Below are 60948 nucleotides of genomic sequence, written 5' to 3' on the forward strand. Positions count from 1 at the left end.
CAAAGCCTTACTCCCAGAAAGAAAGAACTGAGCAGGAGGACTATGATACAGGTCCTGGGTTCAGGAAGAACCAGTGAGACCCTCCAGCCCCAAACCTAGCACCCCCAGAGACTCCATGGTTTCTTCTCAAAGCTAATGAAGCATCTCATTTCATTTAAATCACAGAATCATTAAGATTGGAAAAGACCTGTAAGATCATCAAGTCCAACCATCAACCCAACACCACCATGCCCATTAAACCATGTCCCACAATGCCTCGTCCACACGTTCCTTGAACACCGCTAGTGATGGTGACTCCACCACTTCCCTGGGCAGCTTGTTCCAATGTTTGACCACTCTCTCAGTAAAGATGTTTTTCCTAATATCCAGTCTAAACCTCCCCTGGCACAACTTGAGGCCATTTTCTCTTGTCCGGTTGATAGTCACTTGAGAGAAGAGACCAACCCCCACCTCTCTGCAACTCCCTTTCAGGTAATTGTAGAGAGGGATAAGGTCTCCCCTCAGCCTCTTCTTCTCCAGAATACACAACCCCAGTTCCCTCAGCCGCTCCTCATCAGACTTGTGCTCCAGACCCCTCACCAGCTTCGTCGCCCTTCTCTGGACACGCTCCAGCACCTCAATGTCTTTCTTGGAGTGAGGGGCCCAAAAATGTATTCGAGGTGCGGCCTCACCAGGGCCGAGTACAGGGGCACGATCACCTCCCTGCTCCTGCTGGCTGTGCCGTTTCTGATACAGGCCAGGATGCCGTTGGCCTTCTTGGCCACCTGGGCACACTGCTGGCTCATATTCAGCCGGCTGTCGATCAACACCCCCAGGTCCTTTTCCGCCGGGCAGCTTTCCAGCCACTCGTCCCCAAGCCTGTAGCGTTGCATGGGGTTGTTGTGACCCAAGTGCAGGACGCGGCACTTGGCCTTGTGGAACCTCATACAATTGGCCTGGGCCCATCCATCCAGCCTGTCCAGATCCCTCTGCAGAGCCTTCCGACCCTCCAGCAGATCAACACACCCGCCCAACTTGGTGTCATGTGCAAACTTACTGAGGGAGCATTCGATCCCCTCAGCCAGATCATTGATAAATATATTAAACAAGACTGGCCCCTGAGTCCTGGGGAACACCACTTGTGACTGGCTGCCAAGTGGATTTAACTCCATTCACCACAACTCTCTGGGCTTAGCTAACTAAGCAGCAATGCATGTTTACAACCACAATTAAAAAAATGTATGTAATTTCAAACTGCAGTGTATCTTAACACAATGAGGACCACCAGAATCCATAATAAAGATCAGCCATGGAACCTCTGTCTTCTTGTTAAACTGCTGATGGACACCTCTTGGCTTTCTCCTGTGCCAGTCTTCAGGCTTCGGAGAAACTCCCTCTAGGTATCTGCAAAGTTATATCGTTATCTCTTCTCATATCCCCTCGCAAGCTCTGACTTCGCTCTGAGATCTACAGAAGCTTGACAAAACCTGCCAGTGGTGTGCTGAAGATGCTGCTAACCAGGCTGATCACCACGCACATACTCTTTTCCCTTAACTCTGGTAGCTGCCTGCTTCTCTCCTCTTGCCTCATTTTTCCTTGGGCAATTCTTCAGGCAAGGACTGTATACTTTTTCTGTGTTGGTGCAGTGCTCAGCATAGCAGGGACTTGGGCCATTACTAGAGTTCCTAAATACTTTGGGTCAATAAATAATAATGGTAATCTGCAAGCAAGAAACTGCTTTGAGGGTTTGGGGAGAGGTGTTTTCTGTGAACCAAAAACTGTAGCTTGCCCCACAAAAAATCAGTTAAAATGTTCCGCATAGAGATCTGCAGATCCCAAATGCAGAGAGGCCACTGTAAACAGCTAAAAGAATCTCCCTCCCCCCCTGCCCTGAGAGCTATCATCAAATATGTTTTTGAGGAAGAAGTGCGATCTTTGAGTGTATGTTTTCTGTTTCAGTTCATTTTTAATGTTCTAAAGCCAGCAGGTACTTCATTTATAACGAGCATCTCTAACTTTGTCATTGAGATAGCTGTTCTCATTTTTTTACAAAAGTGGTGCATTTTTAAACTCACTATATATATGTATGTCTGTATGCTAAGGCCTTACGTGAAAAAAATTAAAAGCAAACTTCACAACAGCAATGTAAGGCTCTGCCTGGTTTTTTCCTGGTTACCAACCTTGTACAAATTAAAAGCACATTAGCCACTTTGAAAATAAATCTGACTGCAGTTCAGCCTCTTCTCTTTGGAGTTTTAGTTTGAAGATAGCAGTGGCATTTCACTGGCTAAGCCACTTGAGTGAATTTCCTGATTTTGCTTGGTTGCTTAATTTCCTGTTGGGCTCACATTTTGCCTAATTCAAGACAAAAAGACCCCTATAAATGGGATGAATGATTGAAATTGCAGAGCTGGACATAGTAATTTCATTGCAGTTCAGCATGTGCCTCTCTGAACAGAGGTAGAATTTCTGAGACGTGCATGTAAGTAACTCTAAAAATGTCTTTAATTCAGCATTTTCTCTCCTTATTGAGTTACCCATCTATGCATCCAAATCTGTTATCAAAGGTCTTCTGCTTGTGTTCAGGCTTTAATACGTGTCCATGAAAAGTTCCCCCCTGTTATGACATCACTCTTAAGTCTCTAAAACAGGACAAAAATGAAACAATAGGAAGTGCTACGGTCTGTTATTGATAAAAGCTCTCTAGCAGTATTTAGGAGTACATTTGAAGCAAATCTCCTTCTTGGCATTGTTTTTCCAGTGATAGGCTTTAGATTCAACTTTTAAATACTCAGGATTGTGAATGGGACTAAATAATGCTTAAGCAAAAGCCTATAAATAATAGATACATAATACATACAATTTAAGTCTCTAACCTGATTGTTCCACATATCTTACTTTTATATATTGCCTGTCATGCTGTACAAAATTACTAAACTATAAAAGCCTAAAGTAAAACTGTTGTTTTTTTTCTGACGTCCCTTCCTCAGTGAAGAATACTGGCTATGTGGGTTTATTTATCAGTTAGATCAGCAGAAGCTTTATGACTTAAAAGATGCACTTTGCAGTTTTACCTGAACACCATCAGCCTGGACTCAGCCTGATCTTTTCTGGGAAGAATGTGGTCTTTCCACAGCACTAGCAATGGTCTAGGCACTACCCAGCATATCACCTGTACAGGGCTGGAAGCTTTAAGGGTTCAAACTCCGCATAGATCGAAGCTAAACTAAAATCATGATGACACCCTGTTATAAGGTCCATTTCTGGAATATATGTTATGCAAGTATCTTTTCTGTCAAGAACTTGCTGGTGGAATGGGTACCAAATAATTAATATAGGTGAGTGGAACACTTGTTAAAATAAAATGTTAGCTTGGTTGTGGGTGCTTGGGCCTGATGATTCTGAAAGTGCTGTTGTGAACCACATTTCCAGCAGCCTGATTTGCTTCAGACGTGACAGATGGATCCTGCAGGAAATGAAAATGCTGTGTCTTCTTTCCTGAAAAATATTATTACTATTCTTAAGCATTACCCTTGTATGTGTCTTTTTTTCATATGGTCTGTCAGTGGCAGGGATCTTGCTATGATGTACCTCTGGTTAATGGCCTAGAACATCATCACTGTTTATAGTTATTTCTAACAGGAACTGAGATCAAAGATCAAGTTAATAGAAGAAAGAACAATGAAAGATGAGAGCCAGTCCTGTGTTAGGAGGGACTATATTCTGCCCTTGCAGAGCTCTATCTGATAAGTATTTTTCCATCTCTGATGACTATAAGCCAGGTCCTGTGATCTTTATATTGACAAGCTTTGTATTTAAAACTACATCAATAAGACCGCATTTAATTTGGGCACATTTTTAACCCACTGCCCTTTCACTGCTTGAAAAATCCATTTCACCTAGCAAGAGCTATATAATACGGCCTCTAAAAATACTGTGCCTAGGCATCCTTATGGCCATGAACCAAGCGTACTAGCTTTTTCGTGATTATGGGCTTGATCTGAAGGTTGCATCATCTTCTGGGTTCTTGCAAATAGAATAATACAGGTTGAGACAGGGAAAATAATTTTTCAGAAGAGCCAGGTACACATGGATCCAACAGCCTCTTGAAACCTTACAGAAATAGGTAGCTCTGACAGTGGGCTTCAGATTTCCATTTGTATAGCAGCAAATTTAAAAATGTGTATGTAACATAAACAGGGCCAAGATACTATGACTGATTTGGGTGGTTCTATTTTTACGTTATTTTATTTTTAAGCTAGCTAGGAGCAGCCATGGTTTAAATTAAACCCGTCACTTCCACATAATTGAAGGGGGATTTACAGAAGATGCAGACGCTTTTCATGCCAAACGTTGTGCATGTACAGAATGAGAACCAACAATTGCAATTGATTTCTGAGCCCATACTCTGTGGCCAGGAAGCAGCAACGTGCCTCCTTATTGCCACAGATGCATGGGGGAAGGGGTTTTATAGAGGTTTTATGCATTTTTTTTCAATGCTGTCAGAACCTGGAAGTTGTGAAATGCCTCAAATTTCTTTTGCATGCATTTGTCCAGGCTGGCAAGAAGGTGCTCTATCTAGCAAGATCTACAGGCTGGGACAGCAAAGGGTCCGGCAGCATTTGAGAGCTTTAACTAAAAGTTATGGCAGACAAAAGCAGCGACGGTTGCATTCCACCTGTTATCTCTGGGAGTCAGCAGCACTGCCTTCCCCTCCAGCTTCCCTGCAAGTCCTGGCAGCGCCGAGAGAACATTTTGTTTAAGATCTGCTCATGCCAGGTTATCGATAAAGTTAGGAAAACGAATACCTTGAGGGAGCAAGACTAGATTTTGTTTGCTTAATTTATGGGCCAAGCCTAGCCTGGTACAATGGAAGTCCAGCTGTCAGTGTTCTTTGTCACCCAGCTTTTAGAGGATGTCATTTTGCTATGGCAGGACATGAAAGGGGGTTTGAAGAATACTTTGCAGTGATGGTGGCTGACTAGTGTGTTTCTGGTTACAATTAACAGCACATTCTCACCAACCTTCTCCGATTCTGCTTGTTCACAGGCCCGGGGCAACCAGAATATCTTTCTTTTGTCCCAGACTCCTTCATCACCATGGCAACAAAAGGGCAAATATTGTAAATTTTTTTTTTTTTTTGCAAGTAGACTGGTAAGTTTTCAAGACCACACACACACACAGAGAGTACAGGTAGTTCAAACTCGGGGATTAGCACGTTAAAACCGTGGGTTTAACCAGGAACCTGGGCTGTGGCCCGGCTCCATGCCAACGCCCACTAGAAAGCATCTTCACGAAGTCACATAGTGCATTGGTGACTACACAAGCGAGTGGGTGATGCTCAATGCCAGCCTGTGGCTATTGTCAACGGCAATTAAAGGGAGGTTGAGGCCCTCTCCAGGACCCCCCTGATCTCGTCCTAGTTGTGCCACTGGTGGAAACAAAGGTCAGCTCTTGTGCAGGGATTTAAAAGTTGAACTTGCCCTCCCAAGGGGACACTGTAGCCCAGAGCCCTTAGGGACACCGCAGTCACTAGTCACAGTGGCCTGGGAATCAAAGTCACCATCCGATATAATAAACACCGTCCCCAAATGGTGGAGCAGAAGGAGCAACATCGGTAGCTCATCGCACACTGGGAATTGAGGGAGAGGATTCACCTCTGCCTTTGTGCAAGTCAAAACCCTTGCATCACCGAGAACCCCACTGGGCAATACTCTGCTGTGCAGCAGCAATTACAGCATCTATAGGCAAACATAGACTTCTAATTTCTGGTTCAGAGTCTGGGAAGAGATCCTTGCCAGCCACAGCTGCTGGAAGGTACAGTATCTTGGCATGGTCATGAGACTGATGGATCATCTGGCATCAGACCCGAGGAAGCTTGAAGGCTCTCATCTGCAGCCTCTGCATCCAGAAGCTAGCCAGAAGGTCTTGAGTCTTTCCCTAACCTGCAGTTTGTTAAGCACCCTGCAACATCTGTATCACTAGGGTATTTCATGGGAAAGTTTTCTTTTTGTTGGTTACGTGTTGCTGCTTGCACATGTTTTTTTTCCCCTGTATCTAGACGATCTATTCTTTTCAAGTGACAGATACTAAAAGTAGTAAGCTGTAAAAACATGTACCACCAAAGTTATAAAGAAAATCTCTTGGGAGACGGTAAAACAAACCCAGTCCCAAACACCCTCCCCTTGCCCACATTGCCAAACCACCTCCTTTTCTACTGCCCTGCCAACAGCTCAATTCTTCCACAGTACCTACAGGGAGGGAGGTGGTAGCAGATTAAAAAGCCAGGTTCCCCCCTCCCCGAGGTTTCCCAGCACGTATTGCTGGCCTGGGGAATACGGGGGAAGGGGAGAGGAAAGGCTGGCTCTGCCCTGCTTAGGGCCAAGCAACTTTTCAGTGGTAGAAAATATATTAAATTCCAATCTCGCTGGAGCCAGTGTTGAAAGATTTCAGCGAGGCCAACACTTGACCTTTACCAGACAATAGCCCCGGCCCTAATTGGCAACTGCTCATTGTGCGTTTTCATGTGTTTTGAACAGGCGGGTTTCATGCTCATTCCCCTCTAGGCTCAGGTCCGGGGCTGGGAGCGGGAAGCGGCGAAGGTTTGGTGATTTCTGATTGTTCTATAATGCCACCTGCTGACTCCAGGGCGACAGTAGCCAGTGTATCAAAAGTCCTTTCACAGAGCCCTGCTTTTAACTTTAGCGCTATTTATATTAATGGGATCATTCAATGCATTTCACTCATGTTCTGATTTAGAGTCCAAGGACAGACCCGAGTTACAAATCCTAAGTGAACACCATAAGATATATTGGACACTAACTATACCGGCTTATTGTGCTTCAGTTGGGTTGCAACTGCAAAATATAATGAGGAGGTGACTGAAAAGGTCTTGGTACTCAAAATATTAAAATGTCGTGTTTATAATGCACTGTGCTTTTTCACGACTGATGCAAGCTGCAAGCGTCTGTGTGCCAGCACTACAACGCATCTTCACTAAATGACCAAGATGATAGGAGAGGGAAAAACATAAGTGGCTACTTTCCTTCCAAGGGAGGCCCAGACCTTACTCCCTCTACAAGGATGATTTCATCTTCCATAGCAATGCATGCAAAGATGCACAGCATAGTAAAGAAGCCCCCATCCAGAAAAAGGCTCCAAATCATCTAATTTGCAAAGCCTGGGGAAGTTCAAACACAGATCTGAAGTGAATGCCACACCGCTAATTTAATCTTTTAACGAACTGAAAAATCATGACCCTATTATCTAACAGTAACTCTCACTTCCCAGACTCATCCCATTACGCCAGTCCTTGTTCTTCATCACTTCCCTGTCTTGACTGAAATCCTGTTTTCACCCCCATCTCTGTCTGAACCCTATCAAAGTATCTCCCTTGCAGGGCATACGAGCTCCCAGCACACCTCAGCTATTCCTGCTGCTCTGCCCAAGCTCTGCTGGTCCCCTCACATCCTCTCAGGTTCTCTTTCCCTTAGCTCTGGTTCTGCTTTTGCTCCCGGCGCTGACCTTATTCATCAGCTCCATAAATAACTATTCATTCAGGTCTCTACCAGCACCCCCAGCAAATCCTTGTGCCTTACTTAGGAGGTCCAGGTTGACGCTCAGGGTACATTTTTCAGAGGGCTTTTGCCACGGGCAGCTTGACGCTCTCCAGCGCAGCAGAGACAGGCACTGCAAAGCCTTTGCACCACTCTGCTCCTTCTGGCACCTTAATGGGGTCTAATTTTTGTGCTGGCCTCCCACGCACTTAATAAAAGACGCACATTCAAGCAGGCTTTGTGCCCAGAACGCAATTAAGCATCCAACTGTCCGATCTGTGTGGCCAAATCCTCGACGTTCCTGGGGGTTCTCAGGTGCAGGTTCACACTGGTTCATCAGGTTTCCATAGGGGGGAGGAAATGTAATTTAGCTCTTTCAGTCTTAGTCATTGAAAATAAAAGGGGAGTAAGTGAAGCTTGTCTTTGGCTGTAGGAACGGCAAACAAACCAGGCATGATTCTTTATCTTAAAGTGAAATTTGCAAGTGAACAAGGCATTATAATTGATGCAGATTTAAAGATATAAGGTGAGGCTATTCTGTGTTTAGGTTTAAATGACAAACCTTATCTCACTTTTCCCATCCCCTCCCTTTTTCTTCCCTTGCACAGCGGAGTGCTTAACAATAATTCCTTCAGACCCAATCCTCAGAACTGCCGTTCCCCACAACTCCAGTGATTTTTAGAGCAGTTGGAGACATTTAGCAACTCTGAAAAAATCCCCCCCATCAAACCTCTCTTTCAACACATGCTGACAACAGAAATGTCATAATACCTGAGACGAGCAGTTTCGCGACGTTCTCTGGGTCATTCTGTGCCGCTAACAAAAATACTGCATGTGATGAAAACAACCCAAAGCCACAACACAGAAAAAAACTGGTGCATCAGCCCACATGAACCTGTGGAGGGACACAAAGTCTGCCTGACTGATGTAAAGATGTGTATACTGAAGATATATCAGGTCTGTTTAATTCCACAGCTGAATCAGACACAAGCTCTGGACTAGTAGCTGTGCACCCTGCTAAACTGGCAATGCCTTTCTTTGTATAGCTGTGGCCTCTGCCCATAAGTACCTTCCCAGGGAATGCCTGGCATGGCTTGGGGGATAGCAGGCATTCCTAAAAGGCAGTGTGGACAATCCAGAGCCAGGTCTGGCTCCCTCCATGGTCCTCCAGCATCATCCTAACAGGTTTTACATCCTGAAGGATGTCTGGTCTTTCCTCGTGCTGCACGCCAGGGCTCACCAAACGTACGTACCCTCAGTTTCATATTATGAAAATACCATCTTGATGGGATACAGCACAGCCATTGCATCGCTTTGGACACTTTGAACCTCCACATGGGCACAGAGAAGACCACAGCAGCATAAACATACTATATGTAGCCAGGCTGTGCCACTTTTCTTTGGGCCTCCTGACATAGATGTCACCAAGGAAAGGAATATTTCCACCTCCTAGGACGTAGCAGGTGGCAAAGACTTACTTACACTATAAACTCTGTTACAAGTTTAACCCTGACTCTGAAACACTGAAAAAACACCGTGGGTGACTTGGTGTCTTCTGTTTGTTTAGGCAGTGAGAACGGGGAGGTTAGAAGACAACAGGGAATGACTGATACCAGAAAAATAGTCTAGGATGAATGGAAAAGTAAAGAAAAATTATTTTATAATGGTGTTACTAAATGACAGAGAGCCATTAGTATACAACTGCATCACATACTTACTATGTGAGGGGGGATCTTCATCCATCCAGAGATGGATCCATCTAGAGGTAGATCGTAACCTTTATCTATGTCTAATCACACCACCTTCCTTTGCATGTAGTTGGACATTGCATTGATTTTGCCCCTTGGCTATAACTAAGGAAAGATAAAGTGTGCAAAGGAATAGAAGCTGCAAAAACACTCTGACTTCAATGCAAAGCAAGATACCACAGGAGCTATATAGATCCTCACATTTTGATTTGCAACTATTTTTGCAACTATTTTTGCTTTTCCAACTATTGCAGAGGACCTTGAAAATGAGCTATCATTTGACTGAAGACGACACTGTCCACTGAAATATTTGACTGCACAGAGGCAGATGACCCTTTGATGAATTAGCTAAGGTTTGAAAGAGGTGCACAAAGAGGGAAACAACGTATTGGAGAACAAATGGAAGCTAAGCGCACTGTGGCATCCTGAGCTCTAGGGTTGGGTTTTTTTGCTTTTAACTAGGAATTGTTGAAATTGCTGCAGAATTGTTGAAATTGCTGTGGGATTGTTCTGTTTTATGTAATAAAAGGAATACCTTGGTAACTGAGTGGGTCAACCTTACTACGTTACATACTCTTAAGAGCAAGAAGAACCCAAGTCAGGTTGGGATAACAAGATGTAAAACAAGGTATCTAAGAAAACTGCTTATTTTCAGTCAGTGCCTTTGGTGAAAAACAGTTCCTATTGCACAAAAGCAGGAGGAGGTGGGAGTGAAAGGCAGTCAAAAAAGGAAGAAAGAGTGTTTCAGTATTGCATGGAAGTGTTCATTAGATGAGCATTTCTCTGCAGCCACCTCTGGCTCCATCCTTAATATTGCTAGATTCATGCAGGAAAAAAACAGGTGTTGCTCTCAGAAGCTGACCTGCATGAACTGGGATGAGAGGGGAGCAGTGAGGATGCTGAGCAGGAGTTTTTTTGCTGTAGCAGGTCTGATAGTGACAGAGGGAAGGGATATTTGGAAGGCAGTGGATGCTGCTGAGATACGATGGCATGGCTGTCCTCTGCTGGAGTCATCAGGCTGGACAGCAGTGACAGGGTGGGCTCCTTGGTCTTTTCGTGGATATTGATAAATCACAATTCTCTTTCCAGAGAAGATGAAACTTTTGGTAAAAGGGGACCTGCCACCATTTTTCCATTTTTTAAAAGGCTGGCAGCCTCTGCAAGGACTCCCAGCAGCTGCAGCCAGCACCACACTGTTTCTCCAGGTTGCAGTCTTCCAAATGACTGTCATCTTTCTCCTTGTCCCACTCTCCATGACTGTTGGAAGCCCATTCAGTCTCATTTTTCTACCCTTACAAATATCCCTGCTGCCCCACCCTTTTGTTTTACCCAGAAATGTCATAAAGGGATCTTTTCTCCACTCTTCCAAATCCTTAATAATACTGCCAAATAAAACAAATAAACCAACAGCAGCATCCTCGTTGATGGAAGCTAGGAAACACCAAGCCTGGGAGTCTGAAGAGTTATGGGACAGTTACCCCACATTAGAGCAGATATCCCACGCAGTGGTACGTTGTTATGGCAGTAGGAATCTAACTCAGTTTCCATCTTCTCATGCCCCTTCCCAAGGCAGCCAGCCTAAGGGTCGAACTGGCACCAAGTATCTGGGCTTTTTGTCCAGTGCTCTTTGCCTCCTCACCAACCAGACTGAAATCACTAAGCTTTATTGGAAGCAGGCAAAAATGACAGGTCCCAGCTCTGTGAGGTGACATGAGATCCCTGCTGCAAATAATAAGAGCTGAGGGCATTTGATATTTTAAAGTGCCCATTAAGACTTCAATCACCTGGGCCGGACGTAACCTAGAGACTCATAGGTGAAATGTTGAACCCTCATTCAATGTTCCTCTTAATCTCTTGATCTAGCAGATGTTTATTCTGTGTATAACCACTGTAAGAAGCAAAAAAGGAAAGAACAGATTGTAGAGATTTTAAATAATTCATCTTATGGTAAAAACTTATGGTTTTAAACTGACATACATTTTGGCATAGTGTATAATTGCCAACCTGTGCGATACATACTATATAGGTACATTTGCTTTACTGGGCAGCGCTCTCTGAACAAACCAGAACGTTGTAGGCTTAATAAGGAGTTAGTGTTTAATTATATTTCTTATTTTATTAGTTATATACTGATTATGTTTTCAGTGCTTGAAATGAGAGGGAGAGAGAACATGAGAAAAACTTGTTCTGGGTGTTTACTCTGAAGAACCTGAAGTCTGAAAACACACTTTGAACAAACAATTGCAGAAGTTCTGCACAGTCTTTTTGCTGCTTTCTAAGATTATTGGTGCAAATTAAAGCAATGCTGAAATTTTCATTCCAGTTTGGAAATAAAGGCTGGATGAGGAATCACATTAGAGACAAAAAGTAACTACCTACTATTTGCAGCAAACATTAGATGGGATATTTTGCAGAGAAAAGGGGAAGGACCAGTAAGGGACAGCCTGCTTACTTGCCTGGTTTAGAGCAATCTTAAGCCTTTGCACTTTGGTAATCTACCCAACCCAACTCCAGATGTTCTGGCTGGCTGGAGGGAGGAAGGGAAGCTATGCAGAAGAAATGCACCAGAAGCTATGCACCAGATATCCAAGATTAGAGGTTATGCAGTCTCAGGCATTTGTAAAAGATGGGAGCTCGCCAGCTCTTCCACATACCGGACAGAGGTTTGAAAGTGGAAAAGAGCTGCTGTTGTCCTGTGCTACCTCCCAGGCCATGGAGGTCATGCCACTGGCCCACCACAGCTAGAGATGGAGAAGGATCCTCAACAGGGAAACCCAGCTAGCTGGCAGAGTTAGAGGTGACATAGGACAACCTGATCTCATCCAGGAGAAACATCACTGACTACCAGACTACAGCTGACCCGTGATAATGACAGCTGGGCTCCTATTACACCCACAACCTTCACCTGGGGAAAAGAGCAAGTCACGTAGTTAGAAACTTTGGGAAACAGCCTTGAAAACACAGTCAGCAGTGATGGACAAGGCATCACTGTGACTTACACTGGGGAGAGCGCACAGAACCAGTGCCAGAGAGGCGGTCCTTCTCATCAAACGTTGGCGGGGCCCCAGTGCTATGCCCAAAGCCTGCTGAGAAGCAAACTCTAGGTACTGAGAAACTGCAGGGCTTCTCTCTCTGTAGGAGAAACTGGACTGCCTGCCTTGGAGGCTCACTTACACTTCTTCCATAGTGGACTGTTGAATTCAGTGCCCTAAACCTAAGACATCCATTAAAGCTAAATTTTCAGGTCCTTGTGCAAAGCTTCCACTAATTATCCTTTGCAATTTATGTAATATAAATGTTACTATGGGAAAGGGAAGAAATGTGGAGTGGAAATCAGTGGTATAATTTATACCTGTGGAGATGAAATGCTAGGATGGGAGTAAGAGGACCTTGCATTTAAGACTTCCACTGCCTTTCAGAGACCTGGGGCTACCAAAATCACCGAGTGTCATCTCCTGAATGACACGGGACACAGGATTTCATGTAGCTGTTGTCACAGAAGCCCAAGAGAAAGACACCTTATTTTCATTTAGAGACTCCAAGGGATTTAGCACGTATCTTGGTAAGCTAGTCAGTGGTAGCCACCACTGTCACCAGTCTGTGCCTTAATTTTAATTAGTTAATTCAGGCTTCATATCGCCCAGCTATAGGGACCAATATATGACTGGGGAAGCTCTAAAATAAACACCTTGTGGATCACAGGAAGGAGGTACTGCAGAAAGGCAACTTACAGTTAAAGTCAAGTCACGAGGATCTCTGGACTGAACAGAGAGAGGGGCATTTCTGCACCCACTGGTCTTCGGTATCATTTTTGCAAATGCCTTAGTTGTATCCTATTTCAGTTATAATTCACGTGACACAAGACATAGGGAAAACTGAAGTGTTTGTAGTTCGGATAGGTCAGCCAGAAGACTGATGGATTCAACACTTTCTTGGACAACTGACTAAGAGCTCAGGAGACGTAACAGGAAAGGAAGGATAGTCTTATGTCAAACAATGGAGACATTGAGAGGCTTTAAGTATTTTGACTCTGCTAACAAAAAATTGCTGGCATTTGCCAATAAAATCGGGAAAATATTCACTGAAGAGCAAAATACCTGTCTTTCAAGCCCTGTTTTAACACTGAATGATGCATTATTTGTTGACAGGAATAATTAATACAGGGCTTGCCTGAAAGGAGAACAGGTCATAAGGCTGCAGAAAGTAAGTGTGTGAGATAGGATCTCCTGTCTGCAGACCCACCAGATAGTCAGTTCAGTTGCTACGGACCTTGCCATGCCTTGGTATGGATGTTGACTTGCAGACTGAAGAACAGCCATGCTGAGTTTGTGTCATGGATCATCCCCCTAATAGCTGCAAGCATTAGGTGCTTCAGAACAACAGGCAAGAAACCAAGGAGCATCAGCGTAACACGACCACAGGAGATGTTTGTTCATTTACAAACATGAGATTTATATCTCCTTTAAATTAAGGATATGAGCCACTGAGAGCAGCAAAATGAGACAGTATTAACCTCCCCAGAGTGTTCATAACCAGCCTTGCTTGATTTCCTTTTTTTAAGAAGAGTTTCAATTGCAGCACTGGCTACAACTCAAGAGAGCTCTAAAAAAGCCCCCTTATATCCTGGTATTATTTAACAGGGCTATGGACAACTGATGCTTCATCTTCAGTTCCTTCAACTATCTTTAAATGTTATCTGAAATGCTTCCCAGATGATTGGATTCCTGAAACAGATGTATTAGGAAGAGTCATTATAAATGCCCCATTGCAACATGAACAGCAAGGAGAGAAACCAGTGCTCCAGCCACCCCAGAACCACATTGTTTACACCTGGCAGAGAAAATACCCTTGGTCTGTGGTACAAGTTAAAATTATTTTTTATTTATATAGTGGTATTAAAAAGAAGCATCTGTATTAGTTAGATATTTACTGCCTAAAGCAGAAGGTCACTTTTGTTCTATAGATAAAGCACAAGGCAGAAGTGCAACGAGGGCAGCAGTCCCTGCCGTGCCTCTAACCTCCTGTGGGACATTGGGCAAATCCCTTCCCTTCTGTGCTTCAGATTCCTCATCTGTAATTGGGGCTGATGTTAACCACCTTCTTGGGGAAGCACCAGTCCGCAAAACCCATGTATGACTGTCACGTCCATTTTCTCTGTACAGTAAGGGTTTCCTGAATTACTCTGTATGACTGGTTAGATTTTACATTTCCCCAAACATCTTCAAAAGGTATGTGAGCCTTTGTCCGGCTGCAATCCCATATCCCAGCTCATTTCACAGACAGCTCAGGCTGTTACTGTCTGCCACCCCGGGATGCTGAAATCTTGCACCACACACTGCACTTTGATGTGGCATTGGCACAAGGAGGATGCTCCCCTCCAGCAGTGCACGGAGTGAAACCTTGCAGTGAAATGCCAAGTCCAGGCAGGGTCAGGACAGATTCCACAGCTCTTGTGCTGCCACTGCTGCCTTCGCTTCACTTTTCCCTTCCTGTAGCAATTATTGCTCATCAGCACAGGTTAACAATTGCTCAAGCAAACCCTTGGAACAAATGAATTCAGGGCCAACGGCCAACCTCAGTCAGTGGAGCTTTGCCACCGACTTTAAATGGGATTGGGATTTAGCCCTGCAGCCTTCCCCTGTATTTCCTCTTTTCACCCATTCATGTGCTGCACATGTGCAGCTTGCTAGCGGCTCCCCCGGCTTTGGCAGGAGGCACTCCCAGGTATGAGCTCCAAAAATTGTGCCTGTAACCTCCTGGCATTCTTTTCCACCCACTCCCTGGCCCTTGTCTTTCTGCTAAGAGTTGTTCCAGCCATTTTATGGTTTCTTTTAAAAGGTAGGAGAATAAAGACAAAAATAGATCTCAATTCATTCATACAGGCTTCTGTTGGGCTGTGAAGAATTTAAAGGTCCTCTTACCTCATCTCTTGTTTATCTGGTAGCCTCAGGCCTCATCTACATGAAAGAGTTGCACCCATTCAACTCGATGTTAATTTAAACCAATTCATTAAACTAATACAAACCCCGGAGCAAGCGGAGGGATGGACGCTCCTGCACGGTATTAAAACCAGACTCCTATCGGTTTGCTTTAATCTGGTGAGAAACTAAACCAAAGTAAGGAGCGCCCATGGACAGGTTTGCTCTGGTTTTACTGAACATATGGAAAAGAGCAATGCAAATCACGCCAGGGAGTTCTCACTCAGCAGAGCTCTGCTGCTCACTCGCCTGCAGGGACCAAGGCATGACTTGAAACGAATGCCTTCCACCCCAACCCAGCTGCCTCTGGTGCAAGACTTCGCTTTCCTTTCTTGCAGAAGAGAAGCAATCTGTCTCCATCTTAATGCTTTAGAGAGGATTCTTCGAGGCATTCGGATAAACCCACTTCAGCAAACAAGCTCCAGCAGATCTAGACACACTGCTGAAAGTGCCGCTGCTCCCCGCTGCCCACTCCAGCCGCTCCTGGCAGGCAGCACGGCTGCCGGAGAGCAGACGGGGGGAACACGCGTCCCGGGCTGCTCGGGTCACAGCCCAGCACCGTCACGCAAACTGCCAAGGACAGGGTGGGAATGGAGGCAGCAGGTTTTGCAGGTTGGTTGGAAAGTCAGCACACAAGCCTTGCGGGACGTGCCGTGACCTTCCACACAACGGGAAGCAGACAAGCAGGGAGCAGAAGCTTCTTGCCCCACCCCAGCAAAGTTCACCGGAGCTGATCTGTCCGTGCCCTCAATCCTGGCCTCAAGCTGAGCCACTCGACAGAGATCGGGAGCCTTCAACATACACCTGGCTGCCGTAAGCCTCTCTTGCGCTGGAGTGCGTTGTGGAGGTCTCATACCTCTTACCCAGCCCAGGCGCTCTGTTTCAGGTCTTTACTTCATGGCCAGTGTCCCTGCAGGTGGTGATAAATTCATAAAAGCGTTTCCATATAATGGTAATGGGGGCTAAATAAGAAGCCAGGTAGTGTATAGCTTACCTGAAAAAACTGTGATGTCAGTGGGAGCCAAAAAAATTAGAAAGAAGTGCAAGGAACACCACCCCAAAGTCCCAAGTGAAGTCACTATTCAATGAAAACAATCCCAAAAAGTAATGAGGAGAGGGATGGGACTGAAGCATTTCTGCTTTACAGCTCTGCCCTCTTTTCAGTGGTTGGAAAAGGCTAAATCACCTGTTGATAGTATCTAATGAAAATTACAGAGAACATGAAGCCAGATTGCTCTCACTGGTGCCTAGTGAGAGGATGAGAGGCAATAGATCCAAGCTGCATCAATGAAATTCCAATGGATAATAAGAAAAACTACTTCATGATGAGAGTGGTTAAACACGGGGCCAGAGAGATTGTGGTATCTCCATCTGTGGAGATACTCAAACCAAACAAGACCCTGAGCAACCTGATCTAATATTGAAGCTATCCTTCCTTTGAGTGGGGAGGAGGTTCAACCTGATGTTCAACCTTAAGAAACTGATGTTCGTAAGTCCCTGCCGACCTAAATTATTCTGTTTTAGTCAAGGAAAGTAAGACAAATTGCTTATCTGAAGGCGGCTTTCCCCATGTTCCAAAGACTGGGGCTGTCACACAGGTAGTAAATTCACCTGGCTGTTACCCAGGTGATCACTCTTCCTGAAGAGAGAAGGCAATAGAAAATTAAGAGACCTGAATGTCTGCAAAATGGTGCCAATCACTGCAGTGCAATTGTGTAGAGTAACAGAGAAGCTTTTCCATCAGGCAGGTGCAAGTGGGAAAGTGGAAGCCTACAGTCAAAGCTCCTCAGCAGGCACCTACCCGCTGAGCGGGCCGTACTGAGATGTCTTGGCTCTGGGGGGCCCATCTAGGCTAGGGAAGTTGCTAAAATGTTTGCTGATGTTGGTAATATCAGTTGGCTTTCCCCCACGTTGGTAGGCACAGGGAGTCTGGGTGTAGGTGGCTCTGGGGTTGTTCTGGCACTTCAAAGCTACATCAGCGAGACATGCTCTGGGCAGCACTACACCACGGTGCATAGACCTCTAGCAGCAGCCATGACTCCAAAATTTCCATCATTGCAAGTATTCAAGGCAGGAAGAGTCACTGTTAATACGGGCAAAACCCCTTGGCACGTGTAGGTAGGGGTGGTGTAAATGTAATGAGGTTCTCATTATTTAAGGGGAAGAACAGGAAAAGGGAGGAATGGTTTTGCAAAAAGGTATACAGATTTTATCAATATTTGAATATTTTTGGGTTTGTTTTGATTTTTTTATATATATATATTCCAGGAAAAACATTTGAAACTGTTGTTACATGAAATTTTCATCATACTGGAGAAATCCTGGTGTTTTCTGCTAGATCTGTTTTTATATTACTATAGTTCTTTTCATCCGAGGATCTCAAATTATCATGCCAAAGTTTTCATGGCTTCCAAGACACGATTAAATAAATTTGCAGGAGGATGGCATGCCAAGGGCCATGAAACACAAAAGCATGCTCTCTAACTCAGGAAGCCTTTAAGCCACAGATGGCTGGAAGCTAGGAGAGCATACCAGACAAATCTCAGAATGCACTGCTGTCCTTACCTTCTTTTCTAGCATACAGCAGAGACAGGACACTGGCTACGTGCTATCATCTTCACGTTCTTAACCAGCTCCTTACATCGTTGGTCAGGAGAAAGTGATGATGGATACTCCCTCGATTTCACTCATCCTTTCATCCTAGGGATTGACTCTTGCAGTTTGTCCATACTGCAGCACCTTCAACCCACACAGACCGAGGGTACAACCTCCCCCTTTCTCGCCACCCCTCCCTCACACTGACCCTTTGCTGGGCTGATGCAGATCTCTTCGAGATGCAAACTCTTTTTTACTCCCCATGTGGTTTTCTGCCTGCTTAACGAGTTGATTCAACCTGTGCCAGAGCTGGCCCAAGGGAGAGGAAGGGAAGGCACAGCTGGAAGCAGAAGGAAGAAGAGCAAGATTTTCCCTCACCATGACAAGCAGTTAAATTTGCTTTTGCCATAACAGAACTTCTGCCTTCGGGCACAGCTCCACCCGACCTGAAGATCTTCGGTGTATCTCCAGTGCACTCTCTCAGCCTCCTGGTCCTTCTCCATTTTTGCAGTGGCTCTGGCTCTTTTTGTGACCTTCACTGAGCTAAATCAACTGACTGATCTGCCAGTTATTTGGCTTACAAAGGGGTCTGACAACTACAAGAGGTGGTACAAAATAAGTAGCAGGGCCATGTGGTTGGCTGGAGATAAAAGGAGAGGGGGAAGAGTAGGAGAAAACAAGGCCCTCTCTTTCAGCAGCAGTGAGTTGTTAGACTGCTCGTACATAACTTTATCTCCATCCGTCTTCTGAGTATTTTCCCCTTGACAAGGGCCAGGATCTTAGCATGACAGCCCCCAAATCACTTGCCATTAACAAAGCCGCACCAGTCTTCACACAAAACTGTACCATGTCTTCCAGGCTTGACAATTTCTCATACAAGCTGGAGGAACAGGGGCCTCCTGTAATTCCTGCAGGCACAAGGCTGGTTTGAGTGCCACTTAACGCTTTCTCATTGCGTCAGGACGAGGGAAGCTGTCCCACAAAAGAGATGCACCAGGGAGGGGTTGGTACATCACAAATGGACATTAAAGCATAGCAGCATTGAACTCTTGAACTGCTACACTTGCAAGAATCTAAACCGTGGCTCTGGCAAGAAAAGAAGAAAAACATTTTCCTTTTTGTCAGACATCGGAACGGGCTGCCCAGGGAGGTGGTTGAGTCACCATCCCTGGAGGTATTTAAAAGACGTGTGGATGAGGCACTTAGGGACATGGTTTAGTGGTGGACTTGGCAGGGTTAGGTTTACGGTTGGACTTGATGATCTTACAGGTCTTTTCCAACCTAAATGATTCTGTGATTCTATATAATATTTACTGCACAGGGATTCCAAGGGGCAAAGCACCAGAAATAGGTTATTAATAAATAGGTTGCAGACTTCACGTGCAAAGTCGTCTGTTTGGTGCCTCTGTTAGATGAGTCGGTGGTCTCACTACAACTCCCACACAGTAAGGTGCTTACAGTGTTTTCCAGTGTTCCATGCCCATGGTGGACTGAAGGGGAAGTAATTGATTTGAAGTACCACAAGAAAGGAGAGCATCTTTAGGAAAAGTTTTCTTAATAGTAAAGATACTGAAGCACTGGAAATGATTCCCTGGAGGGTTTCAGAACCTCAGTGATGCGTCTGGGGTTAGGAAGAGGTCTGGCAATGTGGTGGGTGAAGCTGATTTGGGCAAGGACATCGTTTTGAGGTCTCTTCCAGTCTTAAATGATGTTGGGCATTTCCTAGACCTTGTTTCAGTTGTTGAATTTGACTCATCTCTTCCACTCCACAAAACAGACGTGGTTATAAATTATAGCCAGATTAGAAGGATCAGTAAAGAGCGTAAGAATGCAAGAGCCACTAACAGATTTTAAATTCTGTTGGGTTGTGACTTAAGTAAACAATTTCCAAGTGGCTGTGACCTTCAGCACAACACAGTCCTCAGTGGTTGTGCAAGATGAACAGAAAATGAATCTGCTCTGCTGCATTTCTTTGACAATACAATATAACTGCAAAGGGTGGAGGAACAAGTTCCCAGAGATCTCACAAAGCTTTCCAAAAGTCTTTTGATAATTGCTCTGAGATGCCTCACAGACACCCTCATCTTGCCCCTAGCTGTTCATGGAAGATGCTAAAGACAATCAAATTACAACTGTAGATGCAAGAATTCAAATCTGACCACCCAGATGGGCCAGCCGGGTGCCTGGTGATGGCCCTGTGTTCAGAAACCGTATTCAGCAAGTCCACGAGAAAAGAAGCCCAGCACAGTGCACACACTGCTGTAGCCTAGAACAAGAAATCAGACAGAGGCAGAAAACCTGGTATAATACAACTTGAATTACTTCTCTGTCACAGGCGGTCTTTGTGGCCTTCCCAAACACCTAATCTGGGAGCCATCTGAAGTCAGTGGGAGGTTTCCATTTACTGCAGCAGACCTTTTATCAGGCAAGTTATCTATAAAGCATTTAGATAGGAGTATCTTTCAGTCCTCACAGTCTGTTGAACTAGCTACCTGGTCAAATTTGTACAAGTGCTTAACTTATTTTCCAGTATGAGGTCTAGGCATAGTTGAGGGGAGAAGGTGCTTAGAGAAGAAATCTTAATGAAATTATTTTTAAAAGTATAAGTGATCCTCCCATTGCCAGGGTAACTTCATGATTTTTCATACTCCGTTGGTCTGAAGGACAGTTTTTATTTGCTCAGAAAGTGTTGCAGAAAGTTGACAGAGGCTTTAAGAAATTACACTGAAACTGGTAGCACAGTTGTCACTGGGCTTGTCTTTTGTTTGGTTAAAGAGATTAGAACTCAGGCAGTGGTAAGCTTTTGATGGTGAAGAGACACTTTTCTTCGGATTTCTACACACAAGAGACCACTCAGTATTTTATGTCTGCTCCATTAAATATACCCACCCCAATACAAGAGATTAATTCCTTGGACACAGAAGGTGAAATATATTTCAACTGTATTTCACATATGGTGCAGTTATTGCATACTCACAGCTGTAAAATAAAGAAAATATGTCAGAATATAAACAGTTTCTTCCAGTCAGCCTACACATGCTGACAGAAGAAACAAGAACCTGTATCTCATCTTGTTTGGACAGCATGGGAAAGATGAGGGGGGGACAGCCAGAGCAGCTGTAACTAACTATGTCTGTTTCAAATTCAGAACAAATCATCTTCCTGCTGTAATTCCTGACAAATAATTTTCTTGTCCAACAATTTTTAGGTTGATCCCGTAGGACTGCTGGGATAATCATCCTGACACTGCAGATAACAGGATTGTGATCATAAATCTTAAGATTCAAGTACATTCACCATGGTTGAGTGACCACCAGCATTTTAAGAGAATGAGAATATTTTTCCCCTGAAAAGCCGACAGCACGAAGGGCACATATGCAGAAAGTGAAGCCTCTGAATTATAGGACAATGCATCATTTTTATTTTCAATTTGCCATGCGCTCCTTATCATTTCACCCACATTCTGCCCACTAATCAAGGGAAGAAGGCTTGGCTGGTGCAACTGGTTCTGGATAGATCTATTTGTGGCTGTTGCTATTGCAGCAACAGCAAAAATGCCTTTTTTATAGAAGAATCTAGGCTCTGTCCCAGAATATAAGTGACTTATTCTGAGAACAATTATTTTTGTCCACAGAGTGAAAGAACCTTTACTCCAGACTAGCCTTGTGTGGAGCTGTTCCAGTCATGTACGTGTCAATGATGAGGGGAAGCACGCCTGTTCTCGTTATTCGGCCCCGGTTGGTACAATTCTGCCTTTTCCCCATGGAAGAGGAGAAGTCAGGTATTTAAGCAATATTAATATTACAGATCTACAGAGCTGTTGTTTTCTTTAGGCACGATGAATTTTGTCTTTTGAAACTCGTTTGTCTTCTGCAGGCAAAATGAGAAAAAATACAAAATAGCACCGAGTTGTTTATCAATATAAAACACTCAGCTGATGAGATGCACTAATCCACAGCCAAACCCTGATAATGGCCCAGCTGACTCACATATAAGCCACTACCTTACTCCAAGGGTTTTATATGTGAATGCACTCAAATCCTTGACAATACCTACAATTCGAGCCAATTCTACAGTTAACCACAGTCCTACATATCCATGGCGATCAGGAAGATGATCACCTTCCAAAATGTGAGGAATGTGACATTAATAAAGGCACGCTACACCCGGCTAGGCAATATACTAACCTAGCAGACGTGCCACATCATATCATTTGCAAACTAGCAGCAACACAGGGCAAGCACATGACCTGAGATAGTGCTGTGCAGAGGAGAAGGGGCTGCAAGTCTGGATTTATTTTCTTCCCCAAGGTCCCCTCCAGCAACCAGCATCTTCTCCTTAAATAGCTGTCACATATTGCGCATAATTCTCTTTTACTAGAAATAACCTGGTAGGTCCTGTAATTTCTGTCCTAATGTTGCAAAGTGCTCTTCCCTTCCGCCCCCTGCATTCTCACATCACTGACCGTCATTCTCAGGCCACACAAGATACCCTCTTTAAAAGAACACAAACAGCAATGGAGAAACCAGAAAAGGGGGAAGCAAATGACTCTGCAAAAAATAGAACAAGGATATGTGCTGTACTGCAATCTGAGCCAATGGGGTCTAGCAAGGGGTCCCCTTTGCTTCCACGTTCCCTGTGCTGCCGGCAGCCTGGTAAAGCGAACAGACCTCTACAAACAAAGCACTGCTGCTTCCCAGGATGCCCAAGCCTTTCTGGAAAAAGTTGGTTAAGTCAATGAGTAAACGGTTTTGTTCAGACTGCAACGAAAGTGACTTGGAGTACAGTGAAAGCTTCTTACCTTCTTCCTTTGCAATTGCAAAGCTCACGCGCCAGGACCCTTATACTCTTTCTGCGTGGTTTATATATTCTGGGTGTGTGGGAGTGAGTGCTCGGGGACTTGGGAAGGGAGGGGGAAGGGGGAAGAGTCCAAACAAAACATTTAAATGTAATTCCTTTGATGGTGCAGCTGTGAGAGGGCAACTATCTGAGACTATTTTGCTACGATATTTCAGAGGCTGCACGGTTTTACTGTTCTTTATTAAATATGCTTCAGAAGCAGCATAGAAATCATGTCTCCACGGCCAGCCTCTCCTCATGTCACCTCTCCTGTCCGCAGAGCGGAATTCTGTTCTACATTCATACACAACACCAACCGATGCTTCATTTTCCCCCTTTCTTGTGACCCCATCTGTTTCCTCCCTTCTCTCCCAAACTTTGCATACAAGAGGTATTTCCTAACCGGTGCAAACAAAAAAGTAAGAATGAGCCCTGTCTGCTTTGTGAGAAAACTGCACAATAGCCCCCCAAATGAGAAAAATTAAGTCGGGACGTTATGCCTGGGAATCAGGCAACCTGCTTCCTGGGTCATTCCTGATTCCTCTTCGTGCCTGTACACTCCTTTACATCATGCTTGACCAGTGCACCACTTAATCCCGGTCTCCACAGCGCAAGGAGCACAGAGCAGAGACGCCCCAGCTACGGGCGATCCAGCAGCATCAGGAATTGTGGTAGTTTAGCTGGATAATGCAGCCATACTGCTTCAGAGCCGAGCAATTCTGCACACAGCCCTGTGCTGAACGACTCGTCCAAAAGCGCAGATGACTGCAGACTACAACACGCCTACACCACGCTTCTGCACAGAGGAGGTATCTCCCTACCTGCCCTATCACATAGCGTAGAAATACCTGCCCTGCCAGATAGGAACGATGACAGTAAGTGACTTTACAGGGGACGTTTTCAGAACACAACACGCTGCAAGGCAGTCCTCTTTGATCCAATGTTCACTTCTGCAAACCTGCAACCCCTTGCTCACAAACTATTCAACCCTTTCCCTCTAACGTTGGTTAAATCAGTAGCTGAGGTGACAAATGCAACAGTGCTACAGGGCCAGGCTGGTGCCAGTGGACTGCAGTTTCTCAGATAAATGCCCACAGGCAAGGCAAGAAATCAGCTATCTGCGGTGTTAGACTGTTTTATTGCGAGGGGAACGGAGGGTGGGGGGCAGCAGGGGAGGTTTTGCAGTTCTCTTTTCAGTTTTACCCTCCATATTCAACAAGATACCTGAAGGCTTTCCAAGCTGACGTGCACTCTTCTCGAATAAATGCGATAGTTGAGCCTTTCCTGATAGGGCTAAACCATTCAGAAACGCAGCACAGAAACGCCTAGGCAGCGCAGAAGTGTCTCCTCAACCGCCAGCCCCTCTAACAAGCAGTGGTGTGACATGCCTGACATGATCACGGAGTAAAATTTAAATGCCCTCCCTCTCAAACCATTCATTCTCATCTTCCTAGCCTAGCACCTGGCTCCCTGGCTAAGCTCCCCGCCACCTCTGCACACTCGGTATTTGCATCATTCCTATCCGGTTTGCAAAACCAAGAAACTTCTGTCACACTCTGAACTGCATCTAATAGCATCTAGGAAGGGGGAGGCGTGGGGAGGGAAAGTGTTACCTAGGAGCTTCAGGATTTTCTCCGATAGACTTGGTTCATTTTCTCTGAAGCGTCTGTGTGTTCTTTTTTTCCCCTTTCGCCCCACTTCTCTCAATGGTCTGGTGCCCTCGGAGAGCCCAGGAGCAGACACCAGCTGGCCCTAGCAAAGGCCACATCCCCCACTGCCTGTGTTGTTCTCTCCAGCTCGGCTATATGGATCCCTTAATTGCATGCATGTCTTTCAGGCTATTCTCCATGCATGAGCTGTCAGCAAAACCTTGCTGGAAACACTGGAATTTCACATTTTTCATGGAGATTTTCCATATCAAATGGGCAGTTTTACATTTTCCATGAAATTCCTAATGACTACAAAAAAAATGCAGCCACGGTGTTTGGAAGGACTTGCTCAGTTTGCCTTCAGGCACCATTTGAGCGTTAAATGCATGTGTGTGAATTTACTTAGCATATCATTTCAGGGATAGGATCGGAATATTTTTTTTTGTTGCAGATGACAGGAGAGAAGCATGCATTCATCCATTCATTCATAAACTCAACTTGTGGCACTGCACGCTGGGGAAGGGATCTTTCGCATCATTTTTAAAACAGGGAGAGTGCAAAGCCCTGTCAACTGACAATATCCATCCAAGCTGTCATTGCCAATCACTTGAATGGACTGCAGCAGAGAGTATTTTCCACAATGAGATACCAATGGGGGTGACCATTAGGTCAGGAATCTTATTTTCTCAGCTCACCAACCCCTGCAAATAAATTCTCACCAAAAGGAGAGAAAAGCCTCATTGATTTGACAAGCGATCAGACACTGCAGTTGTCATTTTCCCAGCAGTTGCTAGCATATTTTTTGCCTGGTGTGCGAGATATGAATTTCCCAACTTAACCTATCAAGCTCTTAAAGGGATCATCCCTTCCTCATCTGCATCCTCGTGAAAAGTAGAACTGACGGCAATAAGACTCTGAAAGCAAAATACCGTTCTCAGCTTTAGTATATTATCAGTTGATTTACAACAGAGTTCACACAGGGGGTCTACTTTGCTGTTAATAGTCAGACATACTTATTCGACTCACAAGAATGTGGGTTTTCCCCATCAATACCCATTTTAATTTGTAACTCATCTTTACAAGGTTCTTTTTTTTTCCTTTATGAATGCATCAAAACTAAACCAAGAGAGGCTATGAAAGCAGGAAAAACTGCATTCTTCAACAAAAGAAGTCACATTTTCAGGTCTCCCATGTTCTTAGACACATACATTGAGTTTTCATAACTTTTTAAAATACTGCATTAATGAAAAAAAATATAGAAAACTTGATGCTGAATTCCAGCAAAGGGCCTAAATTCTACTTGTGGTTCTAGTGAAACAGATTGGTCCTGGAAGACAAAGTATATCTTACTCCATGCTACCCAAATCTACTTCACCTCTAAGAATTACAGCTTGAAAATTCATGTTAGATTTGTTTGGAAGTTTTTGGAGGGAACATCTTAGCACCATCCAAAATAAATTTATTTACTGATATAGAAACAGTGACTTCGCCGACATTTTCACAGGAAGGTTCTTTGGGAATGTTTTCTGACCACAAAGATTGCCTGGTCCCTCACTGAAGAACAGTTAAGAGCCTGCAGGGACGCGAGTCCTTGGTTTAACTGCCTTCTCCACAGGAGGCATCGCAAGGAGCTGAAGCCAAGTTCCCCGGGGTGACATCTTCACTTTTTTTCATTAAAAACAAAAGTTTGGTATTCAGAAATTTTTCACGTCATGAGAAACCCGTCCCTACCCAGTTCTAGACACTTGCTGAAGAGCTCGCCACCTGCTTGAATACAACTGCTTCAACCAGCCCAGATTACGATTTGCAAAGCCTGTAATTCCATCCAGCCATCCTTTATTTAGTCCCCAATAATAAAACTGCATTAAGTCTGGCTTAATCAATGGCGTAATTATCATTCAGAGAAATAATGGCATCCACTAATACTGGAAGCATTTATGTCAACGTATCAGTAGATTTTTTTTTTTAAATATTATATAAAAAGTATTTTCATCCCAGTAATTAATAGATCTGTATTTACTATTGGGAGGAGAAACTGACCAAGTCAGAATGCTTCTTCCTACTTATTCTAAAGAATGGTCAGTACACCATTAAAAATAGATTCAGAGTCAGGTGAAGCCTCACCTCTGAGCTTTATACTTCGTGCCATACTTGGTCCAGCATAAAGGTCGGACAAACTTAAACTGGGGGGAACAATGAGAATGAGGGGAAGGAATTTAATGGTCAAATATCAAAGAAAAATTGTAATTTATTATTTTGGTAAATTGACAGTTTGCTACACTTAGTATCAAACGCATTTAGCACCTTCAGACCATTCTTCATTAGTCAGTACTGTGTATTTTCTACTAGTCTTATCTCGGGAGTACATTGTTCCAGAAATTCTAGCAGCATATTGAGGCGTGAGTCTTCTTCCAGATAAACCTGGCTGGCTTAAAATTTCTTCTTTTTTTGTTCCAGATAAGTGCTGAAGGACAGGGGACCACCGGAATGTCACTTTATTCTTATACATCTATTAATCCTAGCTTTGCCATGTCCTTGCATAAATACTCAGCCACTCAGGCTATGAGCAGTCTCTAGCTTGGACTGACTGTCTTTCGATTACTTTTTCTAGTGTTCTTTCCTCTGTGCACTGTACGTGATAACCTTACCAACATCTTCTTTTCAGTTGCTGCTAACTCCCTGCTTTGATTTCACATCCAACACACCAACTACAATGTATAATTTTAATTCATATGGCAATGCTTTTAGAGCACTGACGATTTAGTAGGTGTAAGAGAGAAACACGTTCTAACAAATGTCAAAGAATATGGATTCAATGTTCAGGAATATTCTGAAAATAATTAAGTGTGGATAAAATCCTTTATTTTTTCTGTAGGAAATCTCAAACCCTCAGGAAAAAATTTAGTTTTCTCTATTCTTTGCAAAAGAAAAAAAAAGTGTCTTCATCAAGTAATCGAAATAAGCATTTTCAGATGCTTCCACTGTATAGCACTAAGGATTTTAAATGCAGGCAGGCTAGTACTGTCTGTCAGGAGGACATTTTTTGCCCCCTGAAGTCCATTTTTCCTCTGTCTGCTGTTAAGTTACTATTATCTTCCATTCCCTGTAATAATGGGCTTAAGATCAAGTGAAACTGGAAATGGAAAGAACAGTGAAAGATGACAGACTTGAAGGGATTTTATTGGAACTATGGGTTGCTCCTGAGGTCAGAATCAGTAAGTATAATTAGATTCCTGGCATTTACAACAAATGTAAAGCAACTCCGAGATCTCTTTTGTGCGCGTGTAATTAAACATGCACTTCTGCTGCCCTCTGCAGTCTTGCAAAGTGACTTTGATTCCAGCACATGAAAGCTGATTGAAAGAGCCGGCGCAAATCTTCATCTCTATATTGCACTCATATTTCTGCAAACAAAGCATTTTTCAGAAGAAATGGAATAGCCCCTTTCTAAAGAAACACAAAAGGCAACCTTGTTTTTGCTAATAATTGGAGCCATTCCAGTACCTCCCAGGAACTTTCTCAATAGAAACTTGAATAGCTCGAAAGCTCCCAGCACAGACAGCTGAACCCCAGTTTAACCCACAAAGTAAGTTCCAACTTTCCACTTTAAGTTATTTCTCAAGTGCATGAATCAGCACTTTTTGGATAAATTAGTTTGCTCTTGTGCTTAAACACAATCCAAGGGGGGTAAGTGGCAAGCTCGAAGAATTAATAGCACCGGTAATCCAAAAATACAGTGGGGGCCAGAAGTGGCAGATGCTAGATCTTGATTCCTTGCGTCATTTGTATTTAGGTACTACCCAGATGCCACAAAATTAAATACTACATGTGTAGAATAAATTCTGCTCAGCAATACCACTTTCTCTCCTAACCAGTTTATCATATACACTACATCCTAATCACACTGTTTTCTTTGAAAGGAAAATGGATTTTTGACACTTCCCAAAGTAACGTCAATCTATTCTTCAAATCTAACTTCAATCAATAACTATTTGTATAATATTTTGCCCAAATTATCCCTATTCATCAGGAAGCACTCAAAAGGTTATTCTTAAACAGCTCTTAACCAATCTTCTCACATTTTGAGAAACCATCTAGAAGAAGATCTTCCAGGAAGTTCAAAATTCTTTCAAAAGGGCTCTTCTACCAGTCCAGCTTTGATAAAGAAATGCTCGATCCCCCAGCAGACTTCCACGTAGATCCATACTCAGGCATACACAGTTGCTCCGTGTATGCCTTGCCTCTATACCAGGGGTTTTAGCTGCATTAGCAACACGACAAAGCAGATAATCCCGAAAATAACTTCAGTAAACAGACACATGAACAGAATGCTGTTTGAATGGTATTTTTGACTTTAAAATGGATTCGTGGAACAAGGATGGTTTTGTCTTGGCTTCCTTAGAGAGGCTTAAATCCTTGTAATGTCAAGGTTTTTTTTCAAAACATCTGTCCTGCCCCCTCTAATTTTTGAACTAGCTTTCCAGGTATTTAACAAAAGGGTAGATATGTTCCTTTAAGTTTTATGTGACAACAGCTAAGTCATGAAGGAAGTCACGATTAACACCCAAGCGAAGGAAAAGTTGGGACAGCTTAGCTCTTAAACAGTCTGCTTGCCATCCTACCAGCACATGTATATCAAGTATACAGTCAAAACAGATGGAGCTTTAAATTAGCCATAGCTAAGGCCATTGTCAGTTAGCCAGGCACAGTATGAAGGATGCTGAAAGAGGACAAGACTTGTTGTGAAGGGAGTAAGAGAAACATTAAAACAGAAGGCACAAATCCATGAAAAGGAGGGTTGACAGGTTCTGCTGCCTACGTAACAACCTGTTCGGTTTTATTTTTAAAGGAATTTAACCTAATAAATCTAAAGTTTGACAGCGGTACTTGCCGGGTCTCCATCTGAAGCAAACTCCGCCGTATGCAACTATGCACAACTGAACATATGGATGTTATTTTTCTGTAAGATTTGTCTATTGCCAGACATTAACCTAAATGGATGAGGTTATCCCACATTTAAACACTAGAGGGCTTTATTCTATTGCAAAAAAGTTGTTTTCCAATTCATTGTTCAGCACCTTTGAAAAAACATCCAAACTCAGACAACATGAGCACTCTTTAAATGCAATCCATAAAAACTGAGTTCTCTCAGTAGTTGAAGCAAAGGGGAATAATTCCTAAGATTAAAGATGCTACTATGGATGCCCAGCTGTTTCAGGATAAATTCAAAAATCTGAGCCTGTTTCATAAACATCTGCTGAACATGGACCAGCTACTTTTCTAGGCTGCAGTGTTTTATCAACACACTCCTAGATCCTTGGTGAGCATGCATGCTGAACAGCACCTAAGGGGCACTTTTAACGAAGCCAGCAGAATTAAGTTACCTGTAAGGTAGCTGAAGCACATTAGAGGAAAAGAAAACAAGGGATAAATTAGAACAGAAAAAGGAACAGCAACATAGGACCTTACACTCTGAAGCAGAAGTGACACAACGTAGCTCTGAAAGGTGAAAGGATGGAATTGACAGCACAGTGAAAAGCAACACTCATCTCAACAGGGCAGACAGTCTTGTAGGCAAGTGCAATGCTCACAGCATTGCTCAAAGGGCGGGCTACATGCAACACAGAGCAAGATGATCATACCCCAAGGTCTGTGCTGAAAATCTCAGCTGAGTAGTAGCAGGTTAGTTGGCTTTGTCTCAAATTATATACAAGTTTCTGGACTAACCACCGGTAAGTTACTCTGCAGAAATTCAAAAGCGTCTCAAGGCATTTGCCAAAGTAGCATTTGTTGCACGTTCTAACTGAGAAGTACTAGTCTCAGTTGTTTGCCTAATACCTTTCCACACTGCATAGGTATTATGGTTCTTCACAATGTTTTCCTCACATTCCCCCATACCTGGATCTTTTAGTCAGAGAAAGACTCCTACATTTCCTCCTCCAATACAGATTCCAAAGAACACAAGTCACAAGATCATAAGGACCATCGCAGAGAACCCAAATTACTTGAAAAGATCATGGGTGGGTGTGTGTGTGTGGGGGGTGTTTGTTGGTTTTGTTTGTTTGTTTTGGGTTTGTTTGGGTTATTTTTTTAAATAGTGTTTGTTCATTTATTATCTTCTAAGAACCATATTAACAGTCTCAGATACCATACCTAGATGCTTCCTAGAATTAATATTTGTTGTGAAGTTATGGAAAAAAAAATTAATAAAAATTGATTCTCAGAGACATGGACATTTTTCTGACTAGTAGAGTAACCAATTGTACAGTAAGCTCTGAAACGTATGCATCTCCTTTAGCTATCTCAGTGGGTATTTATTTGGCTCAATGTTCTTATTAAAAAAAAACAAGTGTTAAGTAACCTTACCTTTTGGAAGTGTCTAAATCTTCTGACTATTCCACTGATCCAACCTGTTTGGCTAGCTCCAGTGGTGTAGAAAAACTTCTTTAAAAAAAAATACATCATTCTACTGGCTGTTCTAATACTCAGGCACAGATTAACATGCCATTACCCCCTGCCCGCCCTTAAAAATCTCATCTAATTGTTTCCTTTCTAGCACAGAGACTCCAATACTGCCTCATTCTGGTTCTCCACATAAAGGATTAAAGTTACTGATGCACTCCAGGATTATTTAGGGTGGTATTTTATGGCTCATGTTACTCAGCAGGGCAGATTACACCTATCTCTTAGCACCTCAAGACTTAAGTTTATTTAAGATATCCTCAACAGCCTGGGTGTACCCTTGAAAAGTTCTGCCACTTCATTTGTGCAAAATTTAGATAATAGCCTGAGGTTAAGAATAGCATGAATAGAAGCCAATTCACTGATCACCTAATTCACTGCATAGCTGTTCCAGTAGAACACCATGAAACTAGGCAGCTTGAGTATTACTACTTGCTACAGCAAGTGTGTAAGCAGCACAAGCACCTGGTATCTCCTGGTAACGTGCAAACTGTGACACATCTCAATGTCAACTATCAACCTGCACTTCAAGGTTATGAACAAAGAATCAAGTTGACACAAAATACTAGTTTCCAGGCATGCAATATGTAGTTTTCTACAGAAATCTTGCCTTACTCGTTTCACACTGGGTAAAAACACCACATTAATACTTTATTCTAGACTGATGTTCAGCTGCATGAACTATTTGCAGCTTAAGACATGAATGGCTTTGTTCTTGATGTCATCTAACTCATTACTAACCTTTAAAACATTCGAAAGTAACACACATTCTCAAAAAAACACTCTTATGAAAATAGTTTAGTACCATCAGTTACTAACGGTAAAGTGGCAGAGACAGAACTGTGTTAAGCTTTAAGCAGCTGACTCAAATTAAATGCGTTAACCATTAAAAAACGTAACAGTAAGTAGCTGTGACTTGAAATAGTGTTCCCAAGTAGCTTCATATGCAGTTGTCTGTCAGGCCTATCAAAGTTAAAAACCCAGACACTCAGTTACTGTGCTACCTGGGAAGTCTAGTTTAAACCCCTTTTAGCCATTATGTAGAAGCCTTAAGTAGAGGCATTAAATGATTCTAGTTAGACACGGAGGAGTTTGCCTTGACCTTAAGACTACTTTTATTAAAGGAGATAGATGAAAAAAATTCCAAAGCAAAATACGGCTTAAGCTACAATTAGGTATTTGACAACAAAAACACTTAGGAACAACCAGGGACGGTGTGGCCAGAAAATATGCTATAAGGAAAACAATCTGGGGAGGGCAGAGAGGTTTTACTTCAGGTAGTAAGCAAGACAAACTATTATTTCGCTACCTTCTCGGGAAGAAATCCCATTTTAGAAATAAAACCAGGTAAGGTGACTTTTCCTTATAGTAAACAAGATTGAAGTGTCCACATAGCTCTTCCAGAAATTGTTCTAGAGAACAGAACTTAATAACCAGCTAATGGACATCTACTAAACTAAACTGCTTCTAAAGAACCTGCAAGAGGTCAACAACAGGCTTACCCATTACAGCTAAGTCTTATATTCACTCCAGTGGCCTGCACACAAATAAATAGTTCTTAAGGTCTCCCTCAAAGTCAGAGGATGGTGCTGACACACACATACCCTAGCCTAGTGTCAGTATCAGTCTCAGATACATGGCTTTTAGTATTTTCCTGCATTTTGTTATCCACAGAGCATCACTAGTAGGAAATGAAGAGTCATAAGTAAATGCAGTTCCATTTATTTTCCAGCAACATCCCATACAAAAGCAACAGAAACATTAACTGCTTTCAGCAGAAAGTCTGTACAGTGTTATCATTTACAACAGCTTTACATTTAAAACAGCAAATTAAAAAGAACCAAGCACTTTCCCTAGACATTGTTTTCTTGACTGTATTAACAAATGACTCATGACTATTTACAAATTTCAAATTCAGGCTACTGCTTCTTAAAGCATTACCATACTGACCTCCGATTTCTTAAGAGTATTTCATTTCCAGTTGTTTCAGAAACCTTTTTGCATATAAAAAAGAATCTTTTTTTTAAAGGTAAGGCAGTTTTATCTTACAGTAAATAACTGCAGTAGGTGAGTTTACTAGTACTAACCAGCAATATGGTTCAGCTACCACCTGTATTACTTCAAGTCAGATCTTTGTAGAAGAGCCAAATGGAAAAGCAAGATAACATACAGATGCTCAAAAAATCTCCCTACTTTGCTGTTGGTCTGCAGGTGGACAACTGAAATTATGGACACAATGTGGGGGGGAAATCAGTAAAATCTTGCTTAACTATTTATAGTTACTTGAGGATAGCACTGCCTTTGGCTATTTTTTCTATTGAAAGGTTTTATAAAAAAATCTGATAGACATAAATTAAAAGTTAAAAAAGAAGTCACACAAATTAATTGTATTTTTACATAAGTTTGGTCCAGAGAGTATGTAGACCAACCACAACTTAGAGAACAGTCTTCAACTTTGCTTAAGCTTTCTTACTATTAACAGTTTATGAATCAAGCTAATCTCTCAAATTTAAAAGAAACTTCCTCTAAAACAGTTTGCACAAGACTACTTAACTCACAGTATCAAAATCTTTAAGTGGTTCACTCAAACACACTTCCAAGTCAAATTCACCTTCTGCTTGATAGTCAACGTGTCTGACTTTGGTGGGAGTGCCAGAACAGGTATCCTGGAATACAAAGTCAGTTGATAATTAGCAGTTAAATACAGCTTTAGTTATGCAGTAATTCATTACACTTCTATAATTCATTTCGACCACACTATAACAGAGGCTTACAAACACTTTAAAGGCCATACAATAACCCAAGACTAGTCTTAATATTGAAGAGATTTAAATGAAGGCTTCTGCCCATTCAACCACATTCTAAGATTTCGTGCAGATGTTTTAAGGATCTATATATATATGCATAGATTAAAACATTATACGGATTCAATATTCAACAGAGAAACAAAACCAGTAAGAAAACCATTACTAGATCTTTACTGAAGATCTCTTTACTGCTCAGCTGTACTAAATGCTTTCTGGATATAAAAAGAGCCTACTTCAAGAAGTCTGAGTGTGCCAAGAAAATTACATCCTATTTTAACATTAGATATTGCAATCTAAAGTAGTACGTCCACTGTACATCACGGTTCATAACTGACATGCTTTGAACAGATAAATTTTTTATTTTGAAGGCTATGAAAAATGATAGATCTGTCATTTGAGATGGTCACTTAAGTTCTAACTCGCTGAACTCAGACTACAGATACTGGCTATAGGTGGGAAAATGTCTGAATTTAAGGATCACTCAGCTTTATAAATAGTCTCTATACACAGCAGATTATGGAATTTCTCATGTATTCAGGCTACTCTGAATATAATTTTAAGTAATGGACTGATTATTAACAAATATTTATGCAAATGACAGATATGCTTACATCATTATCTTGGCAGCTCGTTTGAGATTCAGTAGAATTGCTTCCGACAGATTCTGTCTCCATCTCACCAAGGTCAACAGGACTACTGTAAAATAATTAAAAAGCATACAGCTTAAAACAAAGTCAGTTTTTTAGTAGAAAGTTGCACTTTGTAGCTGCAGTTCTGAAAATGATGGCCAAACGAGAGCAAAGAGACCTACAGAGATTATAGGGACAGTGGTAGCAAACTGCGGACACCAAACAGAATAGCAAGTCAACTCAATACAGCCAAAATGGCCAAGGACTAAATTCAAGTCTTGAGATTGAATATGGCAACTTGTCAAAGACAAATACCCAACACTGAAACAATGCCTCGATACAAATGAGGACAAATGTTATGGAAGAGCAAGAATTTTTTTTCCCCAGACAAGGTTTTCATGAATTTGTTTTGCAATATAAGATTTAATATGCACTATACACAGAGCTAGACCCCAGCATCTGAAGATAGACTAGTATTTCAACACCAACGTATACAGTAGACTTCAAGCTGAAATACCAACTCCCCTCACATCGACTACAAGTAAAAGGAAGCTAAAACTAAGCCTTTGCTTTTAGGTCCCATTGGTCCACATTGCTTTTAAAATCAGCATCACTGTTAGGGAAAAAGAGTAGTTTATTACCACAAAGCTTTTTCCTGAGGAATTAGTTACATCTGTGTCCCTTCATTCTGCAGCCCCACAGTTTTATTTTGGTTGTTCCCTGATCAGCTTTATTGGTTTCTATACAGGGAAGTAACTAGTTACATTATTCTACATCTTCTAGAGCAGAATACCACAGTAGCCTGGACTGTGAATGCTTGTGGCCATGCTTTTAATTTACCTTGAGATGATTTTACAAGTACTTCTTTCCTCCTCTCTGCTCAAGAAACAAGAATTTATACCACTGTTCTTGAACTAGCAAGTCAGAAGGCTACAAGGCAGGTTCTCATACATTCTATTGGTCCAAGCTCAGTATTAATGAGAAGTGTCAATCTGTGAGACCTCTCCAGTACTGCTTCTACCACAGATTAACCTGCAGATTGCTCTGAAAGAATCAGCCTGCCTCAGTGGTGCGATATTTTCTTTCATAGAGCACTGCAGGATGAGCTCTGATTTCACCCAGCGGGCATACGTTGAAGTAGTAGTGAGGGATATTATGTATGCTGTTCAAGGACACTGGGTAAGTCTAGTCCCACCAACTAGGTCCAGAAAGCTATTACATACTTTGACCAAGAAGGAACTGAATAGCACTAAGTGTGGACAAGTAACTAATGAAAATATTCAGCGATTGCTAGCTTGTCTCAAGAGAGCGCTATGCTGGGTTGGTTTTGTTTTTTTGTTTGTGGGGGGTTGTTGATTTTTTTTTTAAAACATGAGATTTTAGAGATTAATTTCTAGAAAGGTATCTTGAATACTGTATACATACATTTCTTGCAGATCACATCCTTCTTCAGTAGGTGGATCCCAGGAATGCAGTGCAACTTTCCATAGTTTAATTTGCTGGTCCCATGACCTACGGCTGTACTTCTTAAATTTATTTGGAGTTCTGGGATGAACTCCTGGTATACGATGGCATCTATTCAGATATTAGACATGAAAAATTCGTTAGTGTTTTTCACAGAGACATAACAGTTTTAAATGTTAAGACCGACTGCCTGCTACACAGACTTACTGCAAACGCAGCAAATTCTAAGTTATTATATTATTTATGAGAAAATACTACTGCGCAATTCCAGCACTCAAGTGAAAAGTTGTCTGCTCCATATGAACTTTTTAGTTTTTCTGAGTCAAATAAAAAAAAATAAAAATGGATTATTAATCATAGGTCTGAAAACTTCCAGCATGAAATCTCCGAAAGTAACGTATTCCAAACTTAAGAGCAACTGTAGTCTATTTTGTCTTTTAGTTTACTAATGAAAAAAACTGACTGCAAAAAGCAGTTTCATTTCTTCTAGTTGACAAACACAACTAGAAGAACTTTCACTTTCATTTCTGCAGCGGGACAAAGTCTGAAGGGATATTCCTCATGTACCAACTAGTAAAAAAAGAATTTGTCTCATTTGATTGTTAGCGTCACTTATCTGTTAAAAAATGTCTTATAAAGTTTAATTTGTGGGTGTCTTCTATTTGAATATGTCTCAGATACCAAATTTAGTATGTTCATATGCTTATAAAGAACAGGTATGACTTACAATCGAACATCTAGTTTTCCAGAAACAAAAGCAGCTTACCTAGGAACTTCTTTAATGTATCTATCATATGCAATTGTGTTTTTTCCATAGTTTATCTGTTTTTGTCTTCTCATCAAAACTACTTCGTCTGTCTCAAGTTCTACGGTCACAGTGGACTCCTTTGAATCAGAACTAAAGAAAAAAAAACATTGTAGATTCAGAACTACTAGAAAACAAGCAATACTCAAAAACAAAGCCATGTGTAGAAGATTATAAAGAAACATGCTAAAACTTTTCCTCAGCTAACCTAGAAATTCAACCTACCTTCCAGAGGAGGACTTCCTTTCTCTTGAAAATTCATTTATCAGGAGTTTTCTTCTGTATCTGTAAGAGTTCAAATCAGTATTAAGAATATACATACACCAAGAGAACATGTAAGGCTGCACTGTCACAGCTGATTTTACTTCTCAGCTAAGGAGCAGTCTTGAAGTCAACCCAGACACTGTAAACACCTTTCCACTATAGAATGAATGTTTCAATTTTCCCCTAAAAAAAAAAAATAACCTGAGGACTTTCTTTTCCTAAGTCTTTTCCCTAAAAATCTTCTTATAGCAATGATATGCAAAAACAATAATTAGCGAAAGGACATTCAGAGTAATTCAATTTAAGAGGTTCAGGGAAGGTTTCTTCCAAACGGAGATACTTAGTGATAGCATACTCTCTGGAGAGTTGATGTGTATGTCATTCCTGCAGGACTTAAGCCAAAGCTGACCTAAGAGCAGTAGACAAGAAGCCAAGATTGGTCTCATTTTACTACCATGGTGAAGTTAAAAATAAAAATCAATACAGATTCTACAAGACAACTACCATTACCCCTCCTTTCCCCACTTCATCTTAAACACCGCTGCGTACCTTGCAATTTCTTTGTTAACACTGGTCCTCATTTCATCTTCTTCCACTGCAGTTCCCCAGTCTGAACACCGGGAAAGGGGTCCAGGGCCTTCTGGTGTTGTAAAACTAGAAAGAAAAAAAAAAGAACAAAAAAAAGCCCCTACATTACAATTTTATATTATTGTATTTCCCACCCCACCCCCAGCATCTCTCCCATTCACAGCTTGATAGCTATTTAATATATTCATTTATAGTACTTACAGTCACTGTGAAAATCTTGTATTATTCCATTAAAATGTCACCATTGTAAAATTATGCATCAGTTGAGAGTTCCACCTTGAGGCTGTGTGGTTTAGGGTTTGTTTGTTGTTGTTTTTCATTAAAAAGTTTGTGTCAATATCTATAGAAACATACCACTGTAGCATGTAACCTAGCCTACACTTTCAATAACTTTAAGCTGGTGTCCTTCAGAAAATGGTATGTGAAATACCAACTTTACTCATTTAGTCACTTATTTTCACTCCACTAAATGAGTTAACAAATATTTATTCTTTCATGATTGCAAACTCATTAGCTATGTAAGAGACAAAAGTTAGCTGTACAATTTAATTCTGTGTTCTAATTAATTAAAATTACACGATAGCACCAGGAGTTTCTCCATGTGAAACTACACCTAGTAGAGAAGGCAAAGGCACAAAAAATGCAGTCAGTTTTCAGCTAGTAAACCGAGATTTGCTATGACTTTGCAAACTGGTATTTAACAACTTTATTGTAGCCCATTAGCATCACGAGCAGATTCAGACTGTTGCAGGGGAATAAGCTTATATCCCTTCCCAGCCAACAGTAGTTGCCTACGTTCAGATTATTGAACATGTTTTCCAGTTTCTGTTCTCCTGATGACTGATTTTCCTCAAGTACAAACTCAAAACTGTACCCTACAGACCAGAGCTTTTTCAGTAGATCTGGAAACGCTCTGGAGACTTACCAGGATCCTGTGCAAAGAAGTCCCTTCAAGTCAGGGAATTCGATTCATCTGCGCTAAAACCAGTTCCAACTCCCTCCCTGCTCAGAAATGGGCTTGTGCTACTTTGAAGTTTTTGTTAAACTCAAACTAAAAGTTCTTTTTAGATGAAACCCAGTTACCAACTATGAAAAATTAAAAATCCATAGCAAACAGTACAGGTCTCTCTGCAAGTATCTGTCCAACCTCCAATGACTTTTAGCATTTGCTTATATTGATTTCTAACTTTGCAGAAAACGCAGGCCACATTCAGTTATTGCTCTCCCATGGTAGAGAACAGCGTGATCCCAGAAGCGCCTGGTTAGTCCTGAGCTTTTTCCATCTGAGCTTTTTCCTCAACACCCTGTCCCACCTTTTTGTACTTGTTTGATTCTGTACTTGTGCTGTGTATACAGAGAATTAGGGAGAACGTGGGAGGGTCTACAGCTTTTTCTCTCGATGAGTTTGCTCTGTGACAGTACAGGTGCCAGACATACTAAGCTTAGCTGTCTTTCTTCAGACCCTTGTCCCCACGTGCCATTTCACACTTGGTGAGAAGCTCTGGTGCTGTGCTAGGACTGCAAATGGTGCTCAAACTCTGCCAGAGGTGCAAAAAAGCAAGGCTGCAGCCCCCCCGAGACTGGATCTGTTGTGTGACCCAGCCTCCATCCCCATCCTGTTCCTATTTTAAAATTTTATTTTGACAATGTTGAATTGGCATAAACAAAAAGCAGTTTTAGCTACTTTTTTGTAGCTAAAGAGAACAACTTCAATCAGAGCTGAATCCAAACTAAGCCAGAAAGTACACCTGTTCAATTCAAAACTGGAAGACACATAAAAGTATCGCTTATTTAGGTTGAAATCTGTAAATTTTCATCTTTGTACTCCTATTCAAACACACTTCCTGAAACTAATTTCATTTACTCTGGATATTGTAATTTGAGCCACTGACCAATGTCTTCCCTGCTTGTTGTCAGCAAAGAAAAATGGGTAGTTACAGGGCACAACCCATCTCATTCTAGATTAGAAATCAATTCAATCAACTGGGCTGCAGGCCACAAGTCCCATCCACTGATAAAAGGGACTAAAGGGACAGTGGCATGAATTGCTCAGATGTAGGTAGTGATATAAAATAAGATACTCACACTAAACTGAAGTTGACCTGTGCTGGGAAACGGTAAGGAAGGCAGCGAACAGCAGCATGAACAGAGTGAGTGACCTCAGAAGTGGACCCCACCGCACATGCGCTGACATACTTAGACACAACTTTTCAAGATGGTCTGTACTGCCTTCAGAAATATGAGGACAGATGACTTTTAGTTTTACCACAACAGTACGTACAGCCTGTATCCACAAACAAACATAATTAGCTTGTGCAGTTATTGCTGCATGATAAATGGCAGTAAGCAAGCATGAAATAGGACAGAAAATTATGAAGAATGTAATTCAAACTATAAGAATGAAAAATGTTTATTCTTAAGAAGCGACTCCAAGATAAGAACGCTGCACTTGAATCTTCTCCCACCTTTAAGACCAGCTATTTATGGTCGACGAGTGATTTATAAATAGGCAGGGCTTGAAAAACCGAGTACCACAGTCCTTCAACAGCTCCTGACGAACACCAGAGCAGAGAGTTGTTTCTGTCGCACGCGTGGCCTACCTGTCCAGCCTGTTGTCAGAAGACCTGTACTTGTTTTCCTCAAAACCGGATGAATCGGATTCATTCTGCCTTCTCCGCCTTCCATCTGCGCCACGTTTCCTTCCTTGGGACCAGCGAGGCGGAGGCTGTGGGCTGGCAGCAGACAAGCCGAGACAAGGTGAGCATGCCAGGCGATTTTATTTTAGTACCCCCTTCGGAACGCCACCCCGCCCAGACGTCGTGGTTTATTTACGAATTTTACTTCAACAGCTCAAGGGGAGCGGCACAAGCCGGTGCGGGCCGTGGGGGTCCCTCGGGGGGAGGCTCTCCCACACACAAGTCCCCGCTCTCACCGGCCCCGCAGCCCGCCCCTCACCGCCCGCCCCTGCAGACGACGCGGGGCACAGGAGACCTGGGCAGTTACGCCCCTTCGCCCCGCGGCAGCCTCAGCCCCGCTGCCCTCCAGGCGGCCCGGCCCGGCCCGGCTTCGCTGTCGCTGGGGAACCCGCACCTCAGCCAGGGGCGACCGGCCGCCCCGGGGGCGAACATGGCGGACCGCGGGCGGCGGCCGCGCAACGGCCCCGTCGAGGGCGGGGAGGCCGCGCGCAGGTGCGGGCGGGCCGCGGTTCGCCCCCGCCCCGGCGCGGGGCCCGCCGAGGGAGAGGGAGCGAGGGCGGCTCGCGGGGAGAAGACGGGGAAGGGCGAGCGCCGGCACCGCCAGCCCTCGCCTCCGCCCGCGGCGGCCCTACCTGCTCTTCGTGCCGCCGTGCGGGCTCCTCTGGCGGAAGGACATGGCGCGGGGTGTCCCCAGGAGGGCCGGGGGGAGAGCCGGGCGGCCAGGGGACCGGAGCGGACTGCGAGGCGGCGGCGGGCGGCGAGGGAGAGCAGCCGTCCTTCCCGCTCGGCCCCTTCGCAACTCCCGCCGGCGCTGACTGACACCGCCCGCCCCGCCTCCCCGCGGGGCGCCTGCGCCGGCGCCTCCATGGGGACAGGTCCGCGGGGCCGGGGGGGAGAGGGGGAAAAGGCAGCCGCCAACCCGCCCCGCCCAGCCGAGCCCGCTGGTGGGCGCGAAGCAAACACGCTCCCCGCCGCGGCGCCCCCGCCACACGCGGCCCGGAGGACGCTGACCACCACCCCCCCGCCCCGGGCTGGTGTAATGGTTTAGCCCGCTCCCGCCGGCCCCGCCCCGGGGCGTGTTGGCGGGAGAATCGAGCGCGGCGGCGCGCGGTTTTGGCGCGCGCTGGCCGTGGGGCGGGGCCGGCGTGAGCGGCGGGGCCCCTAACACGGCGAACCGGCGGCCTGGGGCGTGGCAGCGGAGCGTTGCCCATGTTAAACAACAAAACGCAGCCAAAACTCGAGGAAAAACACAGATCCCCGTGATTTAAAGATGAAGGACTGCAGTCACCACGTGGCTCTTTAATCCGTGGTGCTTCACCGGCCAGGTCAAAGCCTACAGCAGAGTTACGACAGGAATTTGTATTTTACGAAATGACATCACATTAAATAGTATTTCACATCAATATTGAATAAGGCTGGGTAATGCCGTGAGGTTGCTGTGCTTTAGTAAGCGGATTTTCCAGGTCTTTTCAGTTGCACACAGGCGGTGTTTCCACAGACACAGGGCGATCCTGTTCCTCTGGGAGATCTGGTATACGCTGACACTGTACAACAGTAATTTAGAAACAAGCCGGAGAACTTCTACAGCAGAACACAAGGCACAGCTTTCAATAAAAATACCTTCGCAGCCCCCCTGGATTTAGGCCGGTGGGACACTTCACAGAGAGATGCAGACAAACTGGGCGGCGTTTTCTTCTTCGGGCCTGCGTGCTTCTTGGACGCTGAACGCAGCTATCACAGGAACAAGGGCACAGGTGGCAAAGCTGCCTCTAGCTGAAGTGATTTTATCTCCACAAGCAAGCAAGAACACATATTTAAAAAACCCATTGTTTTTGGAACATAACATAACTGTCAGATTTCTGCCGGTTTGGCATTCAAAATGTGATACGGTAGCGACGAGAATGGGATGTTTCTCTCCTTGTAGAACCAGATTCGAGTTTTCTTCCTTTTTTCAAGAGGCATTTTTCTTGCTTCTCAGACCAGCAAACATATCAACTGTTGTCAGATTAAGGTTAAAACGATCAGCAAAGAGATATAATATTCTCAATTTAACAAAATTTGACATTAGTAAGATATAAAGCAAAGGAAATAACACTGTTCTCAAAGTAAACTTTTTTTTGTTCTAGAATTCAGCTTCTAAGGTATGCGCTTACCCCTGAGAGTGTTTAATTATATGTTGTATTTCTGCTTGTTCAGATGCAGTCTTTGCATATTTTGCTGCAGCTCTACAGGAGGTAGTCTGTTTTCAGTATGCTACAAAAAATCCATCATGGTGCCTCAACTGAAACCTTCAACATTACAAAAAAGTGCCTCCTTCTGCTTGAGTTCACAGAGCAACATGCGAGAGGAGAAAGCCCACAGTCAGGATAGTCATCCTTTTTTCTGACAAGACACCCAGCGGTTTCATTAAATCTATTTCTTCCCAACACACTTAGGTAGTACTCATTCATCCTGCACTTTCTGGTCCTAAGTTTTCTGCTGTCAAAAGGTAAGTTCTCAAGAATTACAGGCTTTGCAAGAGCTATCGTCACCTATGGCCATAGTAGCTCTCACTTGCCGTAGAAGCTGGGACAATTTTGCATTAATTCTAATAACACAGGTTCTTCTAACCACGTCTCACCTGTGTGTGATGAACTGAATCCTCTGTTGCACTGGCCCAGCTGGCCTCTCCATTACTGGCATTTGGTTACTGCCCACGGCATACAATTAACTTCTTTTCACTATCCGTATATTCATTGCCTCTTCTTAAAAGAAAATGACCACTGTACAGCAGCTATGATAACAAAAGTTCAAAAAAACAGAGCAGAATTATAGTCATGGTATCAGGATACAGAAAATAGGATTTTAAACTTAGTTTTAGCAAGCTTTCCTCTGGATCATACATGATTTGCATGTCAGTCTATGTTGTTACTGGATCAGCCTAATCTTTCTCTCACAGGTAGCAGAAAGCCAGCAAACCTTGGCTCTGGTTACTTGACAGAAACGCAGTTATAAATTCATACCGAATCTAGCTCATAAAAGGTAAACGCATAGAGTCAGTGAAAATAAGTTACTGAGCTCTGGAAACAATACAAAAATTCTGCAGGTTTCACCAGTAAAGCTTTCTAGTGCAGATGTGGCCTTAGCCCAAAATACTTCTAACGATATTTAGGGATATGAGATTATTTCAAAAGCTGCAATTAGTTTTTTTTTTTCCCTTTAACTTGTGTGTTTGTTTAGTAAGGTTGCAACAACCCCTGCAGTTCTCAAGAATCTCTGCTCTTTGGCTCAAAGACCAGACGCTTGAAGAGCAGTAAGGGAAAATTTAACTGTCAGCTGAGCAGGTGCCAAGCAGCCCTGGAGTAGGTGTTTGGCAGATTCAAGAGCATAAACACGTCTTCCAATGAACCCGGATGAAATGAACCTAATGTTCATTACTGTGACAGGCTGTATTTGAGTAACACTTGCAAGATCAGCGATGAACTATGTTCGAGGGATCGGAGAAGTAGCGAACAAAAGTTGTTTGTTTTGTTTGTTTTCTATTTCGAGCAGCTTAACACAAAACCAGTTACCAAAGCCCAGCAACGTTTTTGGGGAGACTTTCTGAGTACATACTGACAGGTGGTGTTTTGATTTTTTTATGAAGCTACTTCATGCGTAGCAAGGTTGAAGTGTATGTTGAGAGGGAGAATTTGCATCTCTATTGTAGAAGCATGGTTTCACAAACTACAACTTTCTCATGCAGTTATTTACAGAAATGGAAGTGAAAGATGCCTGCTACTCTGACTTGTGTTTCAGGTCATCATTCACACAGGATTGGAGCTCTTGTTGTCCACAAGCTGAGTAGAAGGGACACGGTCAGCAGGCACAGTGGGTGGCAGTACGCACCTTCACGTGCTAGGAAGAAGGAATTGTCCAAACATAATTGCAGCTGAAACAAGTATGTTGCTTTGGATCCATATTATTTTAAGTAATTAAGATAGTCATCAGAGAAACAGCACCTGCAATATGCAATACGTATCTTAGTCTTTCTACCTCTTCTTCACCACATGCTCCCACTAATTCCAGGTCTCTCCGACTCAAATCTTGAGTAGTTCCAGGAACACATTTGTTTCTTCCTGTTTCCTGATGAATCTTTTTTGGAGAGTTGAAGAGCATGGCCTACAGGAACATCCCAGATGAAGTCTGACAAATAAGCAGGCAGCCCTTCTTACCCCTTTCTCGGTTTGTGGATATAAAAAGGGGCTTTCTTGAAGGCTGTGCAAAAGCATACAGCAGAGTATCTACACCTGCTTTTAACTCTGGGTGTAAGAGCAAGAGTAAGAAGGTAGAAGCCAGGTAAGGGTTCCAGATCAGCAGAGTAACAACTGCTGAATTTTCTTCTACCAGGGATCACCGCAGTATTAGCTATGCGGTCTTGAAGGCCAAGAGGAAGCACCTGCTCAGTGAAGCTCAGGATTGCTCAGACGTGTTGAAGATCCTCTTCATGGTGAATTCACAAAGCTCACTGCACGTTTTCTTGTTAAAAGTGGGAGAAATTCACACTATTTTTCCCAAAATGGCACAAATACTATTCAACCACTTGGCTGATTTTTTTTTTTAATGCAGACCATGGGTAGATGAGTACACACAGACACTCACACTAACTTCCCAGCAAAACTAGCAAAACTAATAGCTTCAGAAATGGAAAGATGACTGCTCCCTGCCAGCCTGCCTTGGCAACCGCACCAGGCCAGACCAAGAGTCTTCAGACAATACTTCGCAATGGCTTTTAGAAATTAAACAGTTTGTAATCTCAGCAGCTGGCTTACCTTCTATTGATTCTTTTGCATCAATTTGCTTGACTTTTCATGGGTTTTGCACTTTTTTTTTCCATTTGTGAATGCACCAAATTAAATTGTTTCACTTTCACAAATTGCATCTGCAATCTAATTATATGTATGTGTCTCAAAGACTCCTGCTAGGTTCACATTTGGAAATGGTGTTTTAGCTGTTTAATAATGCTTTTTGGGTAGAATGTCTACAAACTTAGTGCTCCTGGCCAAAATCAGTAGTATTTTGAGAACAGATAAGGGAGAACTGTGTTCACTTCCCATCAACTCAAAGGTTGTACGCAGATCCTGTACTTTTCTCCTCAGAGACCTCTGTTGCACGATGTTTCCAAAATGCCTACCTTTGGGCGGTAATGGTCAGGCTGGCTCTACGCTCAGTGAAACACTAAGATCTGAAAACAGTACAGTGTAAAGGATTTACCTTGGAACTTCCTTTCCCTTTGCCTGGCCTTACCGTAATTGTACAAACTCACGCATTTTCTGTGTGGCACCTGCATAAACATCCATGCTCCTGCAGGAAAGTTTGCTATGCTAGCACCTCTCCTTTCCCACACACCGCTACAGAAAACAGAACTGTGTTCCTGAACCAAGGACATGCTTGAAGTACAGCATAGGTTCAAAACACGTACAAACCAACCCCATTTCCTCCAGCCTTGCTCTAAGATAAGATCACTTGAACCGCATGTTTACCTGAACTCATCCAAGCTAGCCAGATAGAGGACAGCTGCAGCCTGGCAGCCATGCAGTACTTTTAGCATAACACTATGTGCAAGTTAAATTCAGTTTATCAAGCAGAATTGTCTGCTGTAACACAGTTTAGGGATTACAGCTGCCTTCCATCTTTCTGTCCTTGTCAGTGAAGAAAATCCTTCAGAAAAAGCACTTTCATACCACAGTGGGAATTTTAATGGGAGAAGGAAATAGCCTCATCATTGTGACCTCAAAGGAGCAGTTTTAGAAACAAAACAAAGTACACATTGCTAATGGCATTTCAGAACTGGTAGTGAAGGACTTTTTCTACAAGCACAGATAATGTATCATCTGTAAGGAGATTCTCCCAGTGGAAGCATGCCAACAGAAGATACATGTCACTTCTTGGAAGAATTTTAGATCTAGCTGGTGAAGTTCATTTTGGCTTAATTACAAACTAAACACAGATTTATGCAAAGTGGATTTAATTAAAATAGATAAATTTAATGAAAGGCTATCAAATATAAACTGGGGGTGGAATGCCAGACTTCAGCTTTGCTTACCTCAGTTGTAAAATCCTATGTTGAATAGCCTTGGATAGATAAACAAGTGAATGGATGGATTACAGTCCAGTTTTAACTGCTCTGTTTAGACTGATGAGGTTACCGTTACTAATTAGAAGACATTACGATGGTTCTACATCCAGTGGCAGCACTGCATGAAATTATTTTAGCAGACCTCAAACCTCATCTGCTCAGTACCCTCCTTTGTCTGTGCTAGCATAGCTTGTCCAAGTGTACAGAACCTGGATTAGGGAATAAATCTGTCCAAAATTTAACTGCCACAGGCAGATTGGTTATTCTGAGTCCAAGTACCTTCAACTGAGAAATACAAGATCTTTTAAGGACTGCTGAATTACAAATCCCATGGATTTGTGTCCACAAATCTGCTGCAGGCCCCATCCATCAGAAGCAAAAGCTTAAGGGCTCTGACAGCTGAGCTTAAGTATTTCATGAGGGCCCACTACTCTCACCTAACAGCTCCATTGTCTCCAGGAGGACACCTTTCTCACGGCAGAATGGGTGCAGGGGCTTCAGCTGCGCCCTTCCACTAGGTTACAATACAATAAATACAAGTTCATGACAAGATGTCAAAATACAAACTGAGGGGTTGGACACAACCCAAGTTGTAAACTCCCCTCAAGAGTTTGATTTCATCTCTGAAGAGTCCTCCTTCCCCCTTTTAGGCAAGGGCTAAAAAAAAAAAACCACCCCAAAATAAACAAAACCCCCTAAAATAAACAAAGGACTACTGAACCCACATATTCCTTTTATAATTAAACTCTGACAACATAACAGCAAAAGCAGACTAACAGGGATTTTTAAAGTTAGTCTTTAATTCTTACACATAAGACAAAATGCCAAAAATGTAACACATTCCCTTATTTACAAGCATCATTAAATCACATGGAAGCATACACACTGGAACAACAAGGTTCTAAATACTACTTCTTAAAAAAGTGCTGTACAGATGTGCTCCTTGTATACACACACTCCGTGCTCTGTGGTGCGTGACTGAGCCACCCTTGTCCTGGGACACTACTGAAACCCATGCCTGAGCACGGCTGGAAAAAACATTTTTGGAAGGGAGTGGGAGTAGTTTCTGGGGAAGCAGTTTGCTTTCACTTCAGTAGCACAATGGGCTTTTGGCCATTGGAACATTGCCAGCCCCACAGCACAGCTGCTGTGTGTCACCCCTAGCACTCACAGTTCTGCAGTGGCTTTGCAAAAAGCCAAACTGAACTCCTGCAAAGAGACAATTCCCAGCTCTAAGAGAGATTTGTACCCCAGTACATGCTACATAAAACGCCACAAGGACTGTAAAAAGAAGTCTTATAACTGGAACATGAATCTGGTCTAAACTCCACTGTAGCCTCAGCCCTGACTTTGACCTTCTGAGCACAGTGCTAGAAAAGTAAAACAAAGGAGAGCTTATCTCAACACCATCACAACCCTTAGCCTGGACACCCCATGCCCAAGAGCAGCTCCAAACCTGCAAACACTGCTGCTCTCCTGCAATTCCTGTAGTGACAGCAGGCACTGAACTCATCCTCTTATACTCTCAGCAGTAGACTGGCTCTTCAGGTCAGGCTGCAACATACATAAAAGCAAAATCCAGGTATTTAGGCTGTGTTGCTGTTCAAACAGTCACTCATCCCCTCAAAGAGATGGAGCCGATTTTGATAAACCATCTACCTTTCTTTTCTCTCACTAGGCTTAGGCAAATGCTAGCTTAATATATCTTATCTCAGAGAACGGTAAATAAGCCAAATGGATGATCACCCAGTCCAAAAGCTAAGAACAGTTTGTCTTTAACAACTGCAGAAAGGTTGGTATTATCTACATTCTTTTCAAGCAGTTCTTCAGGTTGGATGTACAATTATGGTCCAGTAGAGGAAACAGGGTTTAAGTCCTTGGTTTAAGGGGTGGCATTCTTCAGTCTGACTCGATATTGGACCAATTCACCAGCATAACATTAGCGCACTCTAAGCAGCATGATCTCCAAATGGCAACAGCAGGATCCATCAACTGAAGTAGCCTTTACAATATTGATGCACGTCATCTGTTAACGCAGGTAAAGCAGAAGCATTCTCACAAAAGCTTTAAGGAACATCCATCATCATTGTAGCACAGGCTTAATGAAAACTGAAGTTTTACACTTGAGGCAGAGCTTGCAGAAAATAATCTATCCTTAAAGATCTGGAGAAACCTAAATGAAAAGGTAGATAACAGTGTTTTATAAATATGATGTATCTTGTAATTAACAGCAAAACATTTACTCTCTTAAGTTGTAGTGTTACAGTAGTAGTAAATGAAACAGAGCATTGCGTATGGTGAGCTTAAAGCACAGCATAAAAGACAAAGCCATATAGGCCATACTAAAGAAAGTGTTACAGATAGTATGAACACTTTGAGAACTTAAGATACTGGAAAAGGAAAGAGAGTACTACATACCCTATATTGCTAAATTATTTGTCAAAGAGAAAATGAAGTAGTTGAGCCTATCTTTCCCAACCTCTTGCATCACTTTCACTTAAATGTCATTATTAATTCATAAAATACATTTTTCTCTCAATTCCAATTAACACATTCCTGCCATATCTTAGGTTTCCTACTGACTAAGGTTTTTTCCTTTAAAAAGCAACCAAAAGATACATTCAAACTTGTAGACATTTAACCGGGCTCCAAACAGCTACATTTATTTTTCCTGTTTAAGACAAAAATTTTCTTCTGGCAAAATGGCAGGTGGTGTGGAGTTCTACCACTATCTAGTCTTCAAGTAACATTCATTTTCCACAAATGAAGTTCCTGCCGTTTGAGAGTTAGAGCTCATCACACCTAAAAAACACGGTTAAAGGCAGTGTCTCTCAAATATTTATCTTTGCATCCCAGGAAACCAATGTGTTGCTTCACAGAGAAGCTATTTAATTCACTTTCTACATTTTACATATCACAAAGATAGTTTTTCAATTAGAATGAGTGATTAGGAACCCACTGAGTATATACATTCCTTATTAGAGCCTTATTTACAATAAAGACAACTGCAAAGCAGCTAAATATCAACTGACTATGTAGAAGACCAGAAAGGCTCTCTTAACTGTGATGTATAGAAGCATGCTTCTTTTACCTGCACATTTCACCTTACGTTGATTGCACATATGCTGACTGTAAATCTCTTCCTCTTTCAGTGCAGGTTTTATGTGACTGCACCAGTTGTCCACGACTTGATCTGCTGATCTCAGACTATATCCCTATTCTTCAAATCATTTTCTGTCACAGGAGAAAGTCCTTCTTCAGTACTTCTATATACAAAGAGAGACTAGATATTTTCAAATATTGAATTAGCACTTTAGAAAAGTGAATCCATATTAAGTCTTATTCATGCTCAATGAATTTAAATTAAAAATCAATAAAGTCAACAGAAAAAATGCCATTAGCACCATTTTTTTAAAAGCTCTACCTGCCTTTTCCTCATATTGCTAGGATTCAAAACTTAAGTAGTGTAAAACTAATTGTGTGCCATATTCTTAATGAGTTTTATTATGCAAAATATTACAAGATCACTGTTAAACAGACATTTATCTCCTAGTTTGTAATGTTTCAGAGCCTGCATTAAGTGTAGATCAGACAATCAAATTACACAACAGACTATCGGTTAAAAAAAAAGTGTTTGACTCAAGATACTACCCATGCTATTAATGCACCACAGGAATCTACAGTTCAAAAGAAAATTTTCATTGAAATCTATTGCTGCAAATGCCAAGTTGTGACTTAGTCACAAGAATATTAAGAGGCAGAAAAGCTGCTACTGAAATAATTAGAAAAATTGGCACTTTTCATTTGGGTGATAAGATGAAATACATTATGTTTTCTGGCTGAACAGGTAAACATTTCAATTTACTAAGTCTGAAGTATTAGATCTTTTAATTAAGGTGCTGCATTAAATACAAGAGAATGGGATAAAATACTAATATAATAAAGGAATAAAAGGAGAAACTGATCTGCTTGAACTGAACAGTTAGGTTCTGTAGAACAATACTGCATATGGGCTACTGAAACAGAATAGGTAAAATAAGTAGTCAGCATGAACTCACCTTGGTATTTAAATTTTTTTCCTCATTATTCTATCTTCAGCACTTGCACTTCCCCATCCCCTTTCAGGGTATTCTGACTGATGTCCTTCCCATAAACTGCTACAAAGTTTAAGCCTACAAATAAAACAAAACACAAAGACTAAGTAACTTTATTATGGTAACCTTTTTATACTAAATACAGCTACAACCTGCTATTTACTCTAATACAGACTATGACACGAGAACATAAGGACAGAGTTTTACCACACAAAATATAAATATTGGCCAACACATCCCTAAGAAGAATAACAGAAGAAAAATTTAAAAATCCATGTTTATAATAAAAGCTTGGATTGAAACACAGCAATAAGGCAACTATGTTTCTAACTTAATAGGGAAAAAAAAGTCCCCAACTGATGAGCTGCATTTTATACCTCTCCAGCCTGCAGTCTGTTTCTCTGCAAGTTCGGCTGTCAGGAAGAAAGAAGTTGTTTTTTTTCTGTTTCTGATTGTTCCATCCTGAAGAACAACTGGCTGGAATTGGGTCACTGCATATAAACAAATAACTATCACTGTTGTCAGCTACAAAACAACTCAATCTCTCAGGAGACAGAGAAGAAACTTTCAGCTCCTAGGCTTAGCAAGTGAGAGGCTAGTAACAACCACGGGGACCAATCCTGTCAAATGCCACTGCTTTCCATAAGACAAAGAGGGTGAAAGGGGCTCAGCATCTTCCAGCATTACTTAATGGCAGAAGCAACAGAAAGCAATAGATGGAGAGTCAGACTGGAAAAAGCCAAGCAAACTCAAAGAACAAAAATAACAACCAAACATACTACATGTTGGAGGAAGTGTAAGGAGGAAAAAGAAGTAGTATTAAACAGTGAAGGAAAAAGAAGATAAAGCCAAGGACACCTTCGCAGCACAAGCAATAAACAGAAACAACATCATAATCATGATGGTATTTACCTTGTTATTTCTATACCATGTTGTAGTGTCCTTACTTCGTCATTTTCACCAAAGGCTTCCCACTCTGAGCACTTTGAAAAAGCCTCCTGATGTCCTGATTCAGTAAGGCTAGAAAGAAAGTGAAAAGGTCTGAAACCATGGACCTTTGTATCACAGTTCCTCTTAATTCTTCTGAAGATAAGGGGGCTAAGTAGAGAGAAAAAAACCACACCCGTATAAACATTTTTACTAAGGTTAGTATGAAAAGTCTACTAAACCCCCAAAAACTTAAATCATTGTGCCAGTTTTCTTGTGGTTCTGACAAAACTTTGTATAGAGTTGAACCACGCTCTCCTCTACATAGCCTGTCATTTCCCATTTACAGGAAAACTTTCTATACAGCAGCTAGGAAAGGGGGAAAAAAGAACTATGATTAAAACCAATTGCTAGGGGAGTAGTTTAATTCCTGAACAACTTAGAATAAAGAAGGTGTTAGCCTGAAAAAAATCTACCCTTCTGTTATCCATTTTTTAACATTAGCCTCACTTTGTCCCAGTCCCAGGCTAGGTGACCAATTCCTTGTTGTTCCAACAAGGATTTTCTTCCATACCATCTTTCATAAGGCAGGAAAAAGCTTAATCAAAATACACAAAGCTTCTTTCACATCCCTTCATAAATACATACTCTCTTTAATACCTGTAGCAAACATAACATTGCAATAATTAAACAGGCAGCGAGTTTCAGTATTCACTGACAGACTTCTGAGTGCACACTGGGCTCTATTCCTTTACTGTAATGTTCATCAGTTTGTATACACTCTGCATGCCAAAGAGCAGAATGCAGTGCATGTAAGAGGTATGGGAAATAACTATGGCAGACACCTAACAATTTCAGAATTACAACCTCTGAAGCAGAAACCAGGTTCCATGAGAAACCAAGAACACCACATTAGTGTTGCCTAATTCTACACTCAAAAAATAACCTATGTTGTGTCTTCTGACACTGAAGTTTCTTCACCTTTGCAATGGACCGCCGTGAATGTTCGCTATCATACAACACCATTACTCTGCCATGATTTCCTTACCTCATTAAATTGCACACACATTTAGATAAAATTAAAGCTATTAACAAATGGAAGGATAAACATCAGTCATACTCCAAAAGTTGGTTCATAATTATGAATGAATCTCCATATGGGGAATCATTTCATACCTTTCCAGTGTTTGGTATGTGTGCACACAATGGTTTTTGCTCTTTGAAACCAGAGAGGAGTCAGAATTGTTTCTTTTTCTGCGTTTCCATACTGGAGAAGAATCAGGAGAACGGGGACTACAAAAAGAAGACATAGATTTTACACACGCAACATTTTTCATCTGGGTTTAAACGCTTATCAGAGTTCTGCAAAATAATGTCACGTGCTACACAGGAAGACATTTTGAAGTATGATTCTTCAGTCACAACAGAGGAAAACAGAGAAAACAGCTCAAATTTTGGTAACAACTCCACTGTATTTTGAAAAGTGAACCCAGTCACAATCACACAAGAAACTTGGAAGCAGAACCATTTTCAGCTCCACACGCATACCCCCACATCAAGATATCTCAGTGAACAGGGAAGTGCATGAGGTGCTTCACTGTTAGTCTCCCTGCCGCAGACAGGCATTAACACTGTTAATTAAGGATGGTCACTCTTGCTTCTGAAAAAGGTATCCTATTTTCAGCACTTGCAAACAGTGGTTAAAGAAACCCCAGTACTCCACTGTATAAACAAAGAAGTTGAAAAAACACTGCCTTTTTCTGCTGTTAATCATGCAATTCTGTAATGCTGGTAATTTTTCCACATTCAGTGCTCTGTACCAGGATTACAATCAACAGCAAAAGTGCCAAACTCCGAAGCTGAGCATTAACTGCCCTCCCTCATCAAACATTTCCTACAAAAAACTGACAGCATCAACACGTATTAAATTATTTCAATAAGTTAACCACAGAAGTTTTATCTCATACCTCTCTGGTGTGTAGTCAGGCTGTCTACAGTCATCTTCACACTCACTTCTCTTCTGCTTTTCGTCAAATACAAAGGAGCCAGAAACATCCTGATCTTTGCAGAACCATTCCTGGGAACTGCCTGAGGGTTCTGTACTACTAAAAACAGGGAAAAACAAAAAAGGATTTAAAACACTACCTATCTGGCTTACTGCTCCAAGCAGAAGACAGTTACGCTGCAGTAATAATTAACAGTTCATCCCATATGACATCCAAATGGTGCAAACAACGGCAACTTCCACAGCTGAAACTATTTACACAATACAGTTACAGAGCTAATAGAATTCCATTCACTCTTTTCCTCCCAATTTATTAGTCTAAATCTTGTAAAGTACTAGGTGGTGTCAATTAGCAGAGCTAGCCTTGTTTCAGAAATTCAAAGTTCTGAAAAGATAAAAAAAATTTCTCTCTTGAACACAGTTACAACTCTCCTACAAAGAGCACAGAAACGTCCCTCTAATCTCCTTACACTTCTCAAATCCTCTAACATATTGTTACTGCAGGAGAAAGGTGGTTCCACTGATATCAGAAAAAGGAAATATGGAAAGGTTATCAAGGTCCAGGAACAGTAATCACCCAATTTCTGCTTATGCTTATCCCTTTCTAGAAAAATAATTTTACCTTGTGCTCACCAGTGTAAACACACAGAGGAAGGGAGTGTACTACTGTAGACAGACCAAATGCCTTCCTCCCCAAAGCACCTTATTGGAGATGAATTTAGACTAAATAATGGGAATATCTTGAGGCCTAACAGAATTCAAAAGGAAAACAAGGCATTCAAGGAGATTCCCATTTTGGAGCCTGATCTCCTCTCTTGCTCCCAGTTAGAAATGCTCCAAAGGAAATACAGAGTCCTCCTGTGAAGCAAGAGTCATGTGCTGGCTTAATTCACCCATACACACACTGGCTGCAGATCCCAGGTTTCTTCAGTAGGAGGATCCCAGGCATGCAGTGCTATCTTCCATAGCCTGATCTGCTGGTCCCAGGATCTACGGCTGTACTTCTTAAATTTGTTGGGAGTTCTAGGATGAACTCCTGGTATTCGCTGATTCCTGTAGGTACAAAGTAACATTTATTATTCCAGAACATGATTTTCATTCTTAAAAAACAATCCTCAGTCCATCAGACCACACAGGTATTGGTGGCCTAATAAATAAAATTTTCATATTTTGAAACACTTAACTGAAATGCATATATTCTAAAACACTGTCAAAAACAGACCACACAAGCAACAACTAAGAAAAACACACTGAGTCATACCAGAGATTCATCCAGTCCAACACTCTGACAGCTGCCAAGAGCAGATCCCTACTGCCCATGGACAAATATGAAACAGAAGCAGCATAACTCATACCCCTACAACAGTATCCTAGCCTCCAACTACTTCTATCTCAGTTTTTCCAAGTCAGGTGCAGTTTCTTTGTATTTAGTATTGTACTGAGTCTGGCTGGGATGGAGTTGACTTCCTTCATAGCAGTCCCTGTAATGCTGTGTTTTGGATTTATAGCTAAAACAGTGCCGATAACACACTAATTTTTGGCTACTGCTGAACACTGCTTGCACAGTTTCAAGGCCTTCTCTTCTTCCCCACTCTGACCTGCAGCCACTAAGTTGAGGGTGGACATGAAGGTGAGAGGGGAAATCGCTGGGACAGCTGACTCGAGTTACCCAAAGAGATATTCCACAACATATAATGTCACGCACAGCAATAAAAACGAGGGCAGAGGAAGAAGGGGAGGTGTCTTCCCAAGTAGTCACTGCTCAGAGACTGCCAGGGCACCAGTGCGCTTGTGTGAGGTAGTGAGCGATTGCATTTGCATCACTTGCTTTTTCCCTCCTTTCTTTCCTTCACCTATTAAACTGCCCTTATGTCAATCCATCAGTTTTCCCGCTTTTGCTCTTCCTATTCTTTCCAATCCCACTGGGGAGAGGGAGGGAGAGAGCAGAGCTTGGCTGCTGGCAGGGGTCAAGCCACAAGTTATCTTCCATCAACTTTTATTTCACTATTGTCTGTGCATTATTACCACAGGCATTGCTGTAATTCTAAATGGTATTTGCCTTTTCGGAGCACAGAAAAACGAAGCACCTCCACTCTCTGGGTAAAACGTAAATGATACACCTTTCTACTGAATGTGCACTGGGCAAATACTGTAACAATGCTGTCTGGGATCACCCCACAGCTGGAAGTGCTATTTCTCAGATGGTATCCCAAACCCAGATCCTGCCTATCAGAGGTTACTGGAGGGCTAACTCACACCGTATCTTCAATACAAAATAATCCTGTTTATAGTCGTACCATACTGGAGTCAGCTCTATGCCTGGGGGGAAGCATATTACAATAATATTTCAAATCATACCTTGGTCTCAGGTATACCAGCTTCACAGATCAATGTACTTAGCCCTAACATTTTTTGCAAGATAAACAGATCCTTGCTAAGAAATAGTATTATAAACTACCCTGTTAAAATGCCATCCAGCACATTTTTTTTTTTAAAGTTCATCCCATGTTTTTTCTGAACTTTCTTCTCACCCTTCCCTATTCTCCACCTATTATTTAACTGATCACAGCACAGCTATGCAAGTGCCAGGCATCACCGTAAGACTGGCTGCAGTCCTGCCATTGATGACAAAGCTACAAGCAAAATTACAATTCACAAAGCAATCCAAGATTCTTTGCAGAAAAAAGTGTTACTGCAGATGTGACCATGATATTGTGTGATAGCTGTAATCATTTATGATATCTGTTGTTGATTTTTAGTCATCTAGTCTTATCTTTCGAGTTTTGCTCAACAAAAAGCTTGCAGTGTCCACTGCACTTGGCGGGCAATTTTCACAACAGACTCTTACAGGCAGAATGCATAGAAAGCTGGCAATGATAAGTAGCAAGCCATATTTAGAAAAACACCTATAAAAAAACCCCTCAAAACAAACAAAAAAGAATACAAATGCATACCCACACATTAGTACAGACTAGCTTCTGAATCTTGACAGCTCTGCAGTAAGCAGAGGGGGCTGGCTAAGAAATCTTGACTTAAGTGCCACAATTCACAGATTCTGAAGCCCAATATGGAATGACAGAGAAAGCAAGAAATTCAGGTTTTGATTTGTTAGTTACTGATGAATCATTGAAGACTGGTTTCCCTTACCAATAGTTAAATGCAAGGCTTTATTCAGTCCTCATTCAAAGCTGTCATTTCCTGGTGTCAATTAACTTCACACTGGCCTACCAACACAGTCACCAAAACCATCACAGGGAGCTGATTCATACAGAATTTAGTAAAAGTATATTTGCTACTAGCAACGGGGATACACAAAAGTAACATTTAGCTTTAAATTTTCCCTACCTAAATTTGCTCGTATGCAGAAAATACCTGGCTTCTCTTTGATAAAAATCAATTTATTTAGGTTTTCTTCACTTACTGTTTATATAATTTTAAGAGAACTAAAGCTGTGTGCTGATCTACACACGTCAGGAACAAATAAGATTTTATTTGGCAATGTGCAACATAGTGCAACTTACTTTGGAACTTCTTTAATGTATCTGTCATATGCAAGGGTATTCTTTCCAAAATTGATCTGTTTTTGTCTTCTCCTCAGAACCACTTCATCTGTTTCCCTTTCAGCTGGATTAGCAGAATCACTTGAAACAGAACTTAAAAATAAAAATTAGAATTAAGTTGAAAAGAACCTTAATAACTTTACAACAAGTTATATAAACACATACTCTAGAACTGCTTGTATTCTCGCTCTGATAGACAGTAAGCACAACTCTTCACTAGTTTACAGAAGTGAAAGTTGCGCTAACCAAATGAATCACTACAAGAGTAGGTTTTGCAAGTTCATGCCATTGCTCAGGTTTCTAACAAGTAAACATACACCTGAGGGTACCAGTGCTAGAGCTGCCTTACTAGCAGCTTATAGCTAGCCCTACAACAAGCAAATCAAATGGTACATGATTATCGCATATGTGTGTAACAACCTCCTAATATAAATATGAAAAAGCTTAAACTCAATAAAACAAAGAGGGATAATATAAAGGAGGCTAGCTTGAATGATCTAATAGCCATTTCCCTCTCCAAGCCTTGATGGCTGGTTTTAATTTTTCCTTTCACTATTCCAGTATTTTCTCTTATGGGAAGTTGTAACTAATATGCAATCTAAGCTGAAAAAGAAGAAAATCTGAAGTGATGATACAAGTAGCTTTTAAGGTAAGACTTCTCAGCACTACTCTGTCCTTAAGGCTTCCTTCAGGCTTGATATAAAACAGGCTGGCTGTGTTTCAAATCTTCATGAATGCATGTAAAGTAGTTGAAGATCATTAGATGGCTATTGCTAAAACCAGCACAACAATAGTTAATAATTGTTCAATACCTACTTTGTCATTTTTTTATTTGATGTCCTCATTGTTTTGCCTTCTTCAATTCTACCTTCCCAGTCGGGGCAACTAGAAAGAGGCCTAGAATGTTCTGGTGTTGTAGAGCTGGAAAATAATGAGAACTCAGTATGAACATCTGTTGCTCATAACATATTTAATGAACAGAAACTTCAATAATGGACAAAACCAGCTCCACAACTGTAACACCATGGGCATGCCGCTACTCTATTTCAGTTCAAAGTCAAACAAATTAAAACATTTCAGCTCCAGTCACCTTCAGCAGTGAGGCAAGATTATCAGTTTTACTTAACAGGGAAAGAAAATGGTCATGAAGTGAATTTCATGTCAGAACACAGACCTGACAACCTCTTAAAATACTCCCAGCTCAGCCAATACAAACCCTTCTCTCTACTACTTGAGGACCTTCTCAATACTGCAATTCCATCAAAGAACACAATGAAACTACTTAAGGTCAAAAATCAGTCTAGTCACTGCTCTCTGTCTTCAGCTAAGGACTTCGTAAAGGACCCGGCTTACAGAATCACAGAATCCCTAAGGTTGGAAAAGACCTGTAAGATCATCAAGTCCAACCTAAAAAAAAAAAAAAAACACCCAAAACAAAAAAAACCACAACACACCAAAAACCAACCCACCCAACACCACACAGCACCATGCCCATCAAGCTACATCCCACAATGCCACATCCACATGCTCCTTGAATACCTCCAGGGAGGGTGACTCTACCACCTCCCTGGGCTGCCTGTTCCAGTGCTCCACCTCTCTCTCAGTAAAGACATTTTTCCTGATATCCAGCCTGAACCTCCCCTGGCGCAACTTGAGGCCATTTCCTCTAGTCCTGTCACTAGTCACTTGGGAGAAGAGACCAACACTCACCTCTCTGCAACCTCCTTTCAGGTAGTTGTAGAGAGCGATAAGGTCTCCCCTCAGCCTCCTCTTCTCCAGGCTAAACAACCCCAGCTCCCTCAGCCACTCCTCATAAGACTTGTGTTCCAGACCCCTCACCAGCTTCGTCGCCCTTCTCTGGACACACTCCAGCACCTCTATGTCCTTCTTGTAGTGAGGGGCCCAAAACTGAACACAGTATTCGAGGTGCGGCCTCACCAGGGCTGAGTACAGAGGCATGATCACCTCCCTGCTCCTGCTGGCCACACCATTTCTGATACAGGCCAGGATGCCATTGGCCTTCTTGGCCACCTGGGCACACTGCTGGCTCATATTCAGCCGGGTGTCGACCAACACCCCCAAGAGAAAATAGAAAAATGTCCATCACATGAGCAGAACTAACATTTTGTCAGACACCATCATATCCCAACATAATCATTTCGAGAATGTAAACTCTGCTGTGTGAAGGCAGTAAGGGTGTCAGGAAGCTCTTTCTTAAATAATCAGTTGGATCACTGATGTTCTCTGAGTGAAGAAACACTTACCAGTTCCCCATTAAGTTAAAAAATATTCTGAAGCGCTGAAAACGTCTCCTTTCAGTCTGTTCACTTCTTTCAATGTTAATGCCTCAACATTTAACATAAGTATTAGAGAAGTAGATTTAGCTTATAGTCTTACTTTCCCTAAACAGTTTCACATCCACAGATGAAATTACCATCCGTGCTGCCAATGTAATTGTAACACATGACATAAAGATTTTACACTAAGAAGGAACGTATCTACTCAACAAAAGAGAAACACAAAATGCTACTAGCACATCCAGTTTGACTCACAATCATAACATACTGTTAATATTTTTTATGATAGCATCAAAGACATAGAAAACACTCCTGAACACGAAGTCTTTCCTAAGCCCTTCAAAAGATTCATTTATTAACTGAAGCAATATTAAACACCATCAGAAATTACAATTGCCTTTATATAATGTAATACTCAGAAATGTGTAAATTATATTAAAAAAGATTTCATGTGTTGTCAGTAAAATATTTCATCTCTTCTAACTTACATTCCACCCAGTTTTCTGCACATATCCAAGCACTCACCACTTTTCATACTTCCTGTTGGACATTAACATACCAATCCCAACCACTTCCTCCACCTGAGGTCTTTAGTCTAGAATACCCAAAAGCAAAGCAAAATACTCCTAAAACTACCTACCTATAAAATTTGATCTCATTTCAAATTGTCCTTGGTACTGGACTACAAAAAAACCAAAAAAGGTATTTACTAAAAACTGCAGTACAGCTGAATATGCCAAGTGAAGAGACAAACATGTTTTGCTCAGACTTATGCTATAGAACACCCTGGAACACAAGGTCAAAAAAGAAGTGGAAAGAATGTAAATACACACATAGTATTAGATGTTTAAAGATAGAAGCTGTCTCCTCTAGTCAACAATAAACACAAGGATGAACTCTAGGAAAATAAAATAGAGGGCCAAAATAGTATCTAGAGGCGAACTTAGCTAATTAGAATAGAAAAATCCTAGCTCACTTTTATGTCTTTTATATGTAAATGAGTTAGAGCACATGCAAATGTTTTATGTTGTTTAAGTTAGAGTCAGCAATTTTTACACCCAATCATTATGAAGTATGCTAATTAGTTATGTGACACAAGCTGCATGATTAAGACAAGGAGGTGTGCTGGCTGTGTGAGATGCCTGGCACCCATATCTGCACGCAGTTTCGTAATAAACTGGGTATCTCAACTCCGTGTGTAGTAATTGGCTTTTTGCACACTAGGTGAAGAAGCCAGATTTGGGATAAGACTTACACATAAACATGCGTAAGCAAAGCATAAAAAGTAACAGCATATTGCTTCAATGGGAGGTTTATACTAATATTGAAGATTTCAGCAATAAAGGGCTTAAACTACTGCATCAGGATATACCATTTCTCTCTGTCATATGCAATACTTGCTAATATTATGGCATGTATTTCAATTAGTCAAACTGAATGGTCTACTCTTGCATAATGCAGGTATCATTTGCTAACTCTGTGCTACAGAAAACATTCTATTTAATCACGTCCAAGGTTTTGTTGGATTCCTAAAGAAAAGAGTGCGGCAAAGCGAAGATTTAAACAAACTTCACATTTAATCCTTACCTCTCCAGCCACTGGTCTAAATGTCTACATTGATATTCATCAAGCACTAAAGAATCTGAATCATTCCAGCTTCTACATTCCTCTTCTTGAGGCCAGCAGTGTGGCTGTTGCACTGAACTAGAAAATAAGAATTTTCATCAGAAATCAAGTCACTGGTAGTCACTGAACATTGCCTATACAAAACAAATGTGGACCATCTGAGTATCATAATTTATAGTTACAAAGTCCTGATTTGGCATAGATATGTGATTTGCATCAATTTACTCATTCATGCAACACTAACTTAACAAAGGTGATAAGACAACGCAGTTGCTGAGAAAAG

The 60948-nt window shown here is 42.0% G+C and overlaps 2 protein-coding genes across 2 annotated transcripts; both read right to left on the bottom strand.

Moving 5' to 3' along the window:
* Positions 1-33164: 33164 nt before the first annotated feature.
* SLBP (stem-loop histone mRNA binding protein) lies at positions 33165-40735 on the bottom strand. Its single transcript, XM_059817960.1, has 8 exons — positions 40692-40735; positions 39964-40095; positions 37325-37429; positions 36737-36796; positions 36473-36604; positions 35668-35817; positions 34225-34309; positions 33165-33472 (listed from the first exon to the last, which is right to left on the bottom strand). Exons 1-8 carry the CDS (start codon positions 40733-40735, stop codon positions 33356-33358), a joined length of 825 nt encoding a protein of 274 aa, XP_059673943.1. The 3' UTR covers positions 33165-33355.
* Positions 40736-46966: 6231 nt separating this feature from the next.
* On the bottom strand, positions 46967-60681 carry LOC104253100 (uncharacterized). The gene is made up of 11 exons (XM_059817908.1): positions 60627-60681; positions 57559-57663; positions 56704-56835; positions 54086-54235; positions 53145-53282; positions 52354-52470; positions 51163-51270; positions 50628-50741; positions 50215-50328; positions 49248-49439; positions 46967-48329 (listed from the first exon to the last, which is right to left on the bottom strand). The coding sequence occupies exons 2-9, from the start codon at positions 57585-57587 to the stop codon at positions 50223-50225; spliced, it is 894 nt and encodes a 297-aa protein (XP_059673891.1). The 5' UTR covers positions 57588-57663; positions 60627-60681; the 3' UTR covers positions 46967-48329; positions 49248-49439; positions 50215-50222.
* Positions 60682-60948: the final 267 nt, after the last annotated feature.

The sequence above is a fragment of the Gavia stellata genome, chromosome 5, assembly GCF_030936135.1.
Source record: "Gavia stellata isolate bGavSte3 chromosome 5, bGavSte3.hap2, whole genome shotgun sequence".
Classification (NCBI taxonomy): Eukaryota; Metazoa; Chordata; class Aves; order Gaviiformes; family Gaviidae; genus Gavia; species Gavia stellata.

What these genes read in the sequence shown, in the direction of transcription:
- LOC104253100 (XM_059817908.1), bottom strand. Translation starts at nt 57,587, where the DNA reads ATGAGGACATCAAATAAAAAAATGACAAA. An exon ending in ACCTGGGATCTGCAGCCAGT is followed by an intron (nt 53,283 to 54,085) that starts GTGTGTATGGGT and finishes CCCTGTTTTTAG; the next exon opens with TAGTACAGAACCCTCAGGCA. An exon ending in ACATACCAAACACTGGAAAG is followed by an intron (nt 51,271 to 52,353) that starts GTATGAAATGAT and finishes CTTTCTTTCTAG; the next exon opens with CCTTACTGAATCAGGACATC.
- SLBP (XM_059817960.1), bottom strand. Translation starts at nt 40,735, where the DNA reads ATGTCCTTCCGCCAGAGGAGCCCGCACGGCGGCACGAAGAGCAG. An exon ending in GGATGTGATCTGCAAGAAAT is followed by an intron (nt 34,310 to 35,667) that starts GTATGTATACAG and finishes ATTATTTTACAG; the next exon opens with TAGTCCTGTTGACCTTGGTG. An exon ending in CGAGCTGCCAAGATAATGAT is followed by an intron (nt 33,473 to 34,224) that starts GTAAGCATATCT and finishes TTTGTATTCCAG; the next exon opens with GATACCTGTTCTGGCACTCC.